At 44.1% G+C, this 72,089-nt stretch overlaps 2 protein-coding genes across 5 annotated transcripts in view; one reads left to right on the top strand and one right to left on the bottom strand.

The window, feature by feature from the left end:
* WNT4 (Wnt family member 4) overlaps positions 1–776 on the top strand; it is a 10,610-nt gene extending 9,834 nt beyond the window's left edge. The window contains exon 4 of the mRNA XM_032759225.2: positions 1–776. This exon is cut by the window's left edge and continues 529 nt beyond it. The gene's annotated coding sequence lies outside the window, so the exon portion shown is untranslated.
* A 26,210-nt stretch (positions 777–26,986) lies between these two features.
* Positions 26,987–67,674, bottom strand: CDC42 (cell division cycle 42). 4 transcript variants are annotated; one of them, XM_058444642.1, is made up of 7 exons: positions 67,572–67,588; positions 52,790–52,934; positions 41,324–41,478; positions 38,107–38,179; positions 33,357–33,466; positions 33,039–33,236; positions 26,987–28,489 (listed from the first exon to the last, which is right to left on the bottom strand). In XM_058444642.1, exons 3-7 carry the CDS (start codon positions 41,426–41,428, stop codon positions 28,400–28,402), a joined length of 576 nt encoding a protein of 191 aa, XP_058300625.1. In that variant the 5' UTR covers positions 41,429–41,478; positions 52,790–52,934; positions 67,572–67,588; the 3' UTR covers positions 26,987–28,399. The 4 variants fall into 4 exon arrangements, with proteins under 4 accessions (XP_058300625.1, XP_032615124.1, XP_058300626.1 ...); XM_032759233.2 differs by lacking the exon at positions 52,790–52,934 and having other exon boundaries at positions 67,572–67,674; XM_058444643.1 differs by lacking the exons at positions 52,790–52,934; positions 67,572–67,588 and adding an exon at positions 46,552–46,666.
* Positions 67,675–72,089: the final 4,415 nt, after the last annotated feature.

Below are 72,089 nucleotides of genomic sequence, written 5' to 3'. Positions count from 1 at the left end.
CAGTCTCCCACCACCTACCCCAAGAGATACCGGTTGTATTTTTTGTTTTGGTTTGGTTTTTGGGTCCTCATGTTATTTATTGCCGAAACCAGGCAGGCAACCCCAAGGGCACCAACCAAAGCCTGGGCCTTTGTGGCTGCCACTGACCAAAGGGACCTTGCTCGTGCCTCTGGCTGCCCGCATGTGGCTGCCACTGACCACTCAGTTGTTATCTGTGTCCGTTTTTCTACTTGCAGACTTAAGGTGGAGTAACAAGGAGTATTACCACCACATGGCTACTGACCGTGTCATCGGGGAAGAGGGGGCCTTATGGCAGGGAAAATAGGTACCGTCTTGATGGAAGTCACACCCTCTGGAAAAAAGAACTCTCGACTCTCCAGCACACATACACATGGACTCCTGGCAGCTTGAGCCTAGAAGCCACGTCTCTCAAATGCCCTGAGAAAGGGAACAAGCAGATACCAGGTCAAGGGCACCAGGTTCATTTCAGCCCTCACATGGACATCTAGAGGTTCGATCTCTGTGGGTCCTTCCAGGCAAGAAGAGGGAGGTGAGAGCAAAAGAAGGCTGAAGTCCCACCCTAGAACCCAGCCTGCCCCAGGGAGGAGGAAACTTAACCACTCCGCAGACCCACCTAGACAGGCATATAGGCTGCCATCCTGGACCAGGGATCCTGGCTGTGCCTTTGCAGTCATGCCCCGGAGTCACCTTTCACAGTGCTGTTCCTCCATGAAACTGAAAAAGGAAACCACACACACACACAGAGACACACACACACAGAGACACACACACACACACACACACCTGCGAGAGAGAGGGCGGAGAGGGCTGTGCAATAAAGTCCACTCCCCTTATCTTACTCAATACAATTTATTGAGCAAATACTACGTGTTCTAGGCCCTGTACAGGCCATCTCACTTGATGGCCACAACAGTCCTGGGAAGCAGACAAAACAGGAATGCTAATGCCCATCTGACAGCAGAGAGGGCAATGCTCCCCAGACCTCTCACAGCAAGCTGGATGGGGAGGCAGGGCCAGAAGAGTCCTCCAGCCAAGACTCCTCCTTGGTTCTTTTACCCGAAGGCAGAGAAACTGCAGGTCTTGGGTCTGAGCCTGGGGCAGGGGGTTCTGGCTGGAGGAAGAGGGGCAGGGAAGCAGCAGGAGCCAGGGAAGCAGCAGGAGCCAGAGACCACAGGCTGAGCTGAAGCCCACATGGTTCCTGAGGGCAGAACAGGCTCAGAGGAAAGATGTGAACAGCTGGAAGGCTGACAGTGAGGTTTCAGCACTGTGACGCACCCATCCCCAGCACAACCAAGTCCCTAGGGTCCCAGGTACCATAGGTACTGCAAGATTTCCCAAGCAACCTGGGGCCTGACCAGCAACCTGGGCCTGACCCTGTACAACCACCAAACCATCAGGAGCCCCGCCCAGGCTTGTGAGCAGGACATGCACGGAGCAAGACCTTGCCCTTGACCCAACTGCTTCTCAGATGGGCTCCCAATCACCAGAGGAAGTTGCTCTCAGCCCACTTTCCAGACTGCCCCCACACTGGGGCTGTAAGTTTCAGGTCTGAGATCTTATGCTCTGTGATCCCCCATTTGGGGTTCCCAGACTCCAAGCTCCTGACTCCTGTGTTCAGTGGCTGAATTCAACATCCAAGATTCGGAATATGGGCTCCAGCCTGCAGAAACTCTTCTCCAGGCATTGTGGTTTGTGCCTCCTAGTGTTGGCTCTCTCATGAAAAGAGGGTCAACACCCTTGGCCCCCAGCCAAGATCTCTGCTCAATGTCCATACAAGGAGGAAGCCAAAACCAAGTGAGGTGCTGGAGCCACATTCAAATGTGGTGATAATCTTGGGGCAGGCCAGCTCTGATGTGGATGAAAGCTGAGCCAACTGTCGCCACAGCTGCCCAGCTGGGTCCACTGCTCCTCTGGCTGGCTGTTCAGCTGTCTACTAAGCCCAAAAAAATACTATCCCTCACTAGCAGAGGCCAGACCCAGAAAGAGGGAACAGTGAGGATCACCCCACCCGCTCCCAGAGACAAGAGCTGAGCCACTCTCCCCATCCAGGGAATAGTGGGTCCAGGCTGGATGCTGGTATGATGGGAACTGCCCTTTTCACCTGCCAGGGAGTTCCTAAAGCTGATCTTCCTGGGGTTCTGAAGGTTGCAACCTAGGTTAATCACACCAGATTCTAGGAACCACTGCCCAGACCAACCACCGCCAGTGCTGCAGAGGTCAAAGAAATCCACAGCCACAGGAAAAGGAGCTTCTTTGGACATGCCCAGCTCCAAACTGTCCCAGGGGGAACTGGCACAGCCCTTACATAGCCCACCCCCTCTTGGCCTCACCGTGGCCTGGAAATTGGCCAGAGGGTCCACATCCTGCCCAAACCACTCTCCTCTCGTCCCAAGGCAAAGGTGATGCCCTGAGGCCTAGGGCTGGATAAACCCCAGCTCTGGATGCTGCTAACCCACTCTGCTGCCCCACCCCATCCTCCAATTTTTATACTAGGCTCTTCACCATTGTGACGTCCCCATGACATAGTCTGATGCACGATAAAACAATTATTTCTTTATCTTGCAATTGTGACAGTGACTTTTTTTATAGAATAGGGAGAAGAGACTTGGAGAAGGTCATGGGAATAGCAGATAAATAGTAGCAAATTCTATATATAGGGGCCCCTTTGCCTTCTTAATAGGTGGTTTGAGGGCCACAAGGACCCACCTGCATGCTGAAACTTCACTGTTAACACACAAAGGCTTCTTCGTGTGCGTTTCACTGGGTCATGACCAGCTACTTAAACCTCGGCCTAGTCAGATCTTTCAAGAGTATTGATGAGTGCCTGGTTGAGTAGAGGGCCTGGCAAACGGGGTACTGACATGGGAGGTAGGGGACGAGGGAAAAGGACTTAGTTTCTGTCCTGAGACATGGGAATCCAAGGACTATGGCTCACAGGTAAACTCCAGGATTAGAATCCAATTAGAATAAGGAGTCTGGGCAGACAACTTCATGTAACTCAAGTCTAAAGCCACAGCCAAGGGAACTTGTTGCTGATGGGGAGATCCAGGGTGGCTTCTCAGGAACCTCCATTCTAACTAAGTGAAGTCCTTATTCTTACCAAAGTAGGCCATGGCCTATCCCCCACCCCCGCTGCAGCAAATTCACAGCAGCCGGGGAGTGGGTAGGCTGCTCTGTGCTCAGCTTTCTAAAAGCTTAGTGGGGTAAAGGGCTAAAGGAAAGTGCTTTCGGGACAGCAGGGGTGCTTATGAATTTGTGAAGAATTGGAGGCAGGGGCATAATAGACAAAGGGAGGTCCCAGGACACGGTATAGAGTATGCGTGGACAAAAAAGGACACCTCATCCTCAAAAAGGCAGAGAGAGGGGATAGAGGGTACAAGAAGAGCAAATAAGTCAAGGTTAGCAACATGGTGAAACTCCACCTCTACAAAAAATTCAAAAATTAACCTAGCACAGTGGCACACACCTGTAGTTTCAGCTACTCAGGAGGCCGAGGAGTGGGGATCACTTGAGCCTGGGGGACAGAAGTTGCAGTGAACTGAGACTGCATCACTGCACTCCAGCCTAGGCGACAGGGCAAGACCCTGTTTCAAAACAAAACTAAACCAAGAAGTCAAGGTGACCATGCTGAACCATTTTCTAGCACTATGCAAAGGTCCTAGGCTTTGAAATCAGATAGACCTGGTTTGGATCCCAGCACTGCCGCTTCTTCACTAGATAAAAGCTTGGACAATTCGTTGTCCTCTCCCAGACTCATTTCTTCATCTGTAAAATGGGCCTGTCCCACCCCCGCTTACACACACATACTTCAATGGGGCTAAATAATAATAGAATATATTTATTGGGGGTGTTAAATAAGAGAACATTGGTAAAGTTCAATAACTCTTCTAGAAAGCTGCTGGCTCCTTTGCCCAAATGCCCTCACCTCAGTTGCTGCCCTGAGCTCCCTCAGCATCTTATCTAATTCTCCCTCTTCTCCTTGTGTCTACCCTCCCAGACAACTCTCACTGGAAATATTACTATTCCCTTTTCAGGAACCTAGGAGGCAGTTAAGGTCATTGTAAGATGAAGGGAGCAGGAGGGGGGATGAAACGAGGAGTGGCTCAATCCCTCTAATTCACATGGAACAGGCTGAGGGCTGAGACACGTGCCCCAAGACTTTGACCCTATCCAGAGCTCAGAAGCAGGCAGCTCTCTACCCAAAGTAGAAAACCCCAGTAGGAGAGCAGAGAATCCCAGGGGCCAGATACCCAGGCAGCAGCCAACAAGGTTATAGCAAAACTGTCCCTGGGCACCAGCTGGAGGGGCTGATTGAGATACCAATGTCTGGGAAAAGCAGGGCAAGGCCAGAGAGCAGGACCAAGTTGGAAGTGCAGACAGGAGTGCCAGAGCTGCAGGAAAAGGTGTAGTGGGCCCCAAGCACTCTGCCTGTGGGGACGGAAGTAAGACTTTCAGGCTCCCAGGCTGGGTCTGCTTGCAGAGAGCCTATGTCCAGGCTCCATCCTTGTAGCTGCCCTCAGAGCTTGGGCCTGAAGTTCTCTAGGAGAGCTGTGAAAATGCAGTGACAAAGTAGACCTCCTTCTCAGCCTCTTCCTGAGAACAACCAGTCCATGGGAAGTCTGGAGAGCAGTAAAGGCCAAGCAAAAGCCAGAGAACACAGGAAAACAGGACAGAAGGGAAGTCTAGGAACTAGACAACTGTGGGAGACTAAGAAAGGCTAGACAGAGTGAGGAAAAGGCAGAGGGAGGACACACAGGAGGAAGACAGGGAGAAAGAGACAAGAAGAGAGAAGATGCTGTGGTAGCTCAGAGCAGTGACTGAGGTGAGGGTGTCTGGGCAAAGGAGACCAGCAGCTTCCTAGTAAGAGGAAAAAAGTGCTGAGCTTCAGGAGAAAGTGTCTGATTCAGAAGGGGAGCTGGGGAGGTGCAGTCTAAGGCATGCGGGGGAGGGGTGTGTGGAACATGGCCTGGCCTGGCCCAGTCGATGACTTCATAAGCATCTCCCCCGATTCCTTCCTGAGCCGCCAGTCCTAGTGACCCCCTGCCCACATCTCAAGGGTCTAGGCCAAGCAGGCGCTGACAGGGGAGAGAAGGTGCCCTTCTGGGCCAGGCCCCCAAGGCTGGCACAGTGCCTGCTGCAGGAGGAGGGGACTGGAGGCCCAGCCCTTGTCAGCATCCCGGCCGGCACTTCGGAGGCAATTAGCAGCCCAGCTGAGCTAATCCCCCGCCTGGCGAGGCCAACACAAACAGGCCCAGACCGGGTGCACACTCGCCTCCCTGTTTGCTGAGGGGCTCGGTGGTCCGCCAAGAACAACACCAATAACCCAGGGCCTTCTCTAGGTTAAGAGGAGGACCGGGGCCCGCTGAAGAGCTGACAGTGCCTGACAGAGCACACTCTGGCCAGGTGCCCTGGCTGCCCCAGAAAGGCAGCCACTGTTCCCAAGCCTTGGGTCAGTCGCAAAGAGGAAGCTGGACACAAGGAGCCGTGTATTCCAATTCAGCACACACCCCACCTCCTCGTGCCACCTGTGAGGAAGAAGGCCCCGTGCAAGCTTGTGCCACCTTGGCCAGCCCAACAACTGAGACCAGCAAGGGGTGGGCCCTCTGGTCAGGGCCCAAGGATTACAGACTCAATGCTGGACAGGGAAAGGCCAGAGGCAACTCAGACCTGGCCCCTGCCCTCAAGGAGCTCAGTCAAGCCAGAGAACAGATTGTGTGTACGACCTTGGAGCAGTGCCAGTCTCTAGCCCCACCAGCACCCCAAGACTTGGGAAGGCTAAGGTAGAACCCTCAAAACAAAGAAGGGAAAGGGGGACTCAGGAGAAGGAACTGAGGCCCAGAGACTGATCACTGTGGAAGACGGTGCAAAAGCCAGTGGGAAGGACCCAGGACAGGCTTTGCCAGACTTCCTGGACCAGGCAGTGGCTCCTCTGGGCTTAATTAGCTCAATTCAGCAGCCACTGGGAGAACCCAGGCCCCAGGCATGGCCCTTCTCATGTAGTCCCGCTTCTTTTAATTTTTGAGGCAAAGTCTCGCTCTGTCACCCAGGCTGGAGTACAGTGGCACAATAATGGCTCACTGCAATCTCTGCCTCGTGGGTTCAGGCAATTCTCCTGCCTCAGCCTCCCAAGTGGCTGGGATTCCCGGCGCCTGCCACCACACCCAGCTAATTTTTGTATTTTTAGTAGAGACAGGGTTTCACCATGTTGGTCAGGCCGGTCTTGAACTCCTGACCTCAAATAATCTACTCGCCTCAGCCTCCCAAAGTGCTGGGATTACAGGCGTGAGCCACCGCACCCAGCCTAGCCCCCCTTCTTGATTCCAGACCAACTCCACCTTCATCAGCTCTGATCCCCCTTTTGAGCCAAAGCCTCCATCCTCAGTTTGGTTCCTCACCTACCAAAGGACTCTCTTTTTTTCTTAAGTCCTCACAGGCCTCCTGCCAATGGACTTTGTAGCGACATCAGGAACAGTTGCCTCCTTGAAGTTTCTACGTGAGAAAGCAACAGACATGGCCTCCCTGAGAGAGCGATGCAGGACACTAATTATCAATACTCAACACCACACCATTTACTGAGCAACTCACTGACCATGGGTCAGGCCCACACTAAAGCACCATTTACTAGCATTATCCCATGTCACGTTCATAGGCAAGCAAGTGAATACAAACATTTCCTGTCAGATAAACCAACTGAGAGGCAGGTGTAGGCTTCATCGCTATTTTACAGGTGAGACTGAGGCCTACAGAAGGGAAGAGACTTGCCCAAGGCCGGAACCTAAGGCTTCAGCCTCCTGGTCAGGATGGAATATGTTACCAGAGCCCCTCCTCAGTCCCACAGACCCTCCATTTCCCTCACTCCACTACTGGCGTAGACCTACCCTTGGTGCTTCCTGGCCAGAGGGCTTCAGAGCCTTGATCCTACCCCTCCCCACACAGGAGCATGAAATCTGTCTCTGGCTGGGCTAAGCTGAACTCTGTCACTCTGCTGGAGAATTACACATCGCTCTACAGTTTTCTCTTTAAGGCAGGGGATGAGGAAGCCTGGAGTCACATTGCTAGAGCTGACAAAGCCATAGCTGGAAACAGCAGCCCTCTCCCCACCCCTTTCCCTGGCTGGCGTGGCAGAAGAACTTTAGGCCCAGCTCCAGGCCTGTCAGATTGGCTGTCAGGTGCCTGCCTGCAGCTGGAAGGGGCTGACGATCCAGTCCAAACCCCTTTTGGGCTGCTCCCACACCTGGCTCTAGAGCATCTCGCCTGAACCAAGGTATAGATGAGTTGACAAGTCCTTTTCCCTTCAGTTCAGCCAAACAGGGAGGAATTTTTCAAAAACATCTTTTACTAGGAAATTGAAGGAAAACAAACAGATCATAAGTACACAGAAACAAGCAGACTCCTAAGCAGGACTTTAACCAGCACCTAACCAGAGCCCTATAGATGCTTGCTTCTCCCTTCTCTCTTCATGAAGCCTCTTTCTAGGCATCAGAAGACCTGGGGTCTCATTCCTCATTGCTGACAGCCTGAGGAATCTGAAGCAAGTTCATAAACCTCTCAACCTCATCTGTAAAGTAGAGATGAAGATACCGCAGGGCCAGGACTGGACCCAGTTCTAATTCTAAAGCCTCCATTCTACACAGGCTTCCTGACCTCACACTTCCACCATTATGGTTGCTGGAGGCCCAAGTGAAACACTGTATGGAGAAGTGCTGTATGGACTGGGAAGGGCTATCAGGGATGCTGAAGGTAGTCACTGGCCAGAACACTGGCTCTTTCCTTAAGAGTGAAGGAAGTATGTACTGGGCACGTGGAGAATGGCACTCCAGGCTCTTGGTCTCATCAGGCTTAGGTGACACTAGAATTTGCTTGCTGGATCTCTCTTCTCCCATCTCTCCTCCTCCTTCCTTCCAGCACCTCCTGCAACCTGGGCCTCCTCCCCCATCCCCTTCTTGGACAGCAGCTAGAGCCACCTGGGAAGCTTCAAGAATGGCTGATGGTTATCGCAGCCAGGACAGGGCGAGCTGCTGCCCCTCTGATTCATCATAGAGCTGGAGTGGATCCAGAGAAGTGACCAAGAGGATCCAGGGCTGCTGCTATGAATTCAGACAGCTTCAACTGGGAAAGAGGGAGGCTGAGAGGAACAGCTCAATCCCTCAAATCAGAAGGGTGTGAGGAGAGGGGACTTGAGACTTGCTCTCCAAAACAACAGGCAATGGTGTGGTGGGAAAAGCCTGAGAGCTGAAGTTGCACAGCTTCCCCATCTGTCCCATCTCAAAGGACTCCTGTGAGAACTGAGCCATAATGCAGGTCGGCATCCAATGAATAGTTCCTCCCCCATTCCCTTCACTTCTGACCTGGGACACACACACTCACCCTTCCCACCTGGGCAAGTAAGCACAGCCAGATACTTACTTTACACATTCTGACCCTCTCATCTCAGAATCTAGGATACACTCAATGTGGGTGTGATTCCTGCTCCCCAAGCTGCTCAGGTGCCCATTTCCAACCACAGCAGGCTTCAGTTTGATAGAGGGACCCCCAGTATGGCAAGGGGAAAGGCAGGTTACTCCCCTCCACTGTGCCCTCAAGGGTCACAGCTCTGTACAGCTCACCCAGTGAAGCAGCCACTTGCTGGCAAGCAAGAGATTCTCAACCTTTAACCTATGTCCCCTGCCTTTGAAAGACAAACCCCTGCCTTGTTAAATCTGTCTTTTTTTTTTTTTTTTTTTTTTTTTGAGACGGAGTCTCGCTCTGTCGCCCAGGCTGGAGTGCAGTGGCGCGATCTCGGCTCACTGCAAGCTCCGCCTCCCGGGTTCACGCCATTCTCCTGCCTCAGCCTCTCCGAGTAGCTGGGACTACAGGCGCCCGCCACCACGCCCGGCTAATTTTTTGTAATTTTAGTAGAGACGGGGTTTCACCGTGGTCTCGATCTCCTGACCTCGTGATCCGCCCGCCTCGGCCTCCCAAAGTGCTGGGATTACAAGCGTGAGCCACCGCGCCCGGCCTTTTTTTTTTTTTTTTTTTTGAGACAGATTCTCACTCTGTCGCCCAGGCTGGAGTGCAGTGGCCCAATCTTGGCTCACTGCAAGCTCCGCCTCCCCGGTTCACGCTATTCTCCTGCCTCAGCCTCCCGAGTAGCTGGGACTACAGGTGCCCACCACCATACCCGGCTAATTTTTTTTTGTATTTTTAGTAGAGACGGGGTTTCACCATGCTAGCCAGGATGGTCTTGATCTCCTTACCTCATAATCCACCTGCCTCAGCCTCCCAAACTGCTGGGATTACAGGCATGAGCCACCGCGCCCGGCCTATTCTGTCATTTCAAAATAAATCTTGTGACTAAAAACAAATCAACACAATAGTGATTTTAAAATAAGCATTTCCTTTTTGTTTTTTTTTTCTATTATTCTCATCTGATAAAATAAGCATTTCAAATTCTACACATCATTTGTCCACCAGCTATTCTATTACTGCCCCCAAGGGGAGCTGGTAGTACAAGTTCTGGAGTCAAAAGTTCAAGGCTGGCTGGCTTGTTCAAGTTCAAGGCACAGTGGCTCATGCCTGTAGTCCTAGCACTTTGGGAGGCCGAGGCAGGCGGATCACGAGCTCAGGAGTTTGAGACCAACCTGGCCAACATGGTGAAACCCCGTCTCTACTAAAAATACAAAAAAATTAGCCAGGCATGGTGGCACAGGCCTATAATCCCAGCTACTCAGGAGGCTAAGGCAGGAGAATCGCTTGAACTAGAGAAACAGAGGTTGCAGTGAGCTGAGACCACGCCAATGCACTCCAGCCTAGGCAACAGGGCGAGACTCCGTCTAAAAAAAAATAAAAATAAAAATAAAAGTTCAAGGCTACAGTGAGCTATGATTGCACCACTACACTTCAGCCTGGGTGACAGAGTGAGAATCTGTCTTTATAATTTTTTTAAATTTTAATGTAGAGACAGGGTTTCACCATGTTGCCAGGATGGCCTAACAAGGTGTTAGCCATCATGCCCAGCCACACCTTACTACTTTTCTATAGAAATAAATACTGAACACCACTTTTCTTTTAACTGCCAGTTGACTAATTTCAGCTTAAGTAAACTAATAATTTAGTTATTGACATGTAAGGGACTTAATGTCAACTCTATTCTAGACATTTTTACATTTTCTGTAAGGAAGTCAGCCACAACAGCCCACCAATGGCACCAGCTGGATCTCAGTTACAAGAAAAAACAGCTCAGAACATTCTCAAAAATAATTTTTTTTTTAAGTTGTGGAGTCAAATAACCCCAGCTCTACCACGGACTGGCTGTGAACCTTGGGCAAGTCATTAACTTGTTTCCTCAGTTATAAACTGGGAATGAAAAGAGTAGCCGTCTCACAGAGCTATCATGAAGATACAGCACGTAAAACCCTTAGCACATTGCTGGTCACGTAGCCAGGGCTCAGTCATTAGCTATTACTGCTTTTAACATCAGAGAATGTTCCTGCCCCCACTTCCAATCCTGAGAATCCTGAGCCAGTAGATGTTTAAGAGTAGGCTCCCCAAGACTTCAGTTGGGCAGAGGACACACTTTACAGAAAAAAGGGACTGATGCTCCTTTGACAGACCTGTGCTTCCCAAGGTACAAGCCACATGGTGTCATACATACAAATGCTTACACATTCATACCCCCCCCCCGCCCCACTAAACTGTGAGCACTCTCCGGGTGGGATCTGGAACTTCTATTTCATATTGAGGGTGGGAAGGATGCACTGAGAATATCAAATGAACTGAGACATGCATATTAGGGGAGAAAACATAACCATCTACTGACCATCAGAGAGGTGCAAGATAGACCGACTCTCTGATGAATGGCCACACTGGAGTGGACTCCAGCCCTTTTCTAAAATGCTACAGGTCTATGACTGTTACTCTGGACTCTTCCTTCTCCAGAATAAAGAAGTCAAGGGAACAATTAATCTCTACCCACTACTATCCCTGGACTTCAAGGCCCCTTAGTGCCCCTTTCAGGGCCCCAGAGAAGAGCCTCAGCCTGGGTCCACAACCCATGGTCCCTGTGCAAGGCCTCCCTGGAGGGCCAGCCCACACGGCTTTGTTATAGATGACGGCCTGGACAGCTATCTGACCCACTGTCTTCTAGTCTCCTCATCTCCAAGTTCCTGAAGCCCCAGCCAAAGACAACAGTGTGGACTTGTTTTTTTGGGGCCCAAAGTAGAAGGCTTCTCAGCACCTGGGAGCAGCTGGAAGTTGGAACTCAGGACTCATCGCTGCTGGTCTCCCCATCCTGTGCCAAGTGCATCTGTAAACAAGCCTTCTCAGTGGTTCCCTGCAGCTGCTCCCCAAACGGGTCAAAAGGAAGAGAAACAGGCTAGAATTAGGGCAACTCATGGCTTGCAAGTGAGAACTAAGCCAGGCAGGGCCTGGTCTGAAAGGTGGTCCCTGGATACACAGCCAGGCCTGTACTGCTGGCCCTGTGCCCAAAGCCTTAGATGGGTTCAACATTGCCCATGACTGCTGCCCTATGCCAAGGTGTTGAGACCCCAAGAGCCATGGGGCCTGTGTCACACTGCTGTAGGTCCCACTGTTTTACAAGCTGGCGGGGAGAATGAGCTTGCTGGGGTGGAGATGCCTGGATGCTGGGCTGTTGTGCGTGATTCTGTTTGCTATAAAACAGCCAGACATTCCTAGGACCTGGAATCGCGCCGAGGCCATGGAGTTAGCCTTCCCAGCCATATATCTCCAGGCGGGGGACAGGCCTGAGACATCTGAGATAATAAAGACATGATTGTCTCAGCCCTGGGGCTTGTCTCCCCTTTGTCCCAGGGCCCAGCAGCCAGCAAAAAGTTTAAAGACATCCTCCCCCTTCTCCTGGGAAAATACAAATGCACCAGATTCTATAGCCCCTGGGGTGAACTTCCCAAAAACCAGGCCTCAGCCGGGATTCCTGCTCTCAGCACCCCAAAGCAGAAGGTAACTTGGAAGCACACAGTAGAGACATGAACAGCTAGAACGTAAAGACACTCACTACATGCCGATCTTGTGCACACATCTCTAATTCTCACCAACCCTACAACATAGCAATGATTTAATTTTAGGGATAAAGCAACTAAAGCTTAGAGGTTAATAGATTGTCCAAAGCCACAGCTATTAGATGGCACAAAGGGGTTTGAAATCTAGATTTGTTTTATCCCAAAACCTGTAACTTCTGTGGTAACCTGAAAACTGCTTTTGAAAAAAATGCTCCTTCTTGGCCGAGCATGGTGGCTCACACCTGTAATCTCAGCACTTTGGGAGGCCAATGTGGGCGGATCACAAGGTCAGGAGGTCGCGACCAGTCTGGCCAACATAGTCAAACCCCGTCTCTACTAAAAAACAAAATCACCGGGTGTGGTGGTGTCACCTGTAACCACAGTTCAGAGGTGGGCGGATCACAAGGTCAGGAGGTCGCGACCAGTCTGGCCAACATAGTCAAACCCCGTCTCTACTAAAAATACAAAAATCACCCGGGTGTGGTGGTGTGCACCTGTAATCCCAGCTACTCAGGAGGCTGAGGCAGGAGAATCGCGTGAACCCGGGAGGTGGAGCTTGCAGTGAGCTGAGATCGCGCCACTGCACTCCAGCCTGGAAGACAGTGAGACTCCCGTCTCAAAAAAAAAAAAAAAAAAAAAAAAAAAGTTCCTTCTTCCCTAACTTCTAGTTTCTCAACCCCAAAAAGGGTAGGAGGACTCCCTTTAACACATGAAGGGAAAAATTCATATGATGGAGGCAAAACCCAGATTCCTTAATCTGGAACCCAAAGCAGCCGCTGCCAGGCCAGTTTCCGTAAATCACTTCTACCTCAATCTGAGCAACAGCCTGTCTCAAAGGTATGTGGCTTCATGGAGGGAAAACAGGGACCTGAGAGGTGCCAAGGATGAAATCCCTACATACTCCAAGGATGACTCTTACCCACTTTATGAATGAGTAGAAGGCCAGTTCTAGCCTTCCTAACCACAGAAAAGGGAGAAGAGGCACCACCCACAAAAGTAAGGTGTTTGAGTAGTGGGAACACTGGATTCAGAACCAAAAGACTCCAGTTCAATCTGTAAAATCTTGTAGAAGCTCAACTCTAAGCCAGTTTTCTCATTTGTAAAATAAACACCTGTTCTATTTGCCTCACAGGCTTTTATGAAGATGAACATGAAAGCATTTTCTCAGCAGCTTTATAAATAGAATGTATTACGACCCATGCAAGCTTTTTCCCTTTGCCTTCTTTTGCATTCCTGACTCCCCTCTTCTCCCTTTCTTCTGTTCATAGAACTGAACTATGTGCTCAACACCATGCTAGATAGGAGAGGCTCAAACACAAGTTAAGAGAGCAGAGACATTAAGAAAATCAGACAGTGTGAGACCAGAGCCACTTGGTTCCCAATGAACAAGAACCACACCTGCTGAGGCCCAGGAACAGACCTCAGCCATGTATTTCTGTCTAAGTTTCAGGCCTGCCCAAGACCCTCTCAGCTTGGCTGCAGGGTCTCAGGACTAGAGGTTTAGTGTCTTCCTAAGTCAGACATTCATTGCTGGACCACGTGATCTTTTTCAAGGCTACTTCCAGCCCCAAGATCCTACCAATTTGCCCCTAACTCATCTGCTTTTTCTATCCTCAATTCACTGGCCTCTACAAACCAGGCAGCCTCAACTCTATTAGAAACACAACTGCCCTACCTGGCAGCAAAAGGGGGCTGAGAGAAACCAAGAGCAGGAAGTCTTCCTAAATGGCCCAGGGAAAAGGTGAACCTTCCACTGACTTACCCATTCTGGGCACCTAGACTCAGAACTCTGGAAGAAGGGAGAGGTCATCTGGTATAACAGTCCCAATGGCTGCCCTCAAAAGTTCTCTGCTTGTACCTATTTCAAACAACCTAAACAGCCCTGAAATCGACCAATTTTCTCCAAGCACCATCCCACACACAGACATTTCACTATTCCCTGACAGTCTAACTTTAGTTCTGCTTGTAGGGATGGAATGTATCTATCTAAAACAGAGGATGTCTTGGTCTGCAAGTTCCCCAACAACAGAATCTACAAGGCTTGACTCATGACCCAATTTAAATAAAAAATATAAATAAAACAAACAAGGAGAATGAAGACTGATACTTGGCTGAAGGTTAACTGAAAGGCAATTTCATGACAGTCAAACAGACTGGGGTCTAGGGAATTGGCAGCAATTACTTTAAGAAATGAGAAGCAAGATTATTGGCTTTGGAGCGCAGTAGTGTTTCTATATCTGCACAGGCTGCAGGTATGGGGTGATGACATTCTGTGGGCGGTGGGCTCTTTTCCCAGCAATGTGGGAGACTGTACTCTCCTCTCACGGACAATTAGAAAGAAGCTTAACAAACCTTGCCAAGTTCCAGGTGCACAACCAGCCAGTCTTTTCTTGCTATTTCTCTGCCATCTAGTGGCTGCTCTGGATCATTACAGGCCCACCTCATCGTCATTTTCCTTGGTCCTTCCAGTAACTTCCTAAATGATGATACCACTTACACAGCTAGATATACTGGTGGGTGCTTTACCTATATTATTGCTAGTCTTCACAACACTGCAAGGTATGTTATTAATTCCATTTTTCAAATGAGAAAACCAAGGCTTATAGAAGTCACTTGTCCAGGGTTACAGAGGCTCAGTAGAAAATGTGATGCCAAAGTCCATCCTCATGCCATTGTATCACTCCTCCTGAAGGAACAGAAGGCCCCGAAACTAAACATAATTTCAATTCTTCCAGAAATCCCTACATGCTCCAAGCTCCTCACGGCTAGCTATGATCTTGGTCAAGTAGATGGCACCACTGCCTCCTCCGGAGCCCCACAATGCATTGGAACCACAATGGGAACTGGGCAAATCACCCCACTACATTTCCTTCATTTGAAAACTGAGAGATCACGTAAAAATGTGTACACAATGTTCACTGTAACCAAAAGGTAGAAATAACTCACGTGTCCATCATTTGATGGAATGAATAAGCAAAATGTGGTATCTCCATACAATGGAATACTATTTAGCCATAAAAAGGAATGAAGTAATGACACATGGATGAACCTTGAAAACATGTTAAGTGAAACAAGTTGGTTAAAAAAGACTACATATTAGAATTATACGAAGTATCCACAATGGGCAAATCTACAGTGACAGGAAGTGGTTCAGTGGTTGTTTAGGGCTGGGCAGATGGGGCAGAAAGTTTCAAGGGATGATAGCTAAAGGGTGTTTTTGAAGAAAAGAGTTTCTGAAGGAAAGGGAAAGTTCTAAAATTTATCAGGTGACAGTTGCACAATTTTGTGAATAAACTAAAAACCACTGACTTGTACACTTTAAATAAGTGAATTGTATGGTACAGGAATTGTGTCTCAATAAAGCTGTTACACTCACCCCACCCCGTCAAAATTGAGAGGGCTAGTCTAACCTCTAAAAGCCCTTCCCATTGTCTTTTTAAAGCTGAGAGACTCACCTATCATTATCATTCCCATTACTGATAACTTGGCCTGAACCAAGTTCAACTAACTTGAACCAAGTAAGACTATATCCTCAATGCAATTAAAATCAGAGAGGAAATAAACATAATCTGAATCTTCTAGCTCTTTAAAATACTTACAGTTCTATGATATATACAAAACCTAGATTTTGAGAAGCAGTTTTTCTTCCTTATAGCCTTTTAAGACTTTCAAGGATCTCCTTTTTTAAATCCCAGAAGTGTAAGTAATCGGACCTGATGGGACTGTGGAGTCCCCTACTTTTTCTCTACAGCACTTAACACCATCTCTGACATATACATTTTAATCATGTCTGCCTCCCCCTACTAGAATGTAAGTCCTACCAGTTTAGGAATTTTGTCTTGGTCATCCTACTGCATCATGAGAGGTACTGATATGGTTTGGCTGTGTCCCCACCCAAATCTCATCTTGAATTATAATTCCCATAATCCCCATGTCCCCACATATCATGGGAGGGACTTGGAGGGAAGTAACTGAATCATGAGGGCGGTTACCTCCATGCTGTTCTCGTGATAATGAGTTCTCACAAGATCTGATGGTTTTATAAGGGGCTTCCCCCTACCCCCCCCCCCCCCCCGCCACTTTGCTCTGCAATTCTCTCTCCTGCCGCCATGTGAAGGATGTGTTTGCTTCCCCTTCCGCCACGACTGTAAGTTTCCTGAGGCCTCCCCAGCCATGCTGAACTATGAGTCAATTAAACCTCTTTTCCTTTATAAATTACCCAGTCTTGGGTATGTCTTTATTAGCAGCGTTGAGAACAGACGAATACAGGTACTAAGCAGATGTTTGTTAAATAAATGAATTTATGAACAAAGGAATGAACTGCATTGTTAGTGTTATGTAGGCAAAGGAACTATACAGTACCTTTAGATCTATACCAGGTATACCACTAAGGCATACCAAAGAAAAATGCAGCATGTTAAGAAATAACGGCTGTAAATCACTGTAGGCAGTGACTGAATGTGGCAAAATAACAATCTACTGACAAACAATTAGATGTGTTCCCAAAGTCACTCCTAGTCACCCTCAATCGGGCAAATCACACTTTGTTTCTTCCTTTTATTATTGCTATTATTCCCAGAGGTGCATCAGACCCACCACTGGCGCCATGGGGAAGTACTATTAGCTCCTCCAAGAGTTCTATGAGCTAAAAAGGCACTAGTTACGACTCTCAACCCCACAGTCATGATCCATAGATCACTGGTTACTACAAGGTAACAATTCCTTAGAACCTCTATCAGAAGAGAGCAGGACCAGGCTAGCATAAAAGAACACTGGCCTAAAAACAGAGGCCTGGAGTGTAGTCACCAAACAGCTGTACAACTCTAAGCAAATTGTTTTCCTTCCCAGAGACCATACCGTTATTTTAAAATGTAATGAATTACCACCCTTGGCCTATCCACCTCACAGACTGTGGGAATAAACTGAAAGAACGTGACACACTGTGCAAATGTAAAATCTTGGTCATTATTTTCAGGGAGGAAACACAGGCCTCACCACATTTCAGCACTAGCTGGAGTCTTATCCAGAAGGACTTGAGGGTTCATCAGAAAATACTACCGGGATTGCTTGACAGGTTTTTTGAACTGCATTCCTACCCATCTGCACTATTAAACACAGTCCACAGGAAATGCTTAATTCAAACATATCTGCCATTCGGGCTAGCTCTGTAAGTCTCAAGATCTCTAAGCAGCAAGCTTCCTTCAAGATAATCATACAACAGCTAATAATAATAACCAAACACTGTTGTAAGCACTTTACGCACATGAACTTGTCTAATCCTCATGAAACCCCGTGAGGTGATATTGTTACTATCCTCACAAGACAAACATCCAAGTTAAATATCTTGCCCAAGATCACACAGCCAGTAAACAGTGAACCCAAGATTCAAAACCAGGCAGTCTGGCTCTAGAGTCTATGTTTTTAATACTACTCTATACTGCCTCCTACAAACAGACAAGATATAGACAAGCATTCCTGAGATGAATAAATGCCTAAAAAAAGTAAATCACAGTGACAAATTACCATTTTGTACCCACTAACATTATAAAATTGGCTGTTCTTCTATGAGAATTCCCCATCAGACAAAGCTTTGTCTACCCTTTAGTCTGAGTGCTTACTGGAGGAGAGTACCTTATCCCTAAATCCTAATGACAACTCTGCAGAATTGGCTCAATTTTACAGATGTGTAAATCAAGACTCAAAAACTAAAGCAGTTTGCCCAAACACAGCTAGTCATTAACAGAGCCAGATTCAAAGTTAGGTCCTTCTATTCCAAAATATATGTGCTTTTCCTACTATTTAATACAGTTTTTCTCTTTAAAATCAAAAAGTTCTACATAGAACTGGCACTAGAATGATTCCTGAAACATGAACAACAGGAAATATGCTATTTTACATGAATTGTAATGAAGAATGCCAGGATGCTTACAAGAAGGGAGACAGATATCTAAGTCTGTGTAAAGGGATCTAATTTCACCACCGAATTATATTTATGCTTGGATCCTACTAGTATTCCCAAAAGGAAGTGATCCATAAGGTAGGAAAATATGCTGTCTGCCGCTGTTAAGAAGCCGTATTTGGCCAAGCCCGGTGGCTCACGCCTGTAATCCCAGCACTTTGCGAGGTCGAGGCAGGAGGATCACCTGAGGTTGGGAGTTCGAGACCAGCCTGACCAACATGGAGAAACCCCGTCTCTACTAAAAATACCAAAAAATTAGCCGGGCGTGGTGGCACATGCCTGTAATCCCAGCTACTCAGGAGGCTGAGGCAGGAGAACTGCTTGAACCTGGGAGGTGGAGGTTGCAGTGAGCCAAGATCATGCCATTGCACTCCAGCCTAGGCAACAAGAGCGGAACTTCGTTTCAAAAAAAAAAAAAAAGCAGCAGCCGTATTTATCCTATAAACAAAAACCAACTTGGTCTTCACTGGTTACTGCTATATATATCTTTTAAAAACACTACGGACTGAACCAAACTTAGAATCTCTCAACTATATCAGTAAAAATCTAAAAAGATTCTCCATATATGGATAATAATCACAAAATTCTTAAAGACTCACTAGTCTACTTGTATATTTAGTATACAGGTTTTATAGATTTTTGTTAACTACCTGTCAATAGCTAGCAAAAAATCCTGAAACTTAAGAGGCTACAGAAACGAACCTGCACCAGTGGTGTTCAAATCCCTTGGCAACACCTTAGAGGTTACTAGGGCTGCACAAAGTTTATCTGTTTGCAACAAGGAGGCAGTGGGAAGAGTAAAACTGCTTGGCCTGCATTAACTACAGCAACTCTGTTTCATACACCTTTTCTGTTTCTACAGTGGGGCTCTATATAAGCTTTTGTTCAGGAAAAAGAAGGCCTACTGGAAAAAAAGACACAAACCAAAAAGGAACAGAAACTCATTTTATTGAGATGAGGAAACCGAGGCCCAAAAAGGTATGGCAACTTGCCCAAGGAAACTCTGGTGCCCAAGGAAACTCAGCTAGAACCTGGATCTTCAACTTCCAACTGAGAACTCTTTCCAACAGTGTTATTACTACCATGGGAGAAATGAAGATACAGTATCAAACACCATAACGCAAGTTAGAGCAAAAACAGGACCTGATTTATCACGCTGTATGTACCAGGGTTCACAGAGTTTTCTAGCAGCAGAGGAGATAATCACAAACTCAGCACCCTCCAGTAAAGTCATTCTTACAAGAAGCCAGTGAAGAATTCACAGGTGCCTGCCCACCCTTCACAAACTGCCAAGAGATGGACCTAACTCCTTAACACCAATAATTCCAATACAATTGTGAAATCCTCAAGTTATGGAGAAAAAGGAGCATTTCTTTAAGAGCTTCAGAATCAAGACAAAAAAATCCCTCTCCCATCAGACTAGTGCAAACCTTACAAAAGAGGGCTAAGAAGCTGGCACTGGGGCCCCATGGTGGGTCTGGAACTCCATACACATTTCCAGCCCTATCAGAGTTGGTTAGAGATGAAATTAAAAGCCTTACCCTACTCCTGGCAATGAGTATGAGGAGGAAGCCCCTCACTGATACAGCAGTCTAAGGCCCAGAAGTCAACAGGGTTTTCTGGTCCTGATTTGATGTGAGCCAACAATGATGACAGTGATGCTGACAGCTGCTATCTACCCCATTCACAGATGAGTACCTTCTACTTGCCAGGCACTGTGCTAAGAGCCTCACATATAGCAATTCATCTAACTCTCACAACTCTTGGGCAAGTACAGCTATTTCCACTTTACAGAGAATGCAACACTCAGACCATGTAAGTTACTTGCCTGAAGACATAGATCAAGTTAGTGGCAGAGCCAAACTCAATCCAAGGCCTATGCATGTACTTTGCACAACACCAACAATGCCAAGTTGTTTCACCTCAGTTTTGCCATTTGACAAATGACATCATCCATCCCCGCCTCTTTTACAGAGTTGTACTGAGGTCAAGTGAAATCACTAACACAGACATGACTTGAAGTTTAGGAGTTCACTACTTAAACTCAAAAACTGCACGAGGAACCCTGACCGTTTGCGGAGAAGATGTAGGCAGAGCCCCAGTCATCTCCCTGTGCTTGGGTCAACCTAATGAAAGAAGGGAGCCAGGTTGCAGAGCTGGCTCCTAGCCTCCCTCAGACCTCAGGTATTCACTAAGGTGCAACTTTCTCACCAGACAAACCCTGCTCTTCCCAACTCACAGGCCTATTATAAAAAAAAAAAGAAGAAGAAGAAAGAAAAAAAGGCCAGCTGAGTAGACTCTAGAGACAGACTGCTTAAATTCAAATCCCAGTTCCCTCACTTACTAGATCTGAATTCTTGGACAAGTTTTGTATCATAACATGCCTCAGTTTCCACATATGAAAAAATGGGGGATTGCTGAGAAGACTGAGTTAATTCACACAAGGGCTTAAAAGAGTGCCATGTAGAGAATAAACACTCAAATTTTAAAAAGGACCAAATGACACAATGGGCAAAGGCACCCTACAATCCTCTAAAGCTACACCTTTAGATCCTCTAAAAGAAGGTGTCATATTCTCTCGTGCTGCAACTGATCCTAAAGTCACCTCCCCTAAAAAGCTCCTACCCAACAAACCTACCCTTACAGATGAAGCCTTTTATGCTGCTTTGCTTACCCTGTGCACTATATGATGCTTTAACTACAATTTTCAGCTTTGTAATTAGTCACATACATTTTACTTCCACATAAGATATGTAATGATAAGCACACTGTTTCCAAAATCAGACAGATAACGATTTCCAACTCTGGCTGCAGATACCAAGCAATTATGATGTCTCAGAGTCCTACTCCATAAAAAGAAGATACCTGTACTATCAACCTCAGAGCTGTTGTGAGTAGCAAGTGTGATAACGCCACGTGCTTAACACAGTGCAAAGGCTCACAGTAAGAGCTCAATTAACAAAGCTGTTATTTCACCAGAATATGTCCCCATTTCTTTTATGATTCTCAGCAGTTAGGGCAGAGCTCTCCTGGATGTGATTAATATTCCTTCCTTAATACACCAATTTATTTATGGGGGCCTTGAGGCTACCTTTCTTCCTACTGCACCCGTCCCCATGCCGTGGTGAAGCAGGGCCCCCAGCCATTCTGCAAACATGCCTGGGCCCTCCTTTGTTCACATTCCCTCCACTCAGAAATCCATACCTGGCTGGGCACGGTGGCTCATGCCTGTAATCCCAGCACGTTGGGAGGCCGAAGTGGGTGGATCAGCTCAGGAGTTCGAGACCAGCCTGGGTAAAATGGCAAAACCCCATCTCTACAAAAAATGCAAAAATGAGCCAGGCGTGGTGTCACACACCTGTAGTACCTTCTACTTGGGAGGCTGAGGCGGGAGGATCGCTTGAGCTGGGGAGGTCAATGCAGTGACCCAAGACCATGACACTGCACTCCAGCCTGGGTGACAGAGTGAGACCCTGTCTCCAAAAAATAAATAAGTCAAGCTGTAATGACTTATAGCCCAGAAATACTCTAAAATTCATGTCTGACATAAATAAAACCTTAAGAAATCATCTCATGTCATGGTTTTCAAACCAATGGCGCATTAATCTGATGGGCTTTAAAGAAGTGATGCCTCTAAAAAATAATTTTTTATAAAAATTTAAATGGTGCTCAGATCCTATTTCAAAACAATATGGCCCTAAGCACTGCTTTCCTTTTTTAAAAATAAGCTTCTTAGGTAACATTACACAGAACCCTTTTAACTTTTTGAAAGTTTCAAAAAGGTTCTATCACCAAGGTGTGCACTGGTCCCTAAACATAGCTCATCAAAGTTCTATCTGGGAATCTTTTAGAAATTAGATTGATTCTCAGGTCCCATCGCATATTTACAGATTCAGAATCTCAGGAGTTTTTTTTTTTTAGCCTTCCCATCTAATTGTTGACCAACCAGGAACCTGAACTGCATTTGAGACCTCAATGTTAAGTATGCAATTTTACAGATAACGAGGCCAGAAAAGTGGAAGCTACCTGCCAAAGGGCACGTTGTTAGGAGTAATAATGCAAACTTCATCAAAATAAAAAGATGCTTGTTCAAAATGTAGGCCCCTAGTCTCTACACCTAAAGATTGAGAGTAAATCCTACAGGGTCTAGGAATCCTGATGACTGAGACAAGTGGTCCACAGTTCACACCGAGAAAAGCACTGCTCTGCAGGATGCATAAGAGCAAACACAACGGTTATATGATCCTGTGCTCTATTGTAATAGGGTTAAGAAAATGCTATACTTACCTTTGCCTTGAAAATCTGTCACTTCTACTTCAGAGATGGAATGCATGGTGAACCCAAAATCCATCGAGCATTTATTCGCTTTTGGGGAAATCACCTATGAGACTATGACACTGCATTAAAATCAGGGCTCTCCTCCCATCTTGACCCCACTAATCAGCAATGTGCTTTTAAACCTTCCACTGTACTCCTTTATTAGACATACTTCACATTTTTCTACAATGTAGGGCTTTAATGACTCACTGGATATGCCTCTAAGAGGCAAGTGTCTAACTTCATAGAAGTTCACCCGTTCTGTTCCAAGCTAGTTCTAATGCACAAATTACCTGATGGCAGCAAAACAAGAAGTACAGAGAGATTCTAGGAGAAACTAGGTAGAGCCGCAAGAATACAGTACTCAACTTTGAAAGGCGGACTTAAAAATACACATTTCAGGCCGGGCGCAGTGGTTCATGCCTATAATCCCAGCACTTAGGGAGGCCGCAACAGGCAGATCACCTGAGGTCAGGAGTTCAAGACCAGCCTAGCCAACATGGTGAAACCCCATATCTACTAAAAATACAAAAATTAGCCAGGCATGGTGGCTCACGCCTGTAGTCCCAGCTACTTGGGAGGCTGAGGCATGAGAATTACCTGAAACCAGGAGACAGAGATTGCAGTGAGCCAAGATCACGCCACTGCACTCCAGCCAGGGCGACAGAGTAAGATCCGGTCTCAAAAAAAAAAAAAAAATACAGATTTAAGAGGTAAAACTGGACCTAACACAGCACTGTAAGCACCACAAAAGGAGAGGCCAGGAATGCAGGTTTCACGCCCAGCTCTGCTACCATACAGCTGTGTGGTGACAGGCAAAAGTCATCTAAATGTCCTCACCTTTCCTCACCATGTGCAAGACGCAGGGATTTAAACTAGCTAGTCTCAATTCTGTGATTGTGACATATGAACTGAAAAGGATTACAAATTGTTCCCCACCCAGTTCTCCACCTTAGCCTATTTTCAATCCCACTATCTAAATAAATACAATGTAGAGTAACAATCATCTCAATACAACATTGTGTATGAACTGTCCAAGTTGTGCACTGCACAAGGGTACCACATCCAAGGCAGTACTATTTGCCTCACAAAATAGATCTGTGTATTTACTGTAACAGTTCTAGCAGGTAGCAACCAAATGCCTTGCTTTGGAAAATAAAATCACTAAATTATTACAAGTCGTTCATAAAGTGTCTTTGGAAGGGCCTTTTCTAATTTGCACAAAGGCTGTGTGTGCCCTGGGCAGTGGCCCAGATACCCATCAGGGGTTCCAACTGACCACCTGCACCACAGCACAGGCACACAGAATATAGTGAGTGGATGGAGCACCCTGTAGGCTATTGAGACCAAAGTCCTTACCTCTGCCTGCCTACATCTCTGCACTGCTTGAGACTGTCATTCTCCAATGTCTCCAGTGCCAGGGAAGGGAACAGGTTTTTGATAAATAATGACAAATGAATGTGTTATGAATATGCATGCACAGATAAAACGTTTACATTACTCTCTTGACAGCAATGCAAAGTGGAAAGAGATGACATAGTTATTCAAGAGAAAGCAGCTATCAAAACTGTAAGGGAAAGAAAATTCCAACTAGAAGTCAGGAGACATCTATTTTACTCTCTGTATATCCTCAGTGCCTTAATTGCTTTAAAAAACCTATTTGTTGAATTTACTAATTCACTATAAGAATGAATGAACAGGCCGGGCGCAGTGACTCATGCCTATAATCCCAGCACTTTGGGAGGCTGAGGAGGGTGGATCAGGAGGTCAGGAGTTTGAGATCTGTCTGGCCAACATATTGACACCCAAAAAATTAGCTGGGCGCGGTGGCGGACGCCTGTAATCCCAGCTACTCGGGAGGCTGAGGCAGGAGAATCACGTGAACCTGGGAGGTGGAGGTTGCAGTGAGCTGAGATGGCACCACTGCACTCCAGCCCAGGCGACAGTGCAAGACCCCGTCTCAAAATAAATAAATAAATAAAATTTAAAAAAAAAATGAATGAATAGCACTGACTTGGGATCAGCTATATGCCATCTCTGGGCAATGGAATATGAGATAGTGTAAATGCGCTTTCCCTTGCCCCTCTTTGGCCCACCATAAGCAAGTCCACACTCAAGCAGCCACTGCTCTCTGGAACTAGGCTCCAGAATGACAAACACAAAGCCCACCTGAGCCCAATCTGAAGGCCAGAGACAAGTTCAGCTGACCAACGAATGAGAAAAATAAATGCTGTTTTAATAAGCTACTGTTGGCATGGTTTAAATGCAACATTATTCTGGCAAGTGAATAAAATAAGGAATTTTTTTTTAAGGTAGAGGCACTTTGAAAAAAGACTCATAGTAGTAATTAAAAGTATTCATTCTGGCCAGGCGTGGTGGCTCACGCCTGTAATCCTAGCACTTTGAGAGGCCGAGGCGGGTGGATCACGAGGTCAGGAGATCGAGACCATCCTGGCTAACAGGGTGAAACCCTATCTCTACTAAAAATACAAAACATTAGCCAGGCATGGTGGCACATGCCTGTAGTCCTGGCTACTCGGGAGGCTGAGGCAGGAGAATGGTGTGAACCTGGGAGGCGGAGCTTGCAGTGAGCCGAGATTGTGCCACTGCACTCCAGCCTGGGCGACAGAGCGAGACTCCGTCTCAAAAAAAAAAAAAAAAGTATTCAAGCATTCAAGCAGCCCTGGAAAGAAAACATGATTGGGCCATGTAATTAAATCACCATAATCTGAAGTTGGGTGGAAACAGAGTAAGACTTACAGAAAACAAGTGTGACATAAAGCCACTTCCCTCCAATAATCATTCAGAGATGCCCTAACCATCAGCCCTTCCTGAAAGATGATGGAGTTGCTACTTCCTGGTGAAATGTTGTCCCTTCCCCCGCAGTTATATAACAAATTTCTAAATTTGTACCCAGCAGGGACTAAGTTTCGATCCTTCTTGAGCAGGGCCCTTGTATTGCGAGTTTCTTAGCACCCAGCACCAAAATAACCACTAATTTACCTCACAAATGGAAGAAGAAGAGGAAAATAGTCCAAACCTAACAAGTAAAAGAAGTACCATTATTTAAGCATTCAATGAAGGTAACAATTATGATAGCACAAATTTAGTGACAACTTGCAGGGCAAAAGGAGAAAAAGTACTACTACATTAACTGTACACCAATGTTAAGAGGTATCCTAATTACAATATGAAAATGTGAGAAAAATACATCTCAGAATGAAGGAAATATTACAATTGTTCTTTTAAACCACAATCCTTTTCTTCCCCCTTAGAATAATACATTCCCCTTGTGGCATAAAGTCCAGCTTGAAGAACATCACTTTAACTATAAAACCTATTTCTAAGATGTTCAGTATAACACTTATAAATAGCAATAATATATTAACATCGTATTAAATACTATAAATTCTGACACAAACTAAGCCTGTAAGGACTATTTTCAATAACCCTTTCCAGCCTCTAAATCATACTCCCTGGAGAATATCACTCACCTTCTAAGCCACAACTATAAGCAAGTTTGTTAAGTCAAATAGAAAACAATATTTAAATGGAAAACCTAAGCTGTATCCACTTGCTACCCAAGTTCTTCTGACATGCAGAAATCAATCTGAAAATATTTAAGAAAACATTAGCTTCAGTCAATCTCCGTCATCCTTGTTCTTCTGATACATGGATAATTCGTTGACACAACTGCTTTATTTCACTTACTCATTTATAAAATAATATACCCATCCAATGACTACTTCTAGAGCCATATCATGTCAAGCATTGCTTTAGGACAAAGATACAGCAATAGTCAAGGACCTATACACCCCTGACCACACTAAGGATACCTATGTACCTGCTTTCCAGGGTATCACATGATCCAGGTATCTCTCCCTAGTATAGTCAACAAGGAATAAATAAGATGCATTTCTTGGTTAGAACTGTTAAAGCTTACATCTGCCTCTTCCTAACCCCTTCTCAACCAACCCAGCTTAATTCTAGCACGGTATGCAAATCATGCCAAACATGATTCCATGCAGAGAACTATCAAAATGAGGCCACAGTGTATCGACCTTAACTGATTTTAAGGGTTCTTAGTTTCTAAGATTCTCATGCAGATCAGTATAATGTCCTAAAGGTAAATAAACCTTTCTTGCTACCTAAAGAAAATGTATCCCATATTCAGATTCACAGCACAGAATCTGTATTCTGATAGTAGTAGTTTGAGATAACCACCTAGGTGCGGTGATTCCCAAACTTGGCTACATTTTAGAAATGCCTGGAAAACTTAAGAATCACATTGTTCAAGCTGCACTCCAGTTGGAGAACCACTGATGCAGAAAACTTGGGGGAAAATGAGCTGCTTTCCAGTCATCTATGGATTAAAGGTACACTGACATTTCCTTCCACCATGAGCAGTGAGCTTCCTGAACACTGCTTCACTAAGAATTATTATGGACCTACTTGGTATTTAAGGGAAGTGTCAAACTTAGAGGAGAAAGCACAAACCTGAACATATAGAGGGCTAAATATTATCTCAAACTAAAATGCCAGAAAATAAAAATAATAAAGCTTTAAATTTTTATCCCAAAGTTTGCTAGAAATTGATGTTATCAAGAGTCAAATTCCCACTCCTCAATATCTGAAAAGTAAGAGACGGAGGGAAAATAACAACCCTCAGGCTGGCTTGTGAAGGGTTTTTGTTTGTTTAATACATCTGAAAAGAATGCATATACAAAGAATTGAGACATGAGAAAGCATTGGTTCAACACTAATGAATCTACAAGAATTAGGATTGGGAAGGTGGGAGAGATTACCTCAACATTTTTAAAAATTGGAAACTGCAACCAAAATAAGCTGATAAAATCCCTATTAACACTTAAGAAGAGTCTGCATAAGACTCTTTCCATGATTTTTATTAAACTAGAGAGCCTCACCTGGCTGCTCTAGGGTTCCTCATATGCAAAACAGAAATAAGGGGATTCCCCTGACTGGTCCCCATGTTGTTAAGTGTTCTCCCCACCCCCACCCTACCCCCAGCTTCTTAATGAAGCAGGCCTCCATCCTCCTAACTTGAGAGGATGTGAATCATCCCACAGATGTCTGTCTTCTAGCACCACCCCTCATATTTCCTCTACATACCAGGTCTTCAGCTGCATTCTAGGAACACCATATACTACTGAGCTGCAAATCTATGCTAAGCATATAAGACAATGACTGAGAAGGAAAACAATTTTTTTAATTAAAAACTCAATTCATTTGGTGCATTTCAAAGGTGCAATACTTTTCTTCATTTATCAGTGAAAGAAGTTAGAAATTAACTTCCCAAAAAAATCAGCAAATGGCAAACAAATGTCCTTGAAAGTCAGTCACATATAGTGCGTCCTAGAAAAGAGGAGGGGCAAGACAGGCTCCACCCACTCTCATGAGTTTCATCAAATACTGGATCTACTCAAGGGTGGAGAGAAAAGGCAACTTTCAAAAAGGAGTATGTTATTAAACGAGGCATTTACTATACTCCTTCCTAAGAGCACCAGATGGGGAACATGTTTTCTAAACTAGATCTAGGAAGTGGAATGTGGAATCAATCCGTCCTCCTCCCCTTAAGGGCTATCCACTGGTTAATTAAAAAAACAAGACTAAAAAACAAACCCCACACACACTCCCCCCAAAAAAAGAGGAGGGAAAAAAAAAAAAAAAAAAAAAACACTAAGATGTCCCAGATTACTCTCCAGAGTGGAACCAGGGAGCAGCTTCAACAATTCCAATTAGTCTGTTACAGAGTCATCCACAAGCATGCCTTGCTTTTAAACAACAAAAAACAAAAACAAAAATAACAAAAAAAATTTTTTTTTTGAAACAACAAAAAAAACTAGTACTAATCACTTTTCTGACAATTACTCAAAATTAACTAGTACTGGGAGGGGGAAGGGGGGGCCATACCTATGGGCCTTGTCTCACACGAGTGCATGTGGGTAGGTGCAGGGCATTTGTCATTATTGCAAAAACGAATTTTAATTTTTAATCTTTAGTTTGATTTAAACATTGCTTTTAGTATGATGCCGACACCAGCTGTGCAGAAAGGGCTCTGGAGAGATGTTCATAGCAGCACACACCTGCGGCTCTTCTTCGGTTCTGGAGGCTCCAGGGCAGCCAATATTGCTTCGTCAAATACATTCTTTAGGCCTTTCTGAAAAGGGGTAGAAAGAAAAAATGGGCGGTCTGATTTTCAGTATAATAAAGTTGGAGTTCAAGTTTAAAACATTCAAACCCCAAGAGTTGGCAAAGAAAGAAACATTAAAAACAACCCTGAATCTCAACACAATAATCTCACTTCACCAAGATTTGTCCAGGGCACTGGAAGGATTCAGCAATTCAGGAGCAGAGGAGCAGATATTCATGAGTGAGACAGTGGTCCTTTGAGAAAGCTTTGCGCAGACCAATGTATGTCACAAGAAACAAACAAGCACATGTGTCATTTGCTCATTCAATATGAGTTTTGTAATGTGCTGCTGAAACATTTTACATAAAAACAAGGGAAGCAGCTCTGCATTCCAATGAAACAGCTGGATATGAAACAGGACTGAGAGGACGGGCACGGGTCAGTGGCATCCTTATTCTATGGAAGGCACAGGCAAAGAGAGAGAGAGAGGGTGATTATGGTAGCTGCAAAGATAGTCACTTTGAACTCCCTTTATCCCACCAGTTAGACAGAGTCAAGGAGATTCAAGGGAGCAAAAATGTGGGTACCTGATACATACGTAAAATTAGAGCCAGTCGGTGCAACAGGAATAAAGCTTCATCAGGCATTTATACAAACAGTTGTATATTTTTAATTTCAAAATTTGAAGGTAACCACAATTGTATATTTCCCTCACAATAAAATCAGAAGCAGGAAAATATAAAGGTGGCAGCTTTACATCTCGACATTAACAAACTGTAAGTCAACTGTTTAAATGGATGCTATTCTTAAAAGATAATGTAACAAATGAACTCATAAAGCAGTAGCAGATACATCAATATCTTCCCCACCCCAGACTGACAAATACTCCACTACAGCACAGACAGCCAAAGCAACAGCAACATAAAGTTTCACTGCACAAAGGAAAACCAGAAAAGAATCCTCCCTTCCCCATTACACTCTACTAGAAGGTCACCCCTTTTCCATAGGTTTGTCATGCAATTACAATTAACAATTGATCATAAGAGTAAAATGATGTTTGTGTTACTTTCTCCATCTAGAACTAAGACCTAGAAGTGTTAAAACTCTTGTTATTTTCTCCAAGAGGACATTCTTAATGCCAGACCAGTTCCCTTTTGCAATAGTAATCCAAACCAAAAAGCTCTGAGCATCAGGCAACTCAAGCAGCAGAAAGTTAAAACAAGTCCAACTTGACTACTGATCACAAAAAATTTCTATAAGATATTGCATTCTTGATCAAAAACTAATACAGAGGTTGCTCTAAGGTGGTGAGTAAAAAGACGCAGAGGCTTTCAAACAGGATGGTTTTATTCCTTTGTTTTTAAACGATCTTTCTACAGTAGTGGGACAGGAAGCAGCAGCAAAGAAGGGAAGGAGAAAACAGTTTAGAATATACAGCACTTCCTTTTGGGTTGAGTTTCCGGAGGCTCGAGGGCAGCTAGGATAGCCTCATCAAACACATTCTTCAGACCTCTCTACAAGACAGAGGGGAGGAGAGAGAATAGCAGCCAGGTTAGAGGATTAGAAAGACTAGCAGGTACAACAGCAGTCCGGATTAAACGAGCTGAATTCACAGAAGCAATGTGCCTTAAGAAAAATGCTAGAATGCTAGATCTTAAGCCCATTATAACTGGGAGAGTAGATAACTGACCAAAAACTTCACCTCAAGCAAGGTTAACTGAGCAGGAAAGCAATTTTTATTAAAATGCAATATATTGACTTCGAACACATTTTGCAAATAAATCTACTACAATTTCAGGCTTATGTGAATTCAGTCCCTGAATAACTGAAGGACACAAATAGCAGACTAACAGGCATGCTATGTGTTTCTAGGTTCAATGACATATCTGAATGTGATTAATCAAGATTTCAGAGTAAATTGGTTTCCCAGAACAGAAAGGTTCAGACATTTAAAAAGTGTTAATTGTGCAACAGTACCAACTAGAAGGAGTTTAAAGAACAGACTCTAGAAACAGCATACACTTCAGTTATTCAGTAATGTTATCAGAGCAAGTAACCACCACCCAAGTCATAAGAAAACAAAGAATGGGGTCCTAGAATGAGTTTTAGCAAGCAGTCCAGTGCTTTAAGATGTCTGCATGGGTATCAGAGCATAAAGCATGGAGTGAAAACGAAGAATATTCTCAGATCTTATGGGGATTAAGATACAGAAATACACTTACACCTCAGCCAGAAACTCCAACATGATAGTGTGACTCAGCAGTGGTGGTACTTAGGACCCAGGTCTACAGACTCACCTAAACTCACCTAAATCTGAAGCCACAAGTTTACCACCCAAGGTTGTTTTACATGTTCTTTAGTTTGATCAGTTTGATCCCAAGTAAATATGTCCTAAAAGTCCCAGAACACAGCTCCAATTGTAAGTGCCAACCCCAGACCACCCCAAGTGTTCCCACCTCCATCCTGCCCCCATCCATGACATCCCACAGGACTGGTACCCACACGTCACATTAGATACAAAATAAATCAGACACAGCAGTAAATTCTTTAAAAGCAGCAAAAGTTAAAAAGCTTTCCTCTTTCTACATCACTTACAAAGTAGAAATGCCACATAAAAGTTAAAATTCCACTGCAATTCTCTCTACACATCTAGGAACCAACTCTGGCAGTAAAATATAAAAGGAAGGAAGGAGTACAGAAAGGGAAATATACTTTATAAGGAAAAAAAGAGGAGGAGAACTATTAGAAACTGGAGTGTATCCCTTGACAAGAAGGAATTCCTTTCTTGCTTACCGTGGATGAAGATCAACAAATGCTCTATGAAACAAAACTAATCTTTGCTTGACCACCATCTGTTTATAGTAAGACTTTAGTTTTAGAGGAATCAACAAACAGAATCTGTAAGCCTCAAAGTTCTAGCTCCCAAACACAACCACAGACCCCATTTTCTAACTTCCCCTCTTTTGACTTCTCCATACTTCAAACTCTGGTAAGAAAAATGTACCTGCTAAGACCTTTTAAACTTCATACTCTCTGCAAACGGATTTACTATATACACCTGTTGATACTGTAAAAATCTTACATTAAAAGCATCCAATTATCTAAAGCATCACTAGTAACCTAAAAGTGAATCCACAGGGCCTATGTGTCTTCCCTCAAAGCAACCCATATCTAGAGAACAGAGGTATGCATCAGAAGCACACAGAATTAGTATCTAATACGGACATAAGTGTTTCACACATGACCTTCCCGTCTCCCCCAATATACACACACAGGCACACTTTTCTGGGAATGTTACTAAAACACAGAGAGAAGCACCAGGCATTTTTTAAAACTCTCAAAACAGTGCTGTGCATGAGAAGATGTAAAATCTTCTAAACTTTTCAATAACTGCTTTTATAATAGCACTAAACTGCCCAAAAAACTAGGATTAGAAGATTATGTTTAAATCATCTGATACTAGGCCTCGAAGTTATTCTGAGGGATATTCCAGTTAAGCATAAAAGTTTTATCTTTAAATATCCAAGTACTAAACTGATTATTAAATTATGCACTAGGCCCTATAAACTAAATACCTACTGCATATGTAATAAGTAATCATATATGCCATTTACCCTAGTATACGTGTAGTTAAGAATCCAATAGCGTTTTTTAGAAATACAATAAAAATGAATTACCTGAAAACATAAGCATAAATATAATGAGTTTAATATAATTATTAGAAACCTCCACCCTTCAATCTTGCCCTATTAGGCATGTCTGCTCACTGTTCAAACTTCAAAGCACCAGTACCCGTAGAACATAAGACTTTTGTGCTAATTATTTCCATAACTTTTTCCTTTGCCCCCAGAACAGTACTCAAAGGACGGAATCAGCGATCTCATGAAGGTGAAAAAGTTTAAACCATACACATCAGTTACAAGTCCCATTCCAAATACCCTAACATTGCTCCCTATCTTCAAAATCTGAGTTTCCCATCAAACTACAAAAGGAGTTCCAATTAAATCACTCAAAAACGGCCAGAATGCATGAGGAAGGAATACTTCCAGAAACATAGGAATAGAGACACTGTATAAAGCATGCTTGAGAACTGTGGCAGAAATAGCCATGGCTGCCTTCTTTGACATGAAAGTCTCAATTATTATGACTAATTCCCTATCCTGGTTGAATTGCCCAAGAAACGGTATAGTATCAATTGTCAGAATTGGCAAGAAAAGATCAGACGTATTTAGATGAAAATTTAAGTGTCTAGAAAAAAAAAATCATTCACATCCTCTCTTGCAAGTTTGTGCTTATCTGAACCTTTCCTGTAAGGTTTTTGTTTTAACACAACCCTGACCACTACGAATCATTCAGTACAGTACGACAGCTTACCAACACAAGGGGTTCAGGAACTAATAATATTCTCCAAAAAACACAGAGGCCTCTAACAAAAGAACATACAATATGAAGCTGTTCATATTCTTGCTGGGCATCTTTGAGCACTGCTGATCACTGTTAGGAATAACTCCTGTATCCTAATGCTCTAATAAATGATTCGACCATAAATACACATGGGGTTTCATGACATCCTTACCTGTGTAAGTGCAGAACACTCCACATACTTGACAGCCTTCAGGTCACGGGCCAGCTTTTCAGCAGTCTCTGGAGTGATAGGCTTCTGTTTGTTCTTGGCAAGTTTCTCAATAGTAGAGGGGTCATCTCTGAGATCAATTTGAGTCCCAACAAGCAAGAAAGGAGTCTTTGGACAGTGGTGAGTTATCTCAGGCACCCACTAAAAAAAGGTATTTTAAAATACACCTTTGTTAATCAACAAGCCTCTAATGTTATTTATAATAGGTCAGTAGAAATTCTGAGATGACCTTCTTAGGGCAAGAGTATCTGATCAGCTTACCTTTTCTTTCACATTTTCAAATGAAGATGGAGAGACCACTGAAAAACAGACTAGAAATACATCTGTTTGTGGATAACTCAGCGGTCGTAATCTGTCATAATCCTCTTGCCCTAGAAAAAAGAAAAATATTGGAGAGAATTCAGCAACTGAATCTTGGTGTCCTCAAAGTGATAAAAGCATGCTGGTCATTACTCAAAAAGCAACTTACTTATCTAATAAAATGTATGGCTTTGTAATATAATATGTGGGCAATATTCTCAATCAGCTAATTCTACAAACTTCAAGCACTCAGAACAGCAATGAATTTACTATTATGTTATTTGCTTTTATTACTAGTTTGTGGCATCCAATCTTTGTGTCCATTAGAAACCCAATAATAAATGTAATAATAAACTCTTGCTACAGAAATAGTTAAAAATCAATCCTTGCAATCCCAGCACTTTGGGAGGCCGAGACAGGTGGATCACCTGAGGTCAGGAGTTCGAGACCAGCCTGGCCAACATGATGAAGCCTCATCTCTACTAAAAATATAAAAATTAGCCGGGTGTGGTGGTGCACATCTGTAATCCCAGCTACTTGGGAGGCTGAGGCAGAAGAATCATGCAAACCCAGAAGGCGGAGGTTGCAGTGAGCCGAGATGGCATTACTGTACTCCAGTCTGGGCGACAGAGTGAGACTCCATCTCAGATATGGTAAAGAAACAATCACAGTGAAATCATCTAAGGAAAGAAAAACCTCACTGAAACCCAGATGACAAAATCCACTGCCCATCATGACTACAAACACAGGTTCACATATTTAGTTAATGCGGGTATATAAGACCGGTATCTGAAACTGATAAAGCCTAGAAAACAAATTTAGCAAGAATTAATGGATACTCAAAATAATAAAAACACTTAGAATTAACTTAATCAAAGGCAAAAGACTTGGACAACAAAAATTTCAAAACTGCTGAAAGAAATTGAAGAAGACATAAATAAATGGAAACACATCCCACATTCATGAATTGGAAGACTTAATATTGTTGACATGTCAACATTATCCAAAGCAACCTACAGATTCAATGCAATCCCTATCAAAATCCCAACAACGGATAATAATCTTGAAACAAGGGACAGTAGCCAAAATAATCTTGAAAAAGAATAAAGCTGAAGGACTCCCACTTCCTGATTTCAAAACTTACTACAAGGCTACAATAATTAAAACAGTGTGGTATTGGCATAGGGAGAGATATAAGACAATGGAATAGACTAGAGAACCCAGAAATAAACCCTTACATATATGGGCAGATAATTTTTCTTTTCTTTTCTTTTTTTTTTTAGACAGAGTCTCACTCTATCACCCAGGCTGGAGTGCAGTGGCACAATCTCGGCTCACTGCAACCTCCACCTCCTCAGTTCAAGAGACTCTCCTGCCTCCACCTCCTGAGTAGCTGGGACTATAGGCACACACCACCACGCCAGGCTAATTTTTGTATTTTTAGTAGAGACAGGGTTTCACCATGTTGGCCAGGCTGGTCTTAAACTTCTGACCTCAGGTGATCTGCCCACCTCAGCCTCCCAAAGTGCTAGGATTACAGGTGTGAGCCACCGTGCCTAGCCTAGGTCAAATAATTTTTGATAAGGGTGCCAAGACCATTCAGTGGTAAAAGGACTCCTCAATAAATGGTGCTGAGAAAATGACATATTCATATGCAAAAGACAAAGATGAAACCTTACCTAATACTATATACTAAAATTAACTCAAAATGGATAAAAGGTTTACATGTTAGACCTAAAACTTTAAAACTCCCACAAAACATAAGGCAAAAGATTCAGGTGGACTTGGCAATAATTTGTTTGGCTATCACACCAAACCAACCAAAAAATAGACAAACTTCATGAAATTGTGAAAATTTTATACATCAGAAGATAGTATCAACAGAATAAAAACACAACCCACAAAATAGGAAAAAATATATGCAAATCGTGTATGTGATAAGAGATTAATACCCAGAATCTACAAAGAACTCCTAAAACTTACCCCCCCAAAAAAAATCCCAATTCAAAAATGGGCAAAGAACTTGATTAAACAGACCTTTCTCCAAAGATATATAAATAGCCATAAGATGCTGAACATCACTAATCATTAAGGAAATGCAAATCAAAACCACAATTAGATACCACCTCACACTAATTAGGATAGCTACAATAAAAAAAAAAAAAAAAGTAAGTGTCGAACAGAAGAATGTGACTATATCAAGCCCCCGTGTACTGTTGGTAGGAATATAAAATGGGACAGCCACTGTGGAAAACAATATGGAGGTTCCTCAAAAAAATTAAAAACATGATCCAACAATTCCACTTCTGGGTATATACCCCAAAAGAACTGAAAGCAGGGTCTCAACAAGGTATTTGTATACCCACGCTGATAGCAACATTATTCAAAATAGCTAAAACGTGGAAGCAATTCATAGCACCAGTATTAAAACTGGAACCCAAACATCCATCAACTTGTTAATAGATAAACAAAACTGTGACATATTCATAGAACAGAATACCACTCGGCAATCAAAAGAAACAACTACCAATACACACAACATGGACAACTCTCACAAACATTAAGCTATGCAAAAACAGTCACACACAAAAGACTACATATTGTATGGTTCCATTTATATGAAACCCTAGAAAAGCAAAACAGTGGAAACAAAGAAAGCAGATCAGTGGTTGCCTGGAACCAGGTCAAGGGACAGGGCTGACTGCAAAAGGGAACCCAGAAATAAACACTCACATATATGGTCAAATAATTTTTGATAAGGGTGCCAACACCATTCAGTGGTAAAGGGACTCACCACAGAAAATTTGAGGGGTGATAAAAATGTTACACATTTTATTACGGTGGAGGGTCAGCAAAATGCATCACACTGAACACTTAAAACGATTTTTTTTTTTTTTTTTTAAAGACGGAGTCTCACTCTGTCACCCAGGCTGGAGGGCAGTGGCGGAATCTCGGCTCACTGCAACCTCCGCCCCAGTGGGTTCAAGCAATTCTCCTGTCTCAGCCTCCCGAGTAGCTGGGTCTTACAGGCATACACCACTACACTCGGCTAATTTTTGTATTTTTAGTAGAGATGGGGTTTCACCATATTGGCCAGGCTGGTCTCAAACTCCTGACCTCAGGTGAATTGCCTGTCTCAGCCTCCCAAAGTGCTGCGATTACAGGTGTGAGCCACTGCGCCTGGCCTTAAAATGATTTTTATTGCACTATGCATCAATAAAGCTTTAAAAAGTACTCACCAGAAAATGTAAAGGCTTATAAAAAATAAACTTTGAAATCTGAAAATACTAATTTTCAACCACAGGTAGCCATAAATTATCTTTTCTCGCCAGGCGCGGTGGTTCACGCCTGTAATCCCAGCACTTTGGGAGGCCGAGGCGGGCAGATCACCTGAGGTCAGAAGTTCGAGACCAGCCTGACCAACATGGAGAAACCCCATCTCTACTAAAATACAAAAAAATTAGCTGGGTATGGTGGCACATGCCTGTAATCCCAGCTGCTCGGGAGGCTGAGGCAGAAGAATCACTTGAACCTGGGAGGTGGAGGTTGCGGTGAGCCAAGATTGCACCATTGCACTCCAGCCTGGGCAACAACAGCAAAACTCCATCTCAACAACAACAACAAAAAAAAATTTTCTCTGTGCCTTTGGACACAAATGAACACAGAAGAAAACTCCTCACTTATCATGAGATTATGGGTCATTGTTTTCTCTATATTCCAAATTTAATATACCATTACTTTTATTAATTTTAATGTATTAAAAATTTCTCTAATCTTTATTTGTCTCTCCATTTCATGTTCTCAATTAAATCTAAACAGTTCCTCATGGTACACAGTATAACACCACATTCCATGCAAGCAACATGTTAACTTGCAAACAGTAACAGTAACAGTAACTCAAAGCAGAAAATTTAGAATTAGTACATTCTAAAGATACTCTAAAGGATATCTTTCTGAGATCTTCCTCTGGCTAACAGAGCTGATAATAAGACAGCACACAGAAAAGTCAGAAATTAAGATGTGCAGCCACTCTTGAAAACAAGAAATAGTACTGAGGAATTAGGCACATTTAAGGAAGAAAGTAATTTGTTCTTACAATTTGGATAGCTGACAAATGTCAATACTGTGAGCAGATAATAGTTCACTCTCAAAATATTTTCAGATAGTTTAAAATAAGCTATCGTAAGAAACTAAACATGTTATTAGACACATACATTGAATACGCCTTCAAATATCAGAAAGTAATAATAATAAATACTGTAAATGGCTTACGACCTTACAACCTTAGGCATATTTAGGAAACTCTAGGCTTTAAAAAGGAGCAGGTAGGGGTGAAGGGAGAGAATCAGTGGGCGTGATTCCTATGAATTCATTCCCTTAGTCCCTCCCCAACCACTAATGCAGTCCCCAATTCTCTGCAAGGTGCACACATCAGGACTTTAGTTCAATTTGGAGCTCGTATAATGCACTCTAGTCTCACTCTACTTCATCTACTACACTGTTCACCCAGGGTACTCCAAACTCCTATTTGCCAACCCAGGTCTGGGACTGCTCCTTGGTCAAGCATTGACGATCATTATATTGAATCCCGCTAACTAATAACAAAAGGCAAGTACTTTGCTCATGTGCTAGTTTCTCAAAATGTCCACAAGAGACAGACAATTAGCAACTGTTAAAGATCAAAACAGTATAAAAGACATTAAGTTTTCACCTGCAGTATCAAAAAGTCCAAGAGTATATGGTTCTCCACCAATCATAACTGTGACTGCATAGTTGTCAAAAACCTAAAAACAAAAAAATACAACACTGTTAGTGTGCAAGGAGAGAGTTAAAATGGGACAGGACAACTCTTAAGTTAAGGCAGTGTTTCCTTGCTAAGACTTAATCATCCCTTATTCCATCCATCTCCTTATATAACCAATCTTGCCAACCAAGTCCTTGCGTGAGCTAAAAGATTCCTGGAAAAAGACAAAGGATGTGTTCTGAGACTTCTGCTCCACCCCAGCAGCCTGGATAAAGAGCCAGAGAAGGTTTAGAGGTGTCACAGGAGCAGTGTCCTCTAGCTACACAAAATTAACCTGTTCAAGTTTGAAACTTTTGAGACAGTGGTCTACCTCAACATTCAATCTGATTCCCAAGAAATTATTTCTTCATAGACCACTTCCTTTTCATCTAGAAATAAAATCTCCTAGATCCATGACCTTTCTGCCTTTCAGAGTCCTAGAAAAGATGAGCCTTTTTACAAACAAGCCCATTTGAGAGAAATAATGGTTCCCTCAAAGTACTCAAAGTGTCCAAGAAAAAGCTGGCAGATTATTTGCTGGGAATTTTTTTTTTTTTTTTTTTTTTTTTGAGACAGTCTGACTGCGTCACACCAGGCTGGAGTGCAATGGCATGGTCTCGGCTCACTGCAACCTCTGCCTCCTGGGATCAAGCGATTCTCCCACCTCAGCCTCCTGAGTAGCTGGGACTACAGGTGCATGCCACCACACCCAGCTAATTTTTGTATTTTTAGTAGAGACAGATTTTCACTATGTTGGCCAGGCTGGTCTCAAACTCCTGACCTCATGATCCACCTGCCTCGGCCTCCCAAAGTCCTGGAATTACAGGTGTGAGCCACTGCGCCCAGCCAGCTGGGAATTTTATGAGTAAAATTCATGTTATTGGGCACAAACTGCATGACCTAAGACACCTTCTTTAACAAGATGCTTAATATGTAAATAGACCATAAAACCCTTATCAAATTTAGTACAGCATATGCTAATACTGGTTGTACTAAGTTATTTGTGAAAATGGGAGGTTTAACAATGCTAAATGGGAAAAGACCCAACACAAATTCTGGAGTCTTTGGAATTAATTTACAATTGAAAAGCAATGCTTTCATATACAACTATAATCTGTCAATTTACAATAAAAATTTAAAAATTAAATGATATCTATAAAAAGAAAAGCAAAGCTTTCCAACTAGGAGAAGAATCCTACATTTTAAGACCAGCCCTACTTAACTTTTAGGTACCTACTCTGATTTTCTGACTTATGTTTTAACAGATTGTTCAAGAGCTTATTTAAATGTAAAGAAGAGAAGCAAGGGCATGAGGGAGATGACAGTTAAAGGAAAGTCGGTTCTTAAAAACAGGAACAAAGAAATTGAATGAATGTGGTTAAGCTCTCAAACCAAACAGATTATTTTCTTAAATCACACTTAAGAGACTCAAAAACAACCCACCTTACTAGATTGTTCATATCCAAAACTAGACTAAGAATCAGAAAAGCTGGCTTCCATTCCAAAGTCTACTTATGCTAGTGTAATTACGCTAAGTAATTAAAACTTAGACTTCTAAGTCTCATCCCTAAATTGGGCCTGAGTACCCTCATCCATTAAGAGAGGGGTAAGACAATATATATTGTCCTATCCGGCTCTGAATTTCTATTACTCTAGAAATGGCAAGCCCCAATTTATAGATGGGAACTTAAATGCATTTTACACCAAATCCATTTCCATATTAACTTCAACAGGTACCATGAGAACACTATTTGTGCCTCATGGTCCATTCATTTACCTAAATCGGTTCATTTAAAATCTTATTCTACTACTACTCTTCCTTCCACCCTATCACTTTTCCAGAGATGTACACACAAACATACATATAAAACACCCACAAGCCCACTTAAAATATAACACCAAAAGATCAAAGTCATAAAAGACTCAGAAATTATGTTTACAAGTAAATAACTTCAATGGAGACTGAAACAGAAAAATTCTGATAGCTGTCCTCACTCCGAAACAAGATTCATGTACCTCTAAACGTCCCCGTAAGTCCACTGAACCTAAAACGTCTTCCATTTATCTTGTCTCCAAATGGACCAATTCAAAATATCAAAGAGATTTTAGTGTTTAATAATACCTTCAAATTCTCTCCCCTTCAAAAAAAAAACTTTACTTATTTTTGAGACAGGGTCTCACTACCTTTCACAAATGAGTGTTACTCTAACTCTTGTCTCTCTCTCACTTCAATATTTTTGTTATTCCCATCTTCCTTCTACCATTCCAAAGAGTTGATTTAAAAAACAGTTGTGGGGCCAGGCATGGTGGCTCATGCCTGTAATCCCAGCACTTTGGGAGGCCGAGGCGGGTGGATCATTTGAGGTCAGGAGTTCAAGACCAGCCTGGCCAACATGGTGAAACCCCGTTTCTACTAAAAATACAAAAATTAGAAAGGCGTGGTGGCGGGCGCCTGTAATCCCAGCTACTCAGGAGGCTGAGGCAGGAGAAACTGCTTGAACCTAGGAGGCGGAGGGTGCAGCAAGCCGAGATCGCGCTATTGCACTCCAGATAGAATGAGCGATAGAGACTCCATCTCAAAAAAAAAAAAAAAAAAAGAAAAGAACAGTTGTGGGGGTGACCCCCAAAGGTTTCTGTTGGTGTTCTCATAACATAACAGGTCTCTTCTCTGCCCCTAAGAACCAGTTTGGAGCTCCATTACTGCTAAGAGAACAGCTCCACAAGAAAAGTGGAGACACATACTACTTGTCTCTCAAGTTACAGGACCCCAAATGGTATCCCAGGAGACCTCCAAGTACTGATCAATAATTGGCCGAAACATCCAAAAAAAAAAAAAAGTCACCTCATTCCAAGATGTAGGGCATACTTCACCAAATTGAGACCACCACTCGTTAGAATCTTGTGTACTGAAGTTTTGCCTCCCAGCTCTTCTTGCAAACCCTTGTGTCACCCCTTCTGACTTTCCACTGATTTTTCAGCTGTTTAATTTTAAAGTGTATATAATTTACCCATGAGAAGTCAAGATCTTTAAAAACAGGAAACAAAGGCAGACAACAGAAAAAAAATTCAGTACACACAGAGAAAGCGTTTTCAAAACGATATCAAATTTTACATTTTACTAACAGAAGGAGGCCTTTATACTTACAGTCGGTACATATTCCGATGGAAATTTGTTTGTTGTGTAGGATATCAGGAGACATGTTTTACCAACAGCACCATCGCCCACAACAACACACTTAATTGTCTGCATTGCTGAAATAGTTTTGTATCCACTTTAAATATTTCAAATCTGATGTTGACCTGCAAAAAGATTAAAGATATTTGTTTATTTATACTTACATATGGATTTTTTTTCCTCACTTAGCAACAGGTTCAGGCACTCAGAGCAAGAAAAGAACCAGCACAATTATTATGGCTAAAAGAACCCAATAAGAGAAACAATGACTTGCTATAAGTTACAATAACAAATAAGGTCCATTTCTAAGTTTCTGATCCCTGGCTGTTTCAACTTCTTAAGTGTTATTTTTAAAAGGTCCAAAGTGGTGTGATAATCAGCAAATTTATTTTTATAATGAAAGAGAAGAGGCTGTATCAGAGAAAATTCCACATAGTGTGCTAAATATTATTTTGTGAAAGCTGTTCTTCGGTTACACGTGCACACACACCTGTATCTATGCATGTATGTGAACTAGCCTGCAATACAAAGGCCACTGCTTTAAAGAATGGTTCATTATCCAGCCTTATTCGGCCTTACTCAGGCTCTGACCAACAAGCAGCAGAGCACCGCACGATCACACGGTAATTATATGAGTAATGTGAGGAACTGAACAAAGAACAGGGTGATTGCTGGCCTCAGCAGATGTTTTAGCACCAGAATGCCTAGTCCAAAACCTACATTTTTATAATGAAAAAGTCAGATTGCTCTAAAGCATACTGACTTATAAACAGATACTATAGCTTCTCTTACTAGAGTCCTCCTCCATTTTAAGAAACTATCAATTACAAGTACCAAAGAGTCATTAATATGAGATGCTTTTTTTCATTTAAACATTTCTAAAGTCAGAATGTATCTCTGAGTCTCTTACAATCATTATCAGCCATTTTCCCCCACATTTTGACTTCTATGAAATTGAAATCTTAGATTCAATGAAATACTTTAACAGTTTTCTGAAAGAATAAAAAGAAACACCACCCAATATATACCTAAATTTTAAGATTTATATTTAATTTAAATTATAATCCTAAAGGGGTTATAATTAAACATAAAAATACAGAACCACCTAACTCTTGGTCAGATGCCACCATGCTCCTATAGCACCATTCACAACAATTAATCATAACAATTTATAAGTGCCTATTAACATCCCTGTAAATGAACCTATACTACCTCATGCACCACTATACTTCTAGCACTGAGCACTTCTAGACTGACACACTGTGAGTTGTTGAATGGATGCAAAAATCACGAAACAAAAGAACATGAAAATACATTAGTGTGAGTAACCTACAGGAAATAAACTCTCTCCCGCTCCTCATCAAAATAATCTGCAGTGTATTTTTAAAGAATTTTTATTCTTTAAATATTATATTTAATATTTTTTTAGACAGGGTTTTTACTCCCATCACCCAGGCTGGAGTGCAGTGGCACAACCTCAGCTCACTGCAACCTCCACCTCCCAGACTCAAGCAATCCTCCCACCTTGGCCTCCCAAGTAGCCGGAACCACAGACACATGCCACCATGCTCAGCTGGGTTTTTGTTTTGCTTTTAGTTTTTTGAAGAGACGGGGTCTCACTGTTACCCCGGCTGGTCTCGAATTCCTGGGCTCAAGCAATCCACTCACCTCGGCCTCCCAAAGTCCCAAAGTGCTGGGATTACATGCATGAGCCACCGCAGCCAGCCATATTTATCCTTCTTTATTCAATTTCCTTTTATATCTCCTTTTTCCTTCACCTTTCCCTTTCATGCACTAAGAAGCACCCATACTAATACAGCACTAAAGGTTAACAACCCTGATCCCTAAGATCAATCAATTACTGGTTAAATCTAAAAGCACTCAAATAATAATAGTAAGCAGCAAACACTTATACAGCATTTACTAAGTGCTATGTACTGTTCAAAACATATTACACATATTCACACATTTCATCCTCCCAAAAAGCCTAAGAAGTATGTGCTATATTATCCCTATTTTACAGATAAGGAGAGTGAGGCTCAGCAAGTAACTAAGCCAAGGCTATTCAGCCAGTAACTGGCAGAACTGTAATTTAAATCCAAGCAGTCTGACTCTCAAGTCCCTGCTTGGTGTGTGTGTGTGTGTGTGTGTGTGTGTGTGTGTGTGTGTGTGTGTGTGTGTGTGTGTGTGTGTGTGTGTGTGTGTGTGTGTGTGTGTGTGTGTCAGTGCAGTGGCGTGATCTCTGCTCACTGCAACCTCTGCCTCCCGGGTTCAAGTGATTCTCCCGCCTCAGCCTCCAGAGCAACTGGGATTACAGGTGCATGCCATCACGCCTGGATAATGTTTGTATTTAATAGAGACAGGGTTTCACCATGTTGGCCAGGCTGGCCTTGAACTCCTGACCTCAAGTAAGCCAACTGCCTGGGCCCCTCAAAGTGCTAGGATTATAGGTGTGAGCCACCGTGCCCAACCTCAAGTCCCTGCTCTTAATAAACATTACATTACACTATACTGTCTGAGAAGTGACATTAATAAAAACAAATATAGGCCGGGCGCGGTGGCTCACGCTTGTAATCCCAGCACTTTGGGAGGCCGAGGCGGGCGGATCACGAGGTCAGGAGATCGAGACCACGGTGAAACCCCGTCTCTACTAAAAATACAAAAAATTAGCCGGGCGTGGTGGCGGGCGCCTGTAGTCCCAGCTACTCCGGAGGCTGAGGCAGGAGAATGGCGGGAACCCGGGAGGCGGAGCTTGCAGTGAGCCGAGATTGCGCCACTGCACTCCAGCCTGGGCGACAGAGCAAGACTCCGTCTCAAAAAAAAAAAAATAAATAAATAAATAAATAAAAACAAATATAATCAGTGCTTGTGGAATGACAAGTATATATCCATGAGTTACCAGCAATGCAAATATAAAGAAGAGGAAAGCAAATACAAAGAAAAGGAAGCAAAAAATAGGGGCTAAAAGCTCATTTCCTGTTTTTCACCTGCATATAACTACTGAATTTTATTGGGAGAAGGGAGTAAGACAAGAGTTTGCTCTTCCCCTTTCTATTTACCCACAAATCTTCCACTTCTTAGACTTCCCAACCTGACTGCTCAGCAATTTGTTACAAACTGGTTGGTTGTGAGTCCCCTGTTAAGCCTGGGCTCTGGAGTCAGAGTGGCTCTACCACACTCTAGCTATTCAACCTCTGTGTTATTCAACCTCTGTGTAGCTTGGTTTCCCCTTCTCTAGAAATGAAAACAGTACTACCTTTCTCATAAGGTAAACTAAGATAATAAATGTAAAGAACTTGCAACAGTACTTGGCATACAGTACATGCTTAGTACATGTTAATTATTAGTCTTCAACAAGTAACGGTACCTTTAAGTCAATATAAGGAATTTTAAAACAGCAATTCCAAACTTCTTAGAAAGAAACTCATAACACTTTTTATCTCCAAGATAATTACAGTACAGTCAGCCCTCCATGTACACAGATGCAGAACCCACAGATACAGATGGATAACTGTACTATGTAATTTTATATAAGAAACTCGAGCATTCCAGGATTGTTGTATCCTCGGAGAGTTCTGGAATCAATCCCCCGCAATATCAAGGGAAGATTATACTAATTGTTCTCAGTACAAATGTAGTCAAATGTAGAGTTACCATTACAAAGATGGTCATTTCAGAGTCAAGTTCTAATTAAGACTATTCTGCAAAGCATTTGGCATGTATTAATAATTGTTTCATGTGTTAAAGAAAAACTATAGAAGGCTACCGTTGTGGACTAATCTCCTGCACTAGGCCCCAAGTGACCAGACTAAAAATCAAAATGGAGTTATTCATGCTAAAGCTTCACATCACTAAACTTAAATTTAGTTGTTATCTGACCTTCTGAGAAACAGGAGAGATGACAGCCAGTTTACCAAACAGGCCACTTTCAATCTTCAATTGGAATGATAATGAAGTTCCCTCTGCTTTAATCCTTACACAAAAAAAGCAGCCTGAAGTAACCTGATATTACCTAATCAGTTATTTTTCTATTGTTCTGTCTTCTCCCTGTCCCTGCCTTACAAGAAAGGTAGCTCTGAAACAACTAATAGGCCCTTTGTTCTTTGCTTCCCCTTTCCTCAGCTCTTCTGTCTATTAAGCCAACCTCTTCCGCTCAGCTCCTTCGAACACTTAACTCTGTTCTGTGGAATGAAGCACTGCCCAACTCTAAAATCACAATAAAGCCAAGTGAGATTTAAATTTGTTGTAGTTTTGCCCTTTAACACATGTATTAAAAAGAGCACAGTGGCTCACCTGTAATCCTTGCACTTTGGGAGGCCAAAGTGGGAAGATCACTTGAGCTCAGGAGTTCAACACCAGCCTGGGCAACATAGTAAGACCTGACCTCTATTTCTTTTTTCCTTTTCTTTTTTCTTAATGTCACCAGATACTCCACAGATTGGGGTGGGTAAAGGGAGCAATCAGGGGAGAGACTTTGGGTTTTGCAATATATATAAGCCAGACATGTTCATAAACCCTATGTTAATTTCCTATTGAAATAATGTCAAATCACTATGGCAGCAAAGAGGCCACATAGAAACAATTACCATTCTGCTAACCAGTAAAGTTATTCTGCGCCGGGCATGGTGCCTCACGCCTGTAATCCCAGCACTCTGGGAGGCCGAGGCAGGCAGATCACAAGGTCAGGAGATGGAAACCATTCTGGCTAACACGGTGAAACCCCGTCTCTACTAAAAATACAAAAAATTAGCTGGGCATGGTGGCGGGCACCTGTAGTCCCAGCTACTCAGGAGCCTGAGGCAGGAGAATCGCTTGAACTCGGGAGGCGGAGGCGCACTGCAGTGAGCCAAGATGGCGCCACTGCACTCCAGCCTGGGCAACACAGCAAGACTCCGTCTCAAAAAAGAAGAAAGAAAAGAAAGAAAAGCTAAGTTATTTTGCACCAATAACTGAATCCTACCTCTTTTTAACACTGAAGTTCATTTGTACCACAACTTAGAATTGGGGTTGGGCAACTTATAGCAGAAAAAATGATTCTGCAGGGTCAGGCATGGTGGCTCACACCTGTAATCCCAGCACTTTGGGGGGGACAAGGTGAGGAGATTGCTTGAACCCAGGAGTTTGGGACCAGCCTGGGAAACAGTGAGACCCCATCTCTACAAACAAATAAAAAATTAGCTGGGTGAAGTGGCACACACCTGTAGTCCCAGTTACCAGGGAGGCTGAGGTAGGAAGATTGCTTGATTCCAAGGCTGCAGTTGGCTATGACTGTGCCACTGCCCTCCAGGCTGGATGACAGAGCAAGACTCTGTCTCAAATTTTTTTTAAATGATTCTGCAAATCATAAGGAAATAAAACTGTGAAATAAGGTATATCTTCCTTCTTTCCTTCCTGGCATCTACCCCTCCAATACCCGTATCTTCTAGGTTTTTTTTTTGTTTTTTTTTTTTTTTGAGACAGAGTCTTGCTCTGTCACCCAGGCTGGAGTGCAATGGCGCGATCTCGGCTCACTGCAACCTCCGCCTCCCAGGTTCAAGCAATTATCCCACCTCAGCCTCCCAAGTAGCTGGGATTACAGGCACGCACCACCATGCCTGGCTAATTTTTGTGTTTTTTTAGTAGAGACGGGGTTTCGCCACATTGGCCAGGCTGGTCTCGAAATCCTGACCTCGGGTGATCCACCCACCTCGGCCTCCCAAAGTGCTGGGATTACAGGCGTGAGCCACTGCACCTGGCCTCTTCTAGGTTCTTAACACTATGGGAATCCAAATATCCTTTAAGAATCTCAGAGCTACAGCACCTGAAATTTTAAGTCCATGCGCTACAGATTTTAAAAGGCTATGGAACCCTCTCTATGCTATCATTATGATTGGCTGGCTGCCATCTAAATTCCACCAGACAATCCCTGAGCAAACGATCTGTATGGAGGAAGGGGATACTCCCAGCTACAAATGTCCTATTTTCCCATGCCCCATGGTTCATTCTAGGCACAAACATACAGCAATCTTAAGATTTGAGATTAAATATTTGCCAGTAAGTTTTACAAAAAATTTATATTCTCAATCAGATTATACCTCTTTTAAAACTATGTCAAGTATTAATAATAACTGTGAATAAAAGGCAAGTCAAATTTTTGGTAATACACTGTGGCAATATTTGGCTTCCGTCCCCACTTCCTAGCAGAGAGCTCCTAAAAACCCTAGGAATTTCCTGAGTGATGAGTGTCTCTTGTTTTTCATAACAAATTCACACCTGAATTTACGTTAATAAAGTGACAGGGTGGCGGTGGAAGGGATGCTAGGAAGCCTCAGGATGGGGCTGGTCATCAGAAAGACAAAGTGACTGGAGGGATGTAACTTTCAGCCCCATGCACCAACCTCCAGAGAGGGGAGGAGGGCTGGAAACTGAGCTCTATGAAAACTCCAGAACAGGAGATTTGGAGAGCTTCCAGGTCTGTGAACATTTCAAGGTGAGGGGAAAGCAGGTCCTGGGAGGGCAACACCTGAAGCCAACACCTGAAGCCCTCCCCACCCACAACCATGCCCTATATATCTCTTCCATTTGGCTGTTCGTGAGTTGTACCCTTTATGACAAAGGCATAAAGGTAAGTAAAACGGCCGGGCACGGTGGTTCACGCCTGTAATCCCAGCACTTTGGGAGGCCGAGGTGGGCAGATCATGAGGTCAGAAGATCGAGACCATCCCGGCTAACATGGCGAAACCCCATCTCTACTAAAAATACAAAAAATTAGCTGGGCGTGGTGGTAGGCGCCTGTAGTTCCAGCTACTCGGGAGGCTGAAGCAGGAGAATGGCATGAACCCGGGAGGCAGAGCTTGCAGTGGGCTGAGATCGCACCACTGCACCCCAGCCTGGGCAACAGAGCAAGACTCCATCTCAAAAAAAAAAAAAAAAAGGTAAGTAAAACGTTTTCCTGAGTTCAGTGAGTTGTTCTAGCTAATAATCAAACCTAAGAAAGGCCATGGGAATCCCAAAATTTGTAGTCTACTGTGTAGGTAGCCTAGGCACTGCATTTGTAGCTGCTGCCTAAAGTGAGGGCAGTCTCGCAAGATTCAGCCCTTAAGCTGTGGGGTGGGAGTATCAGAATTAAACTGTTAGTATCAGAACTGAATTTTCTTTTTCTGACACCACATTCACTCTAATCCAAAACACACTAAAAGTAAAGTTGTCTTCATGTGAAATACATTTGCCCCTGAAGTAACCCATTTCCATACTTAGGATACAAGAAAGAAGAGGCACTACAGGAATCAAGAGAATGACCCAATTTCACAATCTTCCTTATCAGTTCAACAGAAGGACTAGTCTGGTTGTAGGATTAAAAAGAATAAAATCACAACTACTTGTCTCTCCTGTCAAATCCAGCCACTTTGGAAAATGCACCTTCTGCTGTAAGTTATAGTAGCATATCTAACGTACAATTTTTTAAACATCTACCCATGCATGTGATTTTTAGGCAACCAAAAGTACTCAAACCACAGCAATGTATTCCATGCATTCACACATGTATGCAAGTGTGCTGTCTTGTTTGCAAAACTTGTTTGCTTCTATATCACAGAAGACATGTAACAAAACGCATACAGCTGGGCTTACATGTTTGTTAGAAATGCTTGTTCCGACTGGGCGTGGTGGCTCACGCCTGTAATCCCAGCACTTTGGGAGGCCAAGGCGGATGGATCACGAGGTCAGGAGATCGAGACCATCCTGGCTAATACGGTGAAACCCCGACTCTACTAAAAATACAAAAAAATTAGCCAGGCGTGGTGACGGGCGCCTGTAGTCCCAGCTACTAGGGAGGCTGAGGCAGGAGAATGGCATGAACCAGTGGGGCGGAGCTTGCAGTGAGCCGAGATCACACCACTGCAGTCCAGCCTGGGCAACAAAGCGAGACTCCACCTCAAAAAAAAAAAAAAAAAGAAAGAAAGAAAAAAAAGAAATGCTTGTTCCTCAGTGCCGTAAAGAAATAGCACGTGAACATAAATTTAATTATCTCAGCAAGGCCATTTATACCTTCTGCAGAAAGGATACACTTGCCGGCAGTTTTGCCATGAGAGTACACCGAGCAAAGGAGACAGGGTCATTTATAACCTGACGCATCTATCCTACTGCTGTGTCCGGTTTTTATTGGCTGGAACGGGACCTCACATTTTGTATTTGTCCTGATAGGCTAGCAACTTACAACTTTTAAAAAGAGGCAAAGAAGGCCAGGCGTGGTGGCTCACGCCTGTAATCCCAGCATTTTGGGAGGCTGAGGCAGGCGGATCACGAGGTCAGGAGATCAAGACCAGCCTGGCTAACACGGTGAAACCCTGCCTCTACTAAAAATACAAAAAAATTAGCTGGGCGTGGTGGCGGGCGCCTGTAGTCCCAGCTACTTGGGAGGCTGAGACAGGAGAATGGCGTGAACCTAGGAGGCGGAGCTTGTTGTGAGCCGAGATCATGCCACTGCACTCCAGCCTGAACCACAGGGCGAGACTCCATTTCCAAAAAAAAAAAAAAAAAAAGGGCAGAGGAGAACAAAGGAAGGAGGAAGTAACTTGTGGAATGCTGAGAAAGGTAAAAATACCTTTAAACAGGCTATGATCTAATGCTTGCTTGGACCAGTATGAGCATGCCAGGGCAAATATTTAGGCTAAATTGTGGGAGCTAAGAACATAAAGTACACTGATTTATTTATTACAGCTAGCAGATATTTAAGAATGTTAGCACATGTCTTTGAATAAATTTTGCTTTTAAAAGAAGTTACTATTTATTTCTAATTAGATGGGGGGGAAGTCTTTGAAGAGGAATCTCTACTTTTTACATGTTCAATTAAGAATACAACATTGCTTAGAAAATCATACCCAGAGGCTGGGCACAGTGGCTCAAGCCTATAATCCCAGCACTTTGAGAAGCCAAGGCAGGTGGATGGACTGCTTGAGGTCAGGAGTTTGAGAACAACCTAGGCAACATGGCAAAACTGCGTCTCTACCAAAAATACAAAAATTAGCTGGGCACGGTGGCATGCGCCTGTGGTCCCAGCTACTTGGGAGGCCGAAGATCACCTGAGCCCAGGAGATGGAGGTTGCAAGTAAGCCAAGATTATGCCACTGCACTCCAGCCTGGGCAACACAGGGAGATGTTATCTCAAAACAACAACAACAACAAACAAACAAAAAAACCTCTACCAAAGCTGGGTATAGCGGCTCACGCCTGTAATCCCAACATTTTGGGAGGCCAAGGCAGGAGGATCACTTGAGCCCAGCAGGTCAAGACAAGCTTGGGCAACATGACAAAACCCCATCTCTACAAAAAATAAAAAAATAAAAAAAATAGTGGTGGCATGTGCCTGCAGTCCCAACTACTGGGGAGGCTGAGGTGAGAGACCACCTGAGCAGGGAAGGTCAAGGCTACAGTGAGCTGTAGTCACACCACTGCACTCCAGCCTGGGTAAGAGAACAAGACCCTGTTTTGGCCAAGCGTGGTGGCTCACACCTGTAATCCCAACACTTTGGGAGGCTGAGGCGGGCGGATCACTTGAGGTCAGGGGTTCAAGACCAACCTGGCCAACACGGTGAAACCCGTTCTCTACCAAAAATACAAAAATTTGCCGGGTGTGATGGCGCTCACCTATAGTCCCAGCTATTTGGGAGGGTGAGGCGGGAGAATTGCTTGAACCCAGGAGGCAGAGGTTGCAGTGAGCCGTGATTGTGCCACTGCACTCCAGCCTGGGGACAGAGTGAGATTCTATCTCAAAAAAAAAAAAAAAAAAAAAGGTATAAAATGGAGATACAGTAAGATTGTTTCCTCAAAATATTCAAGACTTGTAGATTTACTCATTCATTCAACAAGCCTTTATTAAGCATCTACCATGTGCCAAACTTTGTCCTATACGTAGGCACACTCCACAATTTACATAACAAAGTTCACGCCCTCTTGGAGCAACAATTCCAGTGGGGTACACAGACAATAAACAAGCATCACCCCCTACATATTCTTCCTTCAATACTACTACCAACTGACATCCTTATATGTAACTTTCTCATTCTAGTCTCTTAACTAAGAAACAGCAGGTGGCCAGAACACAGCACAAGCTGAAGCCAGCATGGCACCTGAGCACAAGACCAAGTTCTCCAAGAACCTGCTGCACATGAAGTTCATGCAAACAGGACTGGACTCAGAAACTAAGAAATGACTAGAAGAGGAAGAAAATAAAATTAGTTAAGAGCACTGGCACTCAGATTTGCCAGAGCTTAATAAGTAAAGAATTTCATAACAGAAGAGCAGCATCTCGTTATATGAAGATCATTTCTATGGAAGGAATTTCATTCATCGGATTTACTCCTGAGGTTGAGAAATTAACGCTTCAGATGAATACTAGAACAAAGCAGAAACTGAAGATGAAACTGGAATTTTACGTGTCAGATGAAGAAGAAATGGCTAGAAGAAATGGCTAGAATATGAGACATTGGTGGGGACAACAGAAAAAAAGTCTGCCAAAAAGGGAGATCAAGCCAATTATGAAGACAATGAAAATGGAGACCTACAACTAATTAAAGCAAAGAAAATGTTCTTAAAGCCCCACGATCAAAATACACACCTTAAGAGATGGCTCAGAGATGCCTTGTGAAAGTTAGCAGCATGTTTTGTAACTAGTTCTGATGGTGCCTCTATAGTTATTAATACTATAACGTTTATTTGTAAAGAGATGTATAATTTTGGAAACATGCTGTTTTTGAAACAGATGTGTAATGGATGTTATACATCCTCTGCTAAATGATACTGAGTGGATTTTCAGCCCTTGATCTTCAAACATACAGGTTTCCTAAAGATTTTTTTTGTTTTTGAGACAGGGTCTCACTCTGTCACCTAGGCCAGAGTGGAATGGCTCAATCATGGCTTACTGCAGCTTCAACCTTCCTGGGCTCAAGGGATCCTCCCATCTCAGCCAAATCTTGGGTGTCTGGCCTTACAACTCACCCTATTTCAAGCTACCCTTCCACTACAACACCTTTCCTTCTCTGAGACCTTTCCTAACTAGTCTAGGTATTGAAACTGCCCCAACCGCCTGACCTCCTGCTATGATTAGAATGTTTGTGTCCCAAAATCCATAAGCTGACACCTGATCACCAGTGTGATGTTGTTGGAAGGTGAGACTGCTGGGAGGTGATTAGGTCCAGAGGACAAAGTCCCCTCATCCCTAAATGGGATTAGTGGCCTTATAAGAGACCCCAGAGAGCTCCCCCACCCATTGCACCATGCAAGAAGATACAGCAAAAAGGAACAAACGGGTCCGGACGCAGTGGCTCAGGCCTGTAATCCTAGCACATTGAGAGGCCGAGGCGGGCAGATCATCTGAGGCCAGGCGTTCGAGACCAGCCTGGCCAACATGGTGAAACCCTGTCTCTACTAAAAATACAAAAATTAGCCGGTGGCGCATACCTGTAACCCCAGCTACTCAGGAGGATTCCTTGCTTGGGAGGCGGAGGTTGCAGTGAGCTGAGAGCACCAAAGCGAAGCTGGGAGGCGGAGGTTGCAGTGAGCTAAGAGCACTACTGCATTCCAGCCTGGGAAACACAGTGAGACTCTGTTAAAAAAAGAAAAAGAAAAAAAGAAAAAACCACCATCTATGAACCCACAAAGCAGGCCCTTACCAAACGTCAAATACACCAGCACCTCAATATTGTCCTTCCCAGGATCCAGAACTGTGATAAGTTTCTGTCATTTACAAGCTACCCAGTCTATGGTATCGTTAAAGAAGCCTAAACAGACTAAACAGAACCCATGGCAAGGCCCTCCTTAGCTCTCAAACCTGCTCATGCTCTGTTCCCCTGTACTCTCCAGGCTCTAGCTACACAGGTCTCTTACATCCCCAAACGTGCCACGCTCTGTCCTGCCTTCAGGTCTTTTTTGGCCCAATCTCTGCTCACCACAACCACCGCCTCCAGGTTCAAGCAATTTTCCAGCCTCAACCTCCCGAATAGCTGGAATTACAGGCATGTGCCACCACACCCGGCTAATTATGTATTTTTAGTAGAGACGGGGTTTCTCCATGTTGGTCAAGCTGGTCTCAAACTCCCAAACTCAGGTGATCCGCCCACCTCGGCCTCCCAAAGTGCTGGAATTACAGGTGTGAGCCACTGCACCCGGCCATGCCTTCAAGTCTTTACCAACAATACTCCTTGCCCCTGCTCTTAAAGCTTTTGGCTTCTGACTCTCCAGATCTCAGCTCAAATCATCATCTCCTCCAAAAGTCCTCCCCTGACCACATTATCCAGGGCAATAGTGCCCTACCTCCTTACACTCGTTTCATATTACCTTATTTCCTTTATTGTAAGGTCATCATCTATAATTATCTTGTTTATCTGTCATATGGCAGTAGAAACAGACTTTTAAAAATAAGGAAATCTCCATAAAGGCAATAACTGCTGTATGCCCATAAAATAGCTCAATACCAGTCACACAGGACACACTCACCGAATAAATGAATCACAGGAGTAATTAACCATGTTATTTTTAGTCACATATGCTTATGTTTATTCTAATAGATTTTTGTTTTTTTTTTTTTTGGAGACAGGGTCTCACTCTGTCACCTAAGCTGCAGCACAGTGGCGCAATTTCAGCTTACTGCAACCTCTGCCTCCCACGCTCAAGCGATTCTCCTGCCTCGGCCTCCCAAGTAGCTGAGACTACAAGCATGCACCACCTCACCTCACCCAGCCCCTCTAATAGATTTTAAGCTCTCTGAGGGAACAACTAGGCTTATACTTCTTTATTCCCCCTCCCAATGCAGCCAATACAATACTGAACAATATATTAAGGACAGGAAAAAATAAAATTCTTAAATGTCTTTTAAAACTTTGTTGACTAAAGTAGTAATATGAAAAAACGCCCAGGCACAGTGGCCTCTAATCCCAACACTTTGGGAGGCCAAGGTGGGTCAATTATTTGAGGTTAGCAGTTCAAGACAAGCCTGGCCAACATGGTGAAATCCCGTCTCTGCTAAAACTACAAAAAATTAGCCAGGCGTGGCTGGGCGCGGTGGCTCACGCTTGTAATCCCAGCACTTTGGGAGGCCGAGGCGGGCGGATCACGAGGTCAGGAGATCGAGACCACGGTGAAACCCCCACTTACTAAAAATACAAAAAATTAGCCGGGCGTGGTGGCGGGATTTTTAAAGACAAGCAAATATGAGTTCCAATCTTAGCTCCACCTCAATGTGTATGATCCTGGCAAGTTACTTCACTTCTATGCCTTAACTTTCTCGTCTCTACAAATTGACATCTAATTCACAAGACCACTACAGAGAAATGAGGTAATGTATATATAAAGCAACTGGTACACCACCTAGCAGAGAGTAAATACCTAATATGGCACCTCATTCTTATGCAAAATTAAAATCTACAGAAACAACCCTAAAAAGATCAGAACAGTTGTTAAGTAAAAACATCTAAATACCATGAATAAGAGGGAACTCAGAAAAATCCTTGCTTCTACTAGACAGGGTTATTTGCTAATTTGATCAATCCTTTCAGAAATCCCTTCATTCCAATCTCAAAGAGCAATTTAATTTAATAAGTGTCACATTTGTAGCCAAGAGATTCAAAATATTACAGAAAGGGCTGTAACCCACCTCACCCTATTTTGAGACAAAATAACCTAATCACACAGCAAGTATTTCTCAAGTCTCTAACATGCCCAAGGAAGACTACAGAGTTGCAGTAAAGAGCATATGCTTTCAATCAAGCAGCCCTAAAGCTCATATTCCCATTCTTGTGCGATTTTGGGCAAGCTACTTAAAACTCTTTTAAGCCTCGCTTCCTTTGTAAAACAGAGACAATAGTATCACCATCACCGGTTGTCAAGTCACTCTGCAAAGAGCAATTAACACTCAACTGTGAACTCTTACTATCAACGTGAAATAATCCAAATATGCAGGCAATTTAGCAGTGGCTCACGCCTGTAATCCCAGAGTGCCAAGGTGGGTGGATCACCTGAGGTCAAGTTCGAGACCAGCCTGACCAACATGGTGAAACCCTGTCTCTACTAAAAATATAAAAATTAGCCAAGCGTGGTGGCAAGCGCCTGTAATCCCAGCTACTGAGGAGGCTGAAGCCAGAGAATTGCGTGAACCCGGGAGGCAGAGGTTACAGTGAGATTGCACTACTGCACTCCAGCCTGGGCAACAGAGCAAGACTCTCAAAAAAAAAAAAGAATCTTCTCTAGGCAATCTTCTATAGTAGGCTGTCTTCTAAACTCCATCAAAGTGAAAGTCAATTATACACCCCTGAAAACAAAATAGGAACACTCACAAGGCCAGGCATAGTAGCTCACACCTGTGATCCCAGCACTATGGGAGGCCGAGGCGGGCAGATCTCCTGAGGTCAGGAGTTCCACACCAACCTGGCCAACGTGGCAAAACCTGTCTCGACTAAAAATACAAAAATTAGCAGGCATGATGACACACACCTGTACTCCCACCTACACAGGAGGCTGAGACAGGAGAACTCCTTGAACCGGGGAGGCAGAGGCTGTGGGTGAGCCAAGATCACATCATTATACTCCAGCTTGAGTGACAGAGTGAGATTCCACCTCAAAAAATTTTTTAAAAAAGCATTCACAAGAGTATTTGATTAGAAGGGAAGAAAGATTACAGTAAGATTTTCCCTCAGAATATTAGGAAAACACAAGGTTTTTTTTTAAATGCCCTACACATATATTTCCACTTCAGGTAATTTATCCAAAAAGAAGAAAATACTTTATCAAGAAACAATGAGATGCTATACCATCAAAACAGTTAATGTAACAACAACAAAAAAAAAAACAAGTAATAATACACCACAGGATGAAATGTTATACATATTAAAGATGATTGTGAAGGTCTGGCGCAGTGGCTCACGCCTGTAATCCCAGCACTTTGGGAGGCCAAGGCGGGAAGATCAAAAGAGGTCAGGAGTTCCAGACCAGCCTGGGTCAACATGGCAAAACCCCATCTCTACTAAAAATACAAAAATTAGCCGGTGTGGTGGCTCACACCTGTAATCCCAGCTACTCGGGAGGCTGAGGCACGAGAATCACTTGAACCCGGGAGGCGAAGGTTCCAGTGAGCCATGATGGCATCACTGCATTCCAGCCTGGATGACAAGAGCAAGACTCTGTCTCAAAAAAAAAAAAAGTTGTGAAGGTTACCAACAAGGTAATACAATGTTATTAAAAGTACATAACTGTTAAATCCTTTTTTGTTCTAAAGGGGCAAAAGAAATTTAACAGTAGTTGTGCTGGTATGTGTGCAGTTCAAGAACAAGATCCCAAGCACCTAACAGACCCTCTCTAATTACGACACAAGTTAGGATCTAAAATATCTGTTAAAATAGGATTTCGTTCTTCCAAGAACCAACTCTATTAACTTATTACAAAAGTTATCTAAGTAAGATATCTAAATGCCTACTATAGCATTACACTGGGTAACAGAAATCTTGCCTTCAAAGGCCTTTAACACATTTCAGTAATTTACTAAATGCCTACTCTGTGCCAAATTCTATGCTAGAAAATTCATCATACATCATCTAGTATACTTTACTGGTTATAAGAGGCTAGGAACTGTAGTAGTCTCAGATTGCTACAATTTTACACTATGAAATAGGAGTGCCACAGATTTTCAGAGTAAACACGGGAGAGTAATCTAAAATAATGTGAGAATAAATCTCTAGTTAGATAGGAGTATCAGGAGAAAAGGCACAAGCAAGCATGCAAAGTGGAAAAAAGAAACAAACAAAAAAAACTATGAGTCCAAGTCATATAGACTCTAAAAGCTAAGCAGAACAGTCACTTCTTCCATATCCATGAACAGTGTTTTAGGAGTATCAATATTGTACCTGTATTCCAAGGTGGACTGCCAAAGACAACCGATAGTCAAGGAACTCAGCTAAGAAACTAGGGTAATAATCTAAGATTGAAATGGAGCATCTGCCCTGCGGTAGTAGCACAGAAATAGAGAATAGGTCATCAGATTGGAGGTGGAGGGTTTAAGGAGAAAGTTATAAAGAAGTTTTTTGGTTTGAAATATCAGAGGATAGGTTTGTACCACAGACAAATGGATAAGTTCGGAAAAAACTTTTTTTTTTTTTTTTTTTTTAATAGAGCCACGGTCTCACTATGTTGACCAGGCTACCAGGCTAGTCTCAAACTGCTGGCCTCAAGCAATCCTCCCACCTGGGTCTCCCAAACTGCTGGTATTACAGGCATGAGCCACCATACCCAAGCAGAAAAAAACTCTTAAGATCAGGCAACTTATGTTCTTATAAATGCACCAAAAAGACAAATATTTTCAGAATCAGTACAGAGTATTTTGGTCGTAAGTCTGCAAGAATGAAATCACGCCAGCCTATATCAGATATCCTAAACAAGCATACATTTGCAGCATAAAATAAGTCACTACATTACCTAGGCAGCAAACGTGACAAACTGAGAAACTTTCTTTTAAAAGGCACCTCATAAGGTGAGATACCAACTACAAAACAAACTATGATTATTGAGACTTTCTTTGTTCTAGCTGATGAGGTAGAAGTACCTACATTCAGATTCTCAGACAACTTGTCTTATAAACCACAAGCCATTTTTCAAATGGGTCAAACAGCCAGGCATGGAGGCTCACGCCTGTAATCCCAGCACTTTGGGAGGCCAAGGCAGGCATATCATTTGAGGCCAGGAGTTTGAGACCAGCCTGGCCAACGTGATGAAACCCCGTCTCTACTAAAAATACAAAAATTAGCTGGGTATGGTGGCACATGCCTGTAGTCCCAGCTACTCAGGAGGCTGAGGCAGAACTGCTTGAATCCAGGAGGCAGGGGTTGCAGTGAGCCGAGATCACGCCACTGCACTCCAGCCCGGGTGATAGAGTAAGAATCCGTTCTCAAAAAAATAAATAAATAAAATAAAAAAGGGTGTTCCATAGGGGTGATGGGGAGGATGAAACGCCATCAAACAAGTTTAAGAAACATCAAGTTAGGCCGGGCGCAGTGGCTCATGCCTGTAATCCCAGCACTTTGGGAGGCCGAAGGGGGCAGATCACTTGAGGTCAGGAGTTTGAGACCAGCCTGGCCAACACGGTAAAATCCCATCTCCACTAAAAATACAAAAATTGGGCCGGGCGCGGTGGCTCACGCTTGTAATCCCAGCACTTTGGGAGGCCGAGGCAGGCGGATCACGAGGTCAGGAGATCGAGACCACGGTGAAACCCCGTCTCTATTAAAAAAAAAAAAATACAAAAAATTAGCCGGGCGTGGTGGTGGGCGCCTGTAGTCCCAGCTACTCGGAGAGGCTGAGGCAGGAGAATGGCGTGAACCCGGGAGGCGGAGCTTGCAGTGAGCCGAGATTGTGCCACTGCACTCCAGCCTGGGCGACAGAGCGAGACTCCGTCTCAAAAAAAAAAAAAAAAAAAAAAATACAAAAATTAGCCAGGCATGGTGGCAGGCACCTGTAATCCCAGCTACTCGGGAGGGTGAGGCAGGAGAACTGCTTGAACCCAGGAGGCAGAGGTTGCAGTGAGCCGAGATCACACCACTGCATTACAGCCTGGGCAGTAATAGAGCAAGACTCCGTCTCAAAAAAAAAAGAAAGAAAGAAACATCAAGTTAAACTGATTGACAGTCTAATTTCTCTAACCCTTTAAAATAAACTTATATACATTATGATTTCCAGGATGAAGATATAATAAAGGGTTGTTTTTTTTCCTGAGACAGAATTTTGCTCTTGTTGCCCAGACTGAAGCGCAGTGGTGCAATCTCGGCTCACTGCAACCTCCACCTCCCCGGTTCAAGCGATTCCCCTGCCTCAGCCTCCCGAGTAGCTGGGATTGCAGGCACATGCCACCACACCCGGCTAATTTTTTGTATTTTTAGTAGAGACTGGGTTTCACCATGTTGGCCAGGCTGGTCTCGAACTCCTGACCTCACGTGATCCGCCCACCATGGCCTCCCAAAGTGCTGGGATTACAGGCGCAAGCCACTCTGCCCGGCTGGGTTTCTAATTTGTCTGACACCCAAGCCCATGGAAACGTCTTTCAGATATTCTGAAACACACTAAGCCACACAGGCCTTACTCTAAAATTATCCCCTACCCTCATCTTTACTAGCTTATCAACTATTAGGATGATCTAACATTTCCTTTGCCCCTATGATGAACAGAGCAAATAAATAGCACAAATAAAATAGCAAAATAAAAAAACACTGATATCCATAGAACTATCCTTTCAAGTTATCTGATAAACCAAACTTTACACATTTTAAAATCTAATCACTTATTTTAAAATCTTGTTAATCTTAAACCCTATAATAAAAATGTTTTTTAGGCAAGCAAGTGATATGAATGTATTAATTCCATTTCAGAATTTATCTAAAACCGAGTTCTTCTCCAATAGTATTCAGCTAATGAAACAAATACTAGTAAAGTTGTAATGAAAATCACTGAAACCAGAGATAAGTGTTATTCAAGTAACATTATTCTTTCACTTCCCACTCCTCTTCATCTGCTTTTATATAGATTAAAAACAAACTAAAAATATTACAAATACTCCTAAACTGTCTTCCAGCAAAGCAAATGAACCATAGCTGAAATCTTGTTTATGCTTTCTTCTACTAAATGTATCCTCTTTTCTCATACCCTTTAACGCTAATTAACATAATATTCTTTTATTCCACCTCCATCTCCCTCTGGTTTCATCATCTGTTCCTCATTTGATCTGTTCTCAGACACCTCTCCTCCTTCCACAAGGAGTAACGAGTTGCAATAATCTTTTTTTTTTTTTTTTTAATTTTTTGAGACAGAGTCTCAGCTGTCGCCCAAGCTGGAGAACAGTGGTGCATCCCCGCTCACTGCAGCCCCTGCATCCCGGGTTCAAGCGATTCTCGTGCCTCAGCCTCCCAAGTAGCTGGGCTTACAGGCGCATGCCACCATGGCTAATTTTTGTATTTTTAGTAAAGACGGGGTTTTACCATGTTGACCAGGTTGGTCTTGAACTCCAGACCTCAGGTGATCGGCCTGCCTCAGCCTCCCAAAGTGCTGGGATTACAAGCATGAGCCGCCGCACCCAGCCTACTGATAATCTTTTAATTGAAAAGGATGCAGATGGCTTCAAATGGCCACTTAAGACACAGAGAATGGACACAGGTAATAAACACAGGTGTTCCTGAGACACTGATCCCCCAGCTCTCAGGGATAGTTCTGGAGAATTTCTCCTACACCAAATAGTTAAAGAAGGAAAAAGGAAACATCAGAGAAATAAATTCAATCTGGCCCTTGAAAAGTAACAGGCCGGGAGCCATGGCTCACGCCTGTAATCCCAGCACTTTGGGAGGCCAAGGCAGGCGGATCACCTGAGGTCAGAAGTTCAAGACCATCCTGTCCAAATAGTGAAACCCCGTCTCTACTAAAAATACAAAAATTAGCCAGGTATGGTGGTGTGCGCCTGTAATCCCAGCTACTTGGGAGACTGAGGCAAGAGAATCGCTTGAACCCGGGAGGCGAGGTTGTGGTGAGCCAAGATCGCACCACTGCACTCCAGCGTGGGCAACAGAGCAAGACTCTGTCTCAAAAAAAAAAGAAAAAAAAGAAAAATAGCAATAATTTTTTCAGGCGGGTAGCTGAAAAAGATGATTTTAGTTCTTAACATTTTCCCTTGAAATTGGAAATATGATTTTAGCAAAAAAAAGCAGAAAACATGTTTACATTCAACAAGCTAAATGCCAAGTCTGTATTTCACCTAAGTTTTCATAATGAATATGAATTATCCTAATCATATGCTTAGACCATTCCTCTTCACAACAATTAGTTTTCAATAAAATGTCACTTAAGTTCAAATGTATAATCAAGGCCCCGTGCTGTGGTGGCACATGCCTGTAATCCCAGCTACTAGGGAGGCTGAGGCAGGAGAATCACTTGAACCTGGTAGGCGGAGGTTGCGGTGAGCTGAGATTGCGCCACTGCACTCCAGCCTGGGCTCAAAAAAAAAAAAAATTAAGGCCTTGCAGAGGTCAAAAGGAATCCCACAGTCTGGAGGCCAAGGTGGAGTTCTCATGGGGACAAGATTACAATTAGCCAAGTGTGGTGGTGTGTGCCTGCAATCCCAGCTACTTAGGAGGCTGAGGTTGGAGGATCCTTTAAGTCCAGGAGTTCAAGGTTACAGTGAGCTATAATCGCACCACACACTGCAGCCTGGGTGACATAGCAAGACTCTATCTCTAAAAAATAAAAACAAAATTAAAAAATACATAATTCAGCTGGGTGCGGTGGTTCACGCCTGTAATCCCAGCACTATGGGAGGCCGAGGTGGGTGGGTGGATCACCTGAGGTCGGGAGTTTGAGACCAGCCTGACCAGCATGGAGAAACCCCCAACATGGAGAAATCCCATCTCTACTAAAAATACAAGATCAGCCAGGCATGCTGGCACATGCCTGTAATCCCAGCTACTCGGGAGGTTGAGGCAGGAGAATCACTTGAACCCGGGAGGTGGCGGTTGCAGTGAGCGGAGATCGCGCCATTGCACTCCAGCCTGGGCAACAAGGGCAAAACTCCATCTCAAAAAAAAAAAAAAACAACTTTAAACAACACATTAGTTCCTGATAATGAGCAGACATGCGGCAACTCTACATAATAGGCAGGAAACTACAATTCCTTTAAAAACTAAATATGCTTCAGATTCATTTTCAGATTATGATCCTTGCAATAAATTCTGGTACACTGCCTAAAATAAACCAGGTTATGCTTCCATAGGAAAATAAAATGAAATAAAGCATTCACGTTGTTTCCGAAATGAGACATCACTCTAGCAGTCCTGACGAGGGTGCTTCAAGCCTTAATACACATAAAAATCATGTGGGGATCTTATTAAAATAAGATTCTGAGTCAGTAAGACTGGGATGAATCCTGACAGTTCTGATGAGCTCCCTATGCTGCTGGGTCCACGGACTATACTGTAATTCACGCCTGTAATTCCAGCACTTTGGGAGGCCGAGGCAGGCCGATCATGTGAGGTCAGGAGTTCCAGACCAGCCTGACCAACATGGTGAAATCCCCACCTCTACTAAAAATACGAAAATAATCCGGGCGTGGTGGTGGACACCTGTAATCCCAGCTACTCAGGAGGCCGGGGCAGAAGAATCGCTTGAACCTGGGAGGCAGAGGTTGCAGTGAGCCAAGATCGCGCCACTGCACTCCAGCCTGGGTGACAGAGCGAGACTCTGTCTCAAAAAAAAAAAAAAAAAAAAAAAAAAGAAAAGAAAAAAATAAATAAAGCAATCCCCACTTCATTTAGAAATGTTTTTGGGCTAGACATGGTGGCTTACGCCTGTAATCCCAGCACTTTGGGAGGCCGAGGCGGGCAGACCACCTGAGGTCAGGAGTTCGAGACCAGCCTGACCAACATGGAGAAACCCCATCTCTACGAAAAATACAAAATTAGCCAGGTGTGCTGACGCATGCCTGCAATCCCAGCTACTCAAGAGGCTGAGGCGGGAAAATCGCCTGAACCCAGGAGGCGGAGGTTGCGGTGAGCCAAGATCATGCCATTGCACTCCAGCCTGGGCAACAAGAGCAAAACTCCATCTCAAAAAAGAAAAAAGAAATGTTTTTGGATTCATCAGATTAGTCCGGGGGAAGGATGGTTATTAAAATGTTTATGTTTGAGAGAAACACAGCTTCTCAAAGATGGCGGGGAAAGGTCCTCAGAGTTGTGCCAAGAGCAAAAATCTATACAGCACTCACTATGTGCCAGTGAATAGTCCTAAACACTTCATATATATTAATTCAATCTTCCTAACACTGCAACACTGTGAGGTAAGCACTATTGCTATCCCTATTTTAGAGGAAGTAAACCTGAGTCACAAAGACATTACTTAGACTGCATATAGCTAATAAGTGGCAGAACCAGGATCTGAACCCAGGCAGTCTGGTTCCAGAGTCTATGCTTTTAATCACTATGGTAGCAATATACCAATCAAGAACACAGCAGAATTGAAATGGCAAATGGCAATGGCTTAATTTTACAGAAAAGGATGCAAGGTTAAAGTGTAAAGCGTTACAGAACAACAGTAAGTAACAGAGCCTAAATCAGAGTTTCTCTTAAGGTGATAGAGCACCAATGCTTAGTGAATACCATGACTTAATATAGTTTTCTGCTCTATTAGAAATTGTTCTGGACTTTAGTATAATGGCTAATGACAAATCTTTGATTTAAAAAATATTTTTCTAAAATTGCAAGAAGGGACACCACATTGGTGGCAGAAAGCCTGGTTTCACTTCATGGAATAAGCAGTTTGAGATCAATGTCCCAGAAGAGTTTTGACATTCAGAACTTAAAATAGCAGCAGCAGCAGAGGTAGCTGAAATGGCAAGTAATGAAAATTGCTATAGTAAAAATATTTTGGACTGAAGGTATGAGAAACTAAAAGTAGAAACTAGTAAGACACAAAGCATAACATGACCAGGAATCTGATACAGTAGTGAACAAGTGGCAAAAGTTATTTGCAAACAAAGAAATAAAGGAAGATAGGGAAACGAACATTAAGTGAATAATTTTTAGGAGAGTAAGAGAACTAGTAGTCATCACAGATTTTCTAAGTGATGGTAAATTGTCCAGACAGTGCAGCTGCAGAAGATACTGACCTAAACAGATGGAAAAAGTCAAGCAAGAGTAGATTAGTAATCACTACTTCAATGAGCCCAAATAAAGATATGGCTGACCAAGCACAAAAGTTGTCTCAGGAAACATAGCACAAAGGCCCATGGAATATTAGGGAAAACGTTAACCCTCAGACATCATCAAATTCATTCACTTGAAAAATATTTCTTAAAACCTACTGTATGTATGGCAGTATTCTAGGCATTAGCAATGGGGTGACCATGCCAGGCCAAAGCCCTGCCCTCACAGAACTTACAATCTAATGAGGAAATGTATGTGGAAGAGAACACTGAATAAGGCATTACCATAAAATTCCAAAATGAAGCCTTTTAATACAAAGAGATATTTTCCTGGAAGATATGTTAACACAATATTTAACCCTCTCTCCCCTTCAAAGGAAGCCCGGTAGCCTAAGGTGCTCATTGTTTCTCATCCTCTCAAAAACAAAAACAAAAAGAAAAAAAAAAACTCTAAAACAATAGAGAAGTGCATTTAAAATACATCTATAAATAAGAGCACAACTTGTCTTTTACTTCCAAGAAAGCCTGTCAGCGGCACAGCAGCTCATGCCTATATCCCAGCACTGTCAGAGGCCAACAGGAGCAGATAGCTTGAGTTCAGGCATTCCAGATCAGCCTGGACAATATGATGAAACCCGATCTCTACGAAAGATACCAAAATTAGCCAGGTCTGGTTGCACGCACCGTAGTCCCAGCTACTGCAGAGGCTGAGGTGGAAGGATCAGTTGAGCCTGGGAGGCCGAGGCTGCAGTGAGCTGTGATCACACCACTGCACTCTAGCCTGGGCGACAGAGTAAGACCCTGTCTCCAAAAAAAAAAAAAAAAAAAAAAATCAATTTTTTATTTAAGTCCCTATACTACTCTAGGCTATAACATCTGCCTTAGATTCCCAAAAAATTAAGTTTAGTAAGAACAGGTATTGGTTGTAACATGAAAACATTTTAAGAGTATAAACAGAGGATGTGATACCTTTCTGGTCTTGAAGAAATTACTGAAAACGAGCTCATTTAATACTTTAAGTTGATTACCAATCTCTTATCTCCATCTCAGTATAAAAACTATAAATTCAGGCTGGGCGCGGTGGCTCACGCCTGTAATCCCAGCACTTTGGGGGGCCGAGGCGGGCGGATCATGAGGTCAGGAGATCAAGACCATCCTGGCTAACACGGTGAAACCCCGTCTCTACTAAAAATACAAAAAATTAGGCGGGCGTGGTGGTGGGCACCTGTAGTCCCAGCTACTCGGGAGGCTGAGGCAGGAGAATGGCATGAACCTGGGAGGCGGAGCTTACAGTGAGCCGAGATCGCACCACTGCACTCCAGCCTGGGCGACAGACTGAGACTCCTTCTAAAAAAAAAAAAAAAAACTATAAATTCAAACTACTGTTATTTTCTAAAAGGAAAGATACAAATTGATATTATTTTAAATTATTAAATATAGAAAGCTCAAGAAAGTAAGGCAGATGTGTTCCAATTTTATACGCCTAAAATATTACATCAAGGCTAACAAATGTATTTCAGAGATTCAAGTTCCACACCTATCCAACGGTCTGTAATGCCTACACACTACAGAAAGCTGCCTTGAACCTACACTCCTTTTAAGTGTTTACCAATCTGTTCCCTATAAAAATGAGAAACAGTGGGAAAGCATTTGTTTCGACATGAATTATCTTTACAACAATGCATTACACAATTGGATCTCATTTGCTTTACAGTGTCAACATTTTTCTGTGATACTACTGTAGTCGCGGAAGGATATAAAATTTAGAATGTAAACACCCTAGGGAACAAAAATTGTGACCTCTGCTTGACCCCAGGAGTCCAAGACCAGCCTGGACAACATGGCGAAACCCTGTCTGTACAAAAAATACAAAAATTAGAGGGGCATGGTGGTACATGCCTGCAGTACCAGCTACTTGGGAGGCTGAGGTGGGAGGATCACTTGACCCCTAGAGGCGGAGGCTGCGGTGGGCCAAGATCGCGCCACTGCACTGCAGCCTGGGAGTGCAATATCCATTATATTTAGTAAAGTCTTTGAGACCCTGTCTCAAAAAAAATAAAAAGTGTGATCTCAAAATTATGAAAATATTAAGTTTTTTTGCTTAAAAATCCAAGGCTCGTTTTTAATAACAGAACTAAAATGTCTAGCATATATCAGGTATAAACGGATCCTCTTTTCAACACAACTTCACCACAAAAAGTGCACTTGAATCAACCTAGGGAGATTCCCAGCATGCAGTAAATCACAAAGGAGAAGAAACAGTCTGGGAAAATCATTTTGGACCGAAAAGTGTTCCCACAAATAAACCCACTTCATTCTAGTATAGTCAAAGGGACCTCTATTTAAAGTTAATGCCCACGCAAGGGGCCGCGGACGGTGTTGTCTTACACTATTCCCTGACACAAACTAATTCTGGGATTTTAAACCTTCCTGGCTTATAGGTGCACTGAAGGCGGTCATGAACACAAGTAACAAGCTTTCAAAACATCATCTGTGAATACGACGCATTGGGAAGCTGGCAGGATAAGCCACTGGGTGACCGACTAAGGCTGCAAAATGCTGTCTGAATTTAAGTCCCTGACTTGTAAGAGTTAAGTCTCACTCCTTATACCGCGATGACGTAACCTTCCACACTGCATTTATCTTGGACTTAAAGGGGAGGAAAAACAAACGAACAAAGAAAATTTCCCCCCGATAAGAGGAATTAACCAAGCAGTAGAACGACGGCTTCGGGAGGTGGTTAGGTAACTCCCCGAAAGGGAAGCTTCAGCTGAATCGGCAGGGAGCGGGCTGGAGGAGCGGATGGAAATGCTAGGGACTCGACCTCCGGCAGGAAGACCAGCCTGGAGCCAGGGGCTCCAGGCCACTCCTCCCAGAGAACGCGGCCGGCGCGGAGGGGAGCGCGGACAGGCACCGCCGCGGGCAGCCCGCGAGCGGCCCTCCTGCCGCCGCCCCGCCGCGGCCGCAACGCCACTCCCCTCCCCCGCCCCCCCAACCCCCGCCGCAAAATGTCCGCGGCGGCGCCCGGCGAAGCAGGAAGTCCAGGCCGGAGCGCAGGGCACGGAACGCAGCCTGCGAGCCCCGAGGACCGGCGCCCGGCCCGGCCCAGGCGCCCGCGAGTCGCTGAGGCCCCCGGCACCCGGGCCCAGGCCGCCCTTAGGAGCCCGCGGGGCCGGGCTGGGGGGAGGGGAGCTCGGGCGCCCAGGATGGGTGTGACCCCCTTCCTTCCGCCGCTGCCGGTGACAGCCCGGCCCCGCTCGCGCCCCGAGCTCCGACCGCGCGCCCCTCAGCAGGCGGGCGCCCCCTGCCTCCCCGGCCGCGACCCCCGCCCCGGCTCCCCCATAGAACGCGGACCCTTGCCCGCCCGGAGGACGCAGCGCGAGCCGGGCACTCCCCCACAACCCGTGCTCCCGGGCCCCCCTCGATCCCGCAGACGGGGTGTTCCCGAGGACTGGGAGAGGACGGAGACGGCAGGGACAGGACAGTGGGGCGGCCGCTCTCGCGGGGAACCTCAGGCCCCGCACTCACCTCAGCTTCTCCACCGGGGCGTTGGCAGCACTGCGCGGGGTCTCCTCGGCTGCCGGACAGGGGCACGCACCTGACGTCAGCGCGCAGGAGACGCACAGTTGGGTGCCCGCGGAAGTGGGAGGAACAGGGAAGGGGAAGAGGCTGGGGCGGGTCAAGGCGGTGCCTGGATTGCTCTGGCTCCGCCCGCCTGTCGCGCACGCGCAGGCCGGCGCAGCTGGTGAGTTCGGGGCCATGCTCCGCATCTTTTCCCAATGGTTGTATTTGTAATAATACTGTGAACGGTAGTATGCAAAGCGCTTCCTCTACCAGTTTTTTTTGTTTGTTTTTCTGAGACAGAGTCTTGCTCTGTTGCCCAGACTGGAGTGCAGCGCACGATCTCAGCTCACCGCAACCTCCACCCCTTGGGTTCAAGCGATCCTCCTGCCTCTGCCTCCCGAATAGCTGGGATCACTGGCACCTGCCACCATGCCAAGCTAATGTTTGTATTTTTAGCAGACACGGGGTTTCGCCATTTTGCCCAGGCTGGTCTCGAACTCCTGACCTCAAGTAAGTGATCCGCCTGCCTCGACCTCCCAAAGTGCTGGGATTACGGGCGTGAACCACCGCGCCCGGCCCACTACCAGTTCTTTTGATCCTTGCAACCTTGTGAAGCAAGGTATTATCGTCCCATTTTGCAGAGAAGACGGAAGCTTCTCTGAAAGGGCTGGTGACTTGCCCCAGATCACAGGGGTGGATGGTCTCTCACTCCCCCGGGCCTGTATTCAGTCCGCCGTGATATGAGAACTGAGTATCACTCTTCTTATCTCTACCTACACCCAGTGTCCCTCGCTGTAGCCACATGGGTCTTTTTTAGAGTTACAACCTTCCCCCAACCACAGGCCTTGTTTTTCTGTTTTGTTGTTGTTGTTGTTGTTTTTGAGACGTTCTTTCTCTGTCACCCAGGCTGGAGTGCAGTGGCACAATCTCAGCTCACTGCAATCTCGACGTCCTGGCGATTCTTCCACCTCAGCCTCCCAAGTAGCTGGGACCACAGGCGCATGCCACCATGCCTGGCTAATTGTATTTTTTTGTAGACACAGGGTTTTGCTGGATTGCCCAGGCTTGTCTTGAACTCCCGGACACAAGCTATCAGCCTGCCTCAACCTCCCAAACTGCTGGGATTACAAGGTATGAGCCACTACGTCTGGCCAAGGCCTTGAACTTTCTTTGCTCTGCCTCCCTCCTCTTCCCCCAAATTTATATCACTGCATTCTTCAATCATCCTGTCTTCGCAGTATCTATTATTTGTCTTCTCTGCTAGTATGAAAGCTTCAGGAAAATAGAGAACTTCCCTCTCTTATTCTTAGATGTTTCCCCATGTTAGAGAAAAATAGCTTAAATTGCTTATCCTAGGCCGGGCGCGGTGGCTCACGCCTGTAATCCTAGCACTTTGGGAGGCCAAGGCGGGCGGATTACGAGGTCAGGAGATCGAGACCATCCTGGCTAACACAGTGAAATCGTCTCTACTAAAAATACAAAAAAAATTAGCCGGGCGTGGTGGCGAGCGCCTGTAGCCGCAGCTACTGGAGAGGCTGAGGCAGGAGAATGGCGTGAACCCGGGAGGCGGAGCTTGCAGTGAGCCGAGATCACGCCACTGCACTCCAGCCTGGGCAACAGAGCGAGACTCCGTCTCAAAAAAAAAAAATTGCTTATCTTAATAACAGCTCATTTATTATCTACTGCCACAGCTATTTGGCCAACAAAGACACTTAATTCCAGTATATTGACTTATAGTCATATTTACTTTTGGATTTTTTTTTTTTTTTTAGACAGAGTCTCACTCTGTCACCCAGGCTGGAATGCAGTGGTTCGATCTCTGCTCACTGTAACCTCCGCCTCCCGGGTTCAAGCGATTCTCCTGCCTCAGCCTCCCAAGTGGCTGGGACTACAGGTGCCCACCACCATGCCCGGCTAATTTTTATATTTTTAGTAGAGATGGGGTTTCACCATATTGGCCAAGCTGGTCTTGAACTCATGACTTTGTGATCCACCTGCCTCGGCCTCCCAAAGGGCCGTGATTACAGATGTAAGCCACCGCACCCAGCCCTCTTTTGGATTTTTTAATTACTCAAAAATAAGAACTACATTTTTTAGCGTTTACTGCAGGTATGGCTAATAGCTTTGCAGGTATGGCTAATAGCTTTGCAAGTAGTAGTAGCTAATTTAATACTCACAGCCACCCTATGAGTTATGAACTGTTACCCCCACTTTATGGTTACATGAACTGAAGCTCAGAGGTGTTAAGAGACTTGCCCATAGCCGCCATGCCAAGCAGTGGCAGAGCTGAGACTTGCACTCAGGAGGCTGGCTGTAGTTGACTATGACACTACCACACTATCAAGCAGGTTTATTACAGAGAAATTAGAAGATAAGCTTCAGGCCAGGCACAGTGGCTCACACCTGTAATCCCAGCACTTTGGGAGGCTGAGGCTGGTGGATCACCTGAGGTCAGGAGTTCAAGACCAGCCTGACCAACATGGTAAAACCCCATCTCTACTAAAAAACACACACACAAAAATTTGCTGGGTGTAGTGGCAGGTGCCTATAATCCCAGCTACTTGGGAGGCTGAGGCAGGAGAATCATTTGAATCCAGGAGACAGAGGTTGCAGTGACCCCAAGATCATGCCATTGCACTCCAGCCTTGGCGACAAAAAAGTGAAACTCTGTCTCAAAAAAAAAAAAAAAGGCAGGCGCGGTGGCTCACGCCTGTTAATTCCAGCACTCTGGGAGGCTGAGGTGGGCAGATCACTTGAGGTGGGGAGTTCAAGACCAGCCTGACCAACATGGTGAAACCCTTTCTCTACTAAAAATACAAAAATTAGCTGGGTGTGGCATGCACCTGTATTCGCAGCTACTCAGGAGGCTGAGACAGGAGAATCGCTGAAACCTGGGAGGCAGAGGTTGCAGTAAGCCAAGATTGCGCCATTGCACTCTAGCCTGGGCAACAAGAACAAAACCCCATCAAAAAAAAAAAAAAGAAGATAAGCTTCAGCTGTAGTCCTACTTCTAATGTGGCTCATACCTATAATCCCAACACTTTGGGAGGCTGAGGCGGGTGGATCACTTGAGCCCAGGAGTTCAAGACCAGTCTGAGCAACATAGCAAGACCCGCCCCCACCCATCTCTACAAAAAATACAAAAACAAAACAAAACAAAAAAACTACATTGTGAACATCTTTCCATGTCAAATAAAGCATCATTTGTAAAGGCTGCATTTTACTCTCCAGGCATTACAATATTTACCCAGACTCCTACTGTTGGAATTTGGGTTGTTTTGGGCTATTGTGAATTTATTACTATTGTAAAAACGCATAAGCTTCATTTTTTAAACTTGAGGGGAAAATGGTTGTTTCTTCCCTTCACAAGTCCAGCTGGCAGTGCCCTTTCTTTCGTCCTGTCTCACAATCCCATGAATGTCCCCAGACAACGTCTGCCCTTTCCAGTAGCAGCAATATCTTGATGGGGTGTCACCCAACTGTTCAGCTTTTCCTGCCTTTATTCTGAGGACAAGGACTTACATAGCACTGTGTCTTTTATGTTGTCAGGTTTTTTGTCAGAAGAACCCTCCTAGACCTTTTCACAGCCCCAAACAGCAATGGCAATGGTGTTACTATTACTTGACCCGATCTACCATGTCCCTCACTGCCGGCACAGCTCCCAGCCTCCTAGTGCCTCCCCGCAACTGCCCCACTGCTATAGCTGCCTCATGTTAACAGGAAGGACAGCCTGTGGGGCTCCGGCTCCCTTCCAGGTGGCTACCATTCCAGTGTCCATTCTTCCTTCTGGTAACAGCACTTCCATTTCTCCTTGAGCAGCCCCTGCCCCAACTCTCAATCCATGTGGCTCTAGAGATGACACTATCTCTAGTTGCGGGAATGGACACGTGACCCAGGCTTGGCCAATCACAGCATTACAGAGAGCCCTGTTGCCACACCATTTCAGCAACAGGCATGCGACCCAATGAAATTTAATTCTGGAACTTTGGTCAGAACTATTCAGTTCAGTGAATCTCTATTTGCTGAGGGTAGGATGTAATCGTGGCTCTGCTGGCAGCCAGCTTCCCACTGCAAGCAGAGAATCTTGCCTGAGAATGAGACCAAGACAGAGGGGGAAACAGAACTGAGAGATGGAGACATGAAACCAAGTCCCAGTGGCATTGCATGAGCCATCAGATCCAGTCTTGCTTCAATCTTCAGTCACATTAGCAATAAATTCCCTCTACTGCCTGAACCAGGTTGAGTAGGTTTCTTTTGCTTATGACTGCCAAACTCTTGATGAATCACTGCCACCCCTGCCCTGCTTGTCTGCCCATGAGGTACTTGTCCCTACCCTCTAGGTAATAACTCCCACATCTATACCTCTTCCAACCCCTATTCCCACCCCCAATTTTTTTTTTTTTTATACAGTCTCACTCTGTTGCCCAGGCTGGAGTGCAATGGCACGATCTCAGCTCACTGCAACCTCCGCCTCCCAGGTTC

This window comes from Hylobates moloch, unplaced genomic scaffold (assembly GCF_009828535.3).
Source record: "Hylobates moloch isolate HMO894 unplaced genomic scaffold, HMol_V3 SCAFFOLD_9, whole genome shotgun sequence".
NCBI lineage: Eukaryota > Metazoa > Chordata > Mammalia > Primates > Hylobatidae > Hylobates > Hylobates moloch.
This window is presented reverse-complemented; position numbering and strand designations above follow the sequence as displayed.

Coding starts and splice junctions, on each gene's coding strand:
- CDC42 (XM_032759233.2), bottom strand. CDS start 41,428: ATGCAGACAATTAAGTGTGTTGTTGTGGGCGATGGTGCTGTTGGTAAA. Junction 38,180..41,323: donor CATCGGAATATGTACCGACT/GTAAGTATAAAG, acceptor TTTTGTTTTTAG/GTTTTTGACAACTATGCAGT. Junction 33,237..33,356: donor TTGAAAATGTGAAAGAAAAG/GTAAGCTGATCA, acceptor ACCTTTTTTTAG/TGGGTGCCTGAGATAACTCA.